The sequence below is a fragment of the Lytechinus pictus genome, chromosome 3 (genome assembly GCF_037042905.1).
Source record: "Lytechinus pictus isolate F3 Inbred chromosome 3, Lp3.0, whole genome shotgun sequence".
Lineage (NCBI taxonomy): Eukaryota > Metazoa > Echinodermata > Echinoidea > Temnopleuroida > Toxopneustidae > Lytechinus > Lytechinus pictus.
The window spans coordinates 47,715,317-47,787,405 of NC_087247.1; the positions used below are offsets into that span (position 1 = coordinate 47,715,317).

At 34.8% G+C, this 72,089-nt stretch overlaps 2 protein-coding genes across 2 annotated transcripts in view; both read right to left on the reverse strand.

Moving 5' to 3' along the window:
* Positions 1-1,027: 1,027 nt before the first annotated feature.
* LOC129255543 (actin nucleation-promoting factor WASL-like) lies at positions 1,028-44,296 on the reverse strand. Its single transcript, XM_064095996.1, has 13 exons — positions 44,207-44,296; positions 37,444-37,572; positions 36,176-36,262; positions 32,295-32,394; positions 28,750-28,821; positions 21,282-21,329; positions 16,338-16,431; positions 15,837-15,879; positions 13,908-14,064; positions 12,593-12,619; positions 9,863-10,428; positions 6,577-6,679; positions 1,028-6,126 (listed from the first exon to the last, which is right to left on the reverse strand). The coding sequence occupies exons 1-13, from the start codon at positions 44,294-44,296 to the stop codon at positions 6,068-6,070; spliced, it is 1,575 nt and encodes a 524-aa protein (XP_063952066.1). The 3' UTR covers positions 1,028-6,067.
* Positions 44,297-66,351: 22,055 nt separating this feature from the next.
* Positions 66,352-72,089, reverse strand: part of LOC129257116 (eukaryotic translation initiation factor 4E type 3-B-like) — an 11,019-nt gene continuing 5,281 nt past the window's right edge. Inside the window, exons 4-6 of the mRNA XM_064097230.1 lie at positions 70,979-71,045; positions 70,060-70,215; positions 66,352-68,703 (exon numbers count right to left, since the gene is read on the reverse strand). Coding sequence (XP_063953300.1) covers positions 68,663-68,703; positions 70,060-70,215; positions 70,979-71,045 — 264 coding nt within the window. The 3' untranslated portion in view covers positions 66,352-68,662. The remainder of the gene's footprint in view (positions 68,704-70,059; positions 70,216-70,978; positions 71,046-72,089) is intronic.

Genomic DNA, 72,089 nt, shown 5'->3' on the forward strand with positions numbered 1-72,089 from the left:
GATTTTTTTATTATTTCCCCAAGTCTTTCCCTCATCTTATTTTATTCACTCGTCTTCCTCCTCGTATGTTTTCCCTTCTTTTTTCTCCTCTCTTTTGTCCTGGGATATTGAGCAAGATATGAATCTCATCGAACATGGCAGGCAATGCGAGCACGAGCGATAATTTTGTATAGTGACATGAACAATTTTTTTGCAAGTCTTCTCCTCATAAGATCAAATTATTTTATTATTTCGTCTTCCCCCTCTTATTTTCCTCTTCACTTTCCCTTCTTTTTTATTTCTTTCTTTCCCTTTTTTTTCTTTGCCATTTTTTCAGGGGGGGAGGCACACCAAATCTCGGGGGGGGGGGGCACCCCCTGAGATCAAACAAGCATAAAAAATGAAAAATCACATAAGCATAATGCTGAAAATTTCATCAGATGTAAAATAATAACGTTTTAAAGTTTTGCTTATTTTTCACACAAAAGTTATGCACAACTCAGTGACATGCAAATGAGAGAGTTAATGATGTCCCTCACTCACTATTTCTTTTTGTTCTTTTATTGTTTGAATTATACAATATTTCAAGTTTTACTGATTTGACAATAGGGACCAACATGACTGAACCATAAAATGATATAAAAATGGTAATTCCATATGTTCAGGGATGATAAAACTATTTTTCACATGGCAACGGGTAGAAAATTAGAATATTTCATATAATAAAATGCGAAAGAAATAGTGAGTGGGTGACATCATCAGTCCCCTCATTTGCACACCGGCACGGATGTGCATTTAACTGTATTGTGAAATTAAGCAAAAAGTTCAAAATGTCATAACTTTCTTATTTTACATCAATTTTGATTAAATTGTCAGTGTTATGCTTGTTGGATTTTTCTCTTTTTATTCAAATCAATTTTTTTGTTGGGGTGGATTTGAACATACATGCAGTTTCTTCCTGTATATCTTTGATGTCGATCTTGTTATAGCTCTGTTTTCCAATACAGATAACAAAAAGTTCATAAATGCTACACCTTTTCACAATATGTAATTTCTAATAAACTTGTATTTAATATTTATGTTTCAACAGCATACATTCTAATAAAAGTGCCTTCATAGAATTTCATCAATAATTATTATTCAAAAGAATTATGACTTCTTGGTACATAATTTGTTACATGTATTCAACCTGCAGGCACCTTCTCTTTTATACATGTATTCACAAGAAAATTACATGATATAATCATGGCCCACATTATCACTTAAATACAACAATAAAACAATGTTCTGCACATTCCATAACAATGGGTACTGCTCATAAAATAAAATTAAGGTTTCCAAGATTGACTATGGAATGGTTGATAAAAAAAAAAAAAAAAAAACCAAAGATATTATTTCCATAAGGACAGGAAGAATTCAAGTCTATCTAGAATCAAGCATGTCAAATTTCACGTATCTTTCCCTATAACCCAAGAAATTTTTACCCTTTCCAGGCTCAAAATCAAGCTAGGAGGGGGGGGGGGGGGGTGGGTGCGGGTATCCATCTGATTCTTGGTTTTCTATTTCCTATTGTTCATATTACTGAATGTGGATATCAACTTCATCATTCATTATTTTTTTCCTCCACTGACTGTGCTGTTTAACAAAATATAAATACGAACATTTTAGAGTTAAGGACTCCAAGTGTCATTACAGTGTTTGTGTAACACTTGACTACTGGTATCCATAGTTACACCAAAGAGTTTGAATATTGGGTTCAAGTTAAAACACACTTGAAATAGACAGGATGTCATTCTTTGCTCTTCTTTAGCCTTTGTGTGCAATATTTCGAACATACAAACTAAATTAAATTTTCAATCATTGATACATAAGTCTCCCGACTTTGAAACAGAGGGTCGTGGGTTTGAATTCCAGCCATGGCGTAATTTCCTTCGGCAAGAAATTCATCCACATTGTGCTGCACTCGACCCAGGTGAGGTGAATGGGTACCCGGTAGGATTTATTCCTTGAACGCTTTAGCGCCTATTAATATGGCAGCTTAGCTACAGCCGGGGTAATAATATGATACCAAGTATCAAAGCGTTTTGTGAAAATAAGGGAATCTTTAAAATGTCATAAATTTCTTATTTTACAACCGATTTTGATGAAATTTTCAGCACTATGCTAGTTTGATTTTTCTCTATTTATTCAAGTCAGCATTTTCCTGGGGTGGACTTGACCTTTAATAATAAAATCCCAAACTAATATCCAAATACATCAAAGGCATATATTTTATTTTGACCATAACAAAGTAACTCCTCTTTCTTAATATATTTTTGAAATCCATTTCTAGAATAAAGAATTGAACTGATCCACGAAGTCATACATGAGTGAGCAAATAGTGCAAAACTATAAGGGTAATTTAAGAGATTTGTGATGGATGATAATATCAATTCTGTTTATGTGTATTTTAAGGGCTAATATCATATTGATCCTCTATTATTTAACCCATTTACAATTCTCTGGACACTGTAATATTTTAATGGTTCAGTAAGTAGTTAACATATGTTTGTCCTTCACATATTTTGAAATATTACAATCCGTCAAAATGACAGAAAATGTTATCACAATCATTCTTTACATATTTTCTGCAACTATGTCACAAGCAAGCCTGATAAATAAGGTTCAATATGCTAATAGTTATTTTCTTAGATCCTGCACTAGGGAAAAGTTATTATTTTGCTATAAATGCAAGTTTGCACAATGCTGTGCAGAATAAGTGATGGAACAATGTGTAGAACAAATTTTTGCAGGTCTGATGGGGACAAGTGTTTAGTTATGCACAACATATGCAAAACGTCAAAGGTGCCAGAAAATCAGTCAATTAAAGGACGGGATATAGGATAAAGCAAAGGATATGTTCCCTCAATAGGTATCTTACCATAGGTTTATACCACATAATTCAGTAGGATCCCATTATGAGGGCGCTAGTGTCTTTCCCACATTTCCCATTTTTCTAGTCTATGACAAAATGTGAGGGACTTAAATTTATACATTAATGATAACTGTTCTATAAGCTAGAGATGAATATTTTGCATGGGTTTAAGGTGTAGCTATATACCATGTATTTCCATCTTTTCTCTTCACATACTATCTATTCCTTACATAATATGGTTGATAATGCCTTCCAAAGTATTTTCTATAATCAAAACTGCTGGAATAATGGACAAAGATGAACAAATATGTATCAAGGAAAATTAAAACACAAAACATAATATGAAAGACCTGGTAACAAGTTCATGAACCATGCATCCATCTCATTTAAAATGTGAGGAAGCTAAGAAGCTGATGAAATTTAGAATATGATGCATTATATGTATAAGAATAATATAATGTGATTTATGCAACTGGTAAACTACAAACATTTAACATAAAACAAAACAAATTATACACAAAGTTGAGCACATCTGAGTGATAAGACTGTGTGAGAAAATCTCCTAGTGTAAAATGACATGTATATATATTTTTGATAATCTTATAGGTGTTGAAAAAAATAAATTTATAGCATTTCATAAACATCTCTCAGAATGTAATTTCTACTCTATAAATATCAATACTGTATGACAGACAAAAATATTGTTATTGAAATACAACACCTCCACTATCGAGGAAGTATATCAGAAAAAAGACCTTTCATTATACTGTTGGATTTTTTAGATATGAAAAATTCTACACTAGGTAATGAAGACTCACTCCTTCATTGGAACAGTGACAATATCATAGTTTTAGCTACCACATAAAAATTAAGATAAACTGTGATGAAATATGAGAAAGAAAAAGCAGAACAGTACACAAATATTACACACCGAAAAAATCATTAATAAAACTCACACCCACCAGGTACCTTTCAAACAGTAATGGGAAGAGTAATTATAATGATGACTATGAAATATCAAAAAATTGATGTGGATCCTTACTATTTGATAAACCATCTTTATATCAGAGCCATGACTGGTCACATTTGTGAGCGCATCTAATTATTGGGTTAGAATCTGTTTTTTTTTGTCAATTTCTAATCTATTATAAATCTTTTTGTACTTGGTATTAAGAATCATTCAACATTTCTTTACAATAGGCTGAAAGCTTGCAATATCATAGGCAAAATCAATATAATTTTTTTTTTAATTCAGATAAATATCAGTCTGTGGCAATTCTGAGTTTCATTAGGATTCTTTCTCAGAATCTGTGTTATACTCCTTTCATTCCAGTTTTAAGACAAGACAATGTAAAAACTGAATGAAGTAACTTGCATCAACCTACCTCAATTATGAATATATCAATGTTTGTCTTATTGATATTACTGTGTGTTTACAAAATATAAATATAAACAGCATCATAATTTCCAGAAATGGTTATTTGAACAAATTTTACATTTGGAAACTAAATAGATAAAAGAATGATTTGATATTCCCATGGAGGTATTCTCAAATTGCAACCTGCATAATAACAATCTGTCAAAATCAATAAAACCTTTATGAAAAAAAAAAAGGATGACTACTTACAGCTCATATATTCAGTGTAACTTATCTAAGTTTATGGCCTAATCTTTGGATTTTCGATTTACAATACAAATAATTAACCATGAAAACTACAGGCACATAGGATTCATCTATACAAAAAGGCCTTTAAATACTGGAAGATGATTCATAGAAAAGAAAAAAGGTATCTAATATCTTGATTAAAAAAAGATGAAGAGACATATTGATGATTTGCTTTTCAAATTGAAACACTCTTCATCTTGTGACCCCCCTCCACATTGAGTTGATAAAGAATGGCCAGCATCTCAAGCACATTGAATATTAACATAATTTAAACCAAATATTTGTAATGATAATTTGATTAATCAACTTGTATAAATGAATGTTATTGCTGTATACCTAACGACTGGTTTGATGTGAAGAATCTAAACAGGTGTGATTGATTTACCTAAGGTACCTTGTCAACACTATGTGACAAATTTTCTTTATGCAACCCCAGATCAGTATTTTGGTGAGGAAATCAGTATTTTCAAAGAAATACCATAGGACACCACATAAGACGGAAACTTTAAATATCAATATTTGGCATGAAACCATCAGTATTCTTCTCATTTTTCAGAACTAAGTACGGAAAATCCGGACTATTTGGCAGCTCTGAATGAAGGTGTTATGCATCTTTTTATACCGGTCTTTCTGCATTCCAAATCATTTTGTCCATGATGAAATGTGAGAATTGGAAATGAAAAGTCATTCATGTGATCCTTGCAGGAAAAAGACAAAGCACTGACTATTCAACATGGTTCCTTAAGAACTTCATTTAAATAGTATTTCTGACTGAAAGAGACAGAATTTTGTGAATACATGCAATCTTAGAATATAGATTTTAAATCAATTTGAGTCAACCATTTGGAATCAATTTGAATTAATCACAACAATTTACAAAACTGTTTCGAGATGCAGAGATACAAGACTCTATGTATTGGAATCCGACCTACAAAAAAAAAAAATTGTGTACATAGAGAAAACTAGAAAAAGAGAATGAAGAAACGTTGAAAGAAATCAGGCAAGGAAAAAAAAGTTAAGCTTAAAAATTGGCAAATTTGTTGGTATATTTTGAAAAACAGAAGGAATCAATTTGTGATTTTTTGTGTACTTAATTATCAGGAATTAATTGTTTTTCACAACCACATTTTTCCATGGGGCACAAATCAAAATATAACATACACTGCATATTGTTATATATCATCATAGCAAACATATCATTCTTAATATTGGAGTAAATGAAAGACTTGTCCCTACCCTCCATCACTCTGATTTGAAACAATAACCATGTGGCTAATTTGAAACATTTTATTGATTACAACTTTTAACAAGTTGTAAAGATTAACATTCTTTTTATTCTTTAACTAACTTTGTTCAATCTTGATTTTCCCTTTTTCTTACAAAACAGTTTTCCATTTAGGGTGAAATTCTCACTACACAGATTGCAATTCTTCATGAGACAAATGTCACTCTCTCATTGTTGAACCCTCCTCCTTCTCCTCATCATCCTTAGAGTAGTTGGTTGGTTTCTAATCCTCATCCCATTCATCTTCATCAAACTCTTCACTATCAGATCCATCAGGTTCATCTACAAAATGAAAGATGATTTGCAATATGGTGGTATATTATTTATTTCATTCTGATGAGACAAAAGATGGTTCAGAACATGTATCAATCAGTGATATGAGATTCTAGGGTTATTAAGTAGCAGAATACAGGTATATACAATTATTTTCAATTACTCTTCTTAACTGGGTGGTTGTTGCTAAGATTTCTGCATTTATGGGCCCACTATTTTGAATTACTGAATCCACTATTCATGTAAGTTAAAGGTCAAGTCCACCACAGAATTTTTTTTATTTGAATAAATAGAGAAAAATCGAACTAGCACAACACTGAAAATTTCATCAAAATCGGATGTAAAATAAGTAAGTTATGACATTTAAACTTTCGCTTATTTTTCACAAAAAAGTGAAGTCTTGTACAAATGGTTTTATTAAACACCCATTGCACACTTCAAATGCCATGAAAAACATACCTTGTATAGCATTAGCCCTAAATTGTAGTGCTTGAAAGAGAGCAGCTCCTAATCCAGTGTTTGGTGTAGACACAGGAGATTCCTCTTTCTCTGCTTGTGTGACCTAATAGAAGAATTGGAAACATTTGTTAAATCCACTTAAATGAGATATATACATGGAACTATGGACAAAGGTTGAATGACAAACTCTTTCCTTCTGAAACTACTTGCAGTAGAACACAGTGCAGAATCAGAATATTAATATGTGGACTTTGTAAACAGCTTTTCTTAAGGAACATTTTTTTTTTACCTTTCCAGCAACAAATAGGAGTATAGAATTTTAGAGAAAAAATGTATCTTGATGAAACCTGCCGTGAGGGAGATGTCTTCAAACTCCAGGAGACTAGGAACACCAAAGTTTGCTTCCCACTGCAATTCCTAATGCAAGAATTTCAAAGTAGCACTTATCCCGAGACATCTACCTTCTCTAATCAAAGTAGATACTGAAGTGTGTGACACCATAATTATTATGAATATGAAAAAACTTAAAGTGGAATCTGATGTATAAAAGTAAATATCATGATATCTTCGCCATCCAATAGAGTAACATTTGTTGGATCCCTGATAATGATTTGCCGTTGAGCAATGTTAAAATAGTTACAATTGGATGGTTAAGATACCACAATAGTAACTTTTATGAAATGGACCCCTTGGACAAGAATATTACCCATATCTGGCATAATTTAATACCCCTTTTACATTTGGTTTTTATCATCGTAGGCTGCCCGTATAAATCACACAATCTCGATAGGGTGGCCTTCAACAATCATACAATTTTTGTAAAGATTCAAAATAATTGCAGGGTCTATGGTCTAGTTCAGCATGGAGTTATACAAACTTTTCAAAATCGTAGCCCTTAAATTCACAATGGGGATTTATACTATTAGCACAGAGTCTGAGTCATCATACAATATAAAAAAAATTCATTGTATAGTCTGCCCAAGGGCAGAGTATATTGTACAGACATCTTACAACGAGCACATGCTTTTTGTATGGTTAAAACATCAACACTGTACCATCTTCATAGGGCCTTTGTATGGCTTTGCCTTTGGCCCTCCAAGATGCCCAACACTAGAAATATTATGATAACTGTCAATAATGTAAAAACCAAAATCATATCCCGTACCACCTACGATGCCATAAATTGTAGACTAATCCATTGCATAACAAACGCGTAACCAGGATTTCATTTTGGAGGGGGCGGTAAATGCACGCAAAGCGTGCCAACACTTACAGAGCGCGCGAAGCGCGCTCCCTAGGGGGTGGGTGCAGGGAGGGGGAGTTTCCCGCTCCCGCGCGAAGCTTTCGGTGTTTCATAAATTAAAATAAAAAGGAGCCGTCTCTTGTGTCTGTAGTACCTAATTCAGCTCCAATTCAGTTGACTATATTGTGATTTTGATTCTTGTTTTCCAAAGTGATCGTGAACGCACAAAACAGGGATAAAATGGAGGAAATTAAAATAATAATAACCCTGGGCGAAGTGCGGAAGCTAAAGCGTTTTATCATTTTTTGGCAAAGAAAAGGGTCCCGAAAAAAGGGTATTCTCTAAGTTATATTGAATGCTGCCCTTGGAAAGATCAGATTTGATTACAAACAATTTAGCACCAGCGCATATCTGTAAAGGCCACCGCACACCTTACGACCCGACTGGTCGGCGACTGGCTTGCGACTGAGAGAGGGCACATGAATCACAAGGCAGTCATAAGCCTCAACACCGCACACCTTGCGATCCGATCTGCGACTCACGCATGCGCTTTTTGCTTTTTGGCATAGCAACTGAGAAAGTGCGCTTACTATTGCGTATGCGCGTTGTCTATCATATACGCGTCGTGCAACTCTACTGTCTGATTGGCTGGAAGTTGGATTGAGCTTGCGATCCAGTCATAAGGATTTGACATGTCAAATCCTTCCGATTTTCCTTGCGACTTGTCTCTGACCGGTCTGCGACGCGCAAGCTGACAAGAGCCGTGACGTCACATCTCCCCTCACTCAGTCGCAAGCCAGTCGCCGATCAGTCGGGTCGTAAGGTGTGCGGTGGCCTTTACTCGCAAAACAGAGGAGAAGAAGGGTATATGCCGGGAGGAAGATATTCCTCCCCGCTTAGAGCAATGAAACTCTGAAATTTCAAAGGGCAGACGTTTCATCAAATGCATATATCTCTAATACCCCATCGGCTCTAATTCAATTGATTTTCTAAGATTATTGAACTTCATTACAAGGAAAATAGTGCGCAAAAAAGTTTAAATTTCTGTGATTTAAAAAAGGGTGATGTATAATTTCTTTGACTTATCCTGAAGCGCTTCATTTTGAATGATAAAGAAATATAAGTGTCATTCAAAATTTCAAACTGAGGGCGCAAAACAGGACAGGAAATAAATGTGCAGGGAAATAACACGAAGTTAAATAGAATTTGATAAAAAATATTGTACTTTTTTTAAAATCTAATATGGCATGAATTTTATACCTTCCTCTTTTTAAATTAGGAACCTGTTTGCCCCCAAATTATGGTTGTTTAGTAATGAGCTGAAAAGCGGGAGAAGTTGCCTATATGGAGGTGACGGCAGAAATTGATATAAAGATTTTACCCGCCCGGAGCCGAGCCGACCAGAAGTTGCGCGATCAATAAAAAAAAAAGGATAACTTTACTCTAATTCCATGAACTTTAACTGGCAAGAAACACATATAGCTAAGGTGGAAAAACAGGGTTAGAGAAAGGGTAAGGGAAACAAAGGAGAACTGCTATGTTGTCATTTAACCGCGTGCAGCGCAGAAGCAAAATTCATATATAAATTTAGAGTAAGAGTGAAGGAGTTTCTCTTTTGAAAAAAAAAAAGAATAAAAAGAAAAACCCACAAAGCTACCTTTCTTCCCTTTCCTCCCTTCGCTTTTCCTTTTCTCCTCTCTTTTTTTCTTTTTGGGGCTGTTTTTTTTTTGGGGGGCGACTGCCTCCCCCCTGGCTAAGCACCTGTTGCATAATGATTCCAGCAAATTCAAATGAGGCATTCTTGCTGATTTCTTTCTACCAAGTTATGATTGAATTAGACTGTGTCTGGTTTAATTAAATAGCACTTGCATTCGAAGGCTATAAAATTTCAAAGTCTTTTAACTCAAGGAAACATCTAAATCCTTTGTACTTTTGTCCAATCATACCACTATTGAAGATAAAATCTACAATCATAACATGAAATAAAGGGATACATAGTCCTAAAATGTAAAATATTGTGAAATTTGTGAGAATGAAAATTACCTTCTTGAGGTTGTAACCACCTCTGATTTGATCTAATAGTGCACCACGTCCAGTTGGTGCCGGTTTAGGGTTCTCTGATGGATCAACTTTCTTTAGAGTCGTACCCTGTTGTATCTGATCGAGGAGTCCACCACGCCCTGCACTACCACCACCACTACCACCCATGGGAGCACTTGGGGGAGGGGGTGGAGGAGGGGGTGCTGATCCATTCATTGGAGGTGGCATTGGTGCCGATGGGGGAGGTGGTGGGGGAGGGGGAGCAGAAGTCATGGGTCTTGTTGGGGGTGGAGCAGGAGGAGCATTGTATTGCGACTGTGGAGGAGGGGGAGGGGGAAGACCACGGGATGTGGGTGGGGCAGATGGATAACCTCTAGATGGGGGTGGGGCAGGAGGTGGTGGACCTCTTGTGTTCCCTGGAGGGGGTGGTGCAGGAGGCCGGTTTGGAAGAGGTGGACCAGGGGTTCTCGATGGGGGTGGTGGAGGGGGTATATGGCTTCCTCGTGATGGTGGAGGAGGAGGTGGTGCGCTGCTGGCTCTCCCACCTCCTAATGCTGCCATAGGATTACCTAAGATTAAAGAAGAGAACAAAATATGATTTAAAAATAGCAATTCATCTTTTCCAATATTACCAAGTCAAAGTTTTTCTGTTTGTGAGCTGCGTTCAATACAGTTGATGCACTAATCTATGAATGAATGAGACAGCAACAATTAAGGATAAAAGAGAAGTTCTTTTTCTCTCCCCCTGTCTTTCTATAATTTACTCCCACAGTGAATATCTCATTGATAAATTATGATTGAAGATGTGCTTGATGATATGATAATGATACACATTGGACAAATGATTAATTTTCATTTATACACACCACAATTAATAAAAATACACTGAATTCAAGCTGACGGAATATGCTGCTATGAATTTGCATACAGAAACTCTGAAGAAAGTGAATTAATAAAACTACAATTACATATCATTTCAACTAGTTAATTGTGAAAAACTGTAGAATTAATCAATTTGAAATCAGAATTATTTTTGTGGAAATAATCATCCTGGTAGGAACTTTTTGTTTATCTTTTCAAACCAGAGAATTTTGCCAATTCAGTGTTCTTGCCACTTTATTTTTTGTCTCATTGTGATATTACATGCACCTGTGAAAACATTACAAAACCATCTCCTTAGCATTTTTCCCTTGAAGAAAATTATGATTAAAACTTTTTTTTTTATTCTACAAAAAAGTGCCAACCTTCATATGTAAAATACATTTTGCATAATGTAAGTTAATTAGTTTTTGTAACAATAAGACAGTAGTTTATCTCAATTTCTTTTGTATTTCTTGAAGCAGGCACTTAAAATGTCAAAATCCATACATGTATCAAAAGGAGTCCGTGTTTGAACTTCAATGATAGATTAAATATAATCAATGAAACACTCACACGAAATGAAATGAATGTAGTAAAAATATCAAACGTATAATGCTTGTTGGAGAGTAACGGCTTTAACTGTCAACTCAAAAGCAGTCAGATGAAAAATTGGGCAATTCCATGAGATAGTCAACCCTCAATCTGACTCCTCCCTGTGTTTTTTCATTTTTACTTTATGAACTACATATCAAGCCATGATAACTTTGAGAGTACTACACATTTTTATATGATGCATAAAGCAGCTCTGACAAATTATATCAAGAAGGTCCTTGAAGTGGGATACACATACTTAATGGAATTTTCCAGGTGTGGACCTTACAACTTGCAACAGATCTGGGGCCTCTTTCATGAAAGTCACCATTATGGTAATTTTGCCATGCAATGATAACTTACATGGAATCCTTTCTTTTGATTGGCTGTTCATCAGCATTACCATAGTAATTACCATTGGATGGCAAAGTTACTATAACAATAACTTTTATGCAATGGGTCCAGATAACATGATGATGTTGTTATGTGAAGTAAGTATAATTAACAACAACTTGACATTATCTCAGAATGACTCATTAGATACAATTAAAAAGAAGTCAATCTGATTCACATGCTTCATGTACTGTATGCTGTCACTATTATTGAACATTTTGGAAGAACACAATCATTTTATTAATGGCTCTGAAAAGAGTGATCCATCCATATATTTTAAAGTATAAATATGTTAACAATTACATTCACATTTTGCAAATGTATTTTGATCTTAAAATGAAAAATAAAACCAAACCAGACCAAACCATCACCACAGCAAATTGACACACATTGACCCTTCATATGGAGGATATGGAAATAATAATTAAAATAAATCTTTTCATATTGCAAATTTAAGAGACCCCTCAAAATAATAATAAAATATACATAAGTAGGGGTTTCCCAAAAAAATTTGCATTCCATATAGGTTTTTCATAGCAGTTAATTTTTTCATCTAATTGGATCTTTATAAAAAAAAATATTCATAGTAAACTTTTAGAATTACCATTTTGTAATGGTATGTAATAATTTTTGCTACATCTAAAATTGGAAAATTTATACATGTATCTATTGAAGAGGGAAACGTTTTCTTGTCACATTCTGGTTGATAACATAAAAAGTCCATTAGACACACATTACAAACAAAAGAACATAAGTTACAAAATTACATCATCATGAGCTAAAGAAGAAACAGATAATGTATGATTTTGGAATGTCAAAGTTTATCGATATAATAAGTGAGAGATGGTGGGATGAAACTTGTAAAGAAAGAATAATAGGCCACCTTACCACCCAAGCTTTGTATAAAGTCTTCTTCTGCATATTAAGGCAAAATTGAGGAGGAGGAGGAGGAGGTAGGGAAACATTAAGATATCAGGCAAGAAACAAAAAATGCATGGATTTATCATCACACTGGTCCTAATTCACAAAGGAGGTATTGAATCAATGGTCATGAGTCAAATTGTTTGAAACATATATGCCTATTTCTCCATCAATTGTGCTTTGTCACTATGGTTTCAGCATAAATGAGCCCAATGCTTGAATCCACAGTTAAAAAGAAATAGCTTATTACTGCCGAAACCGAAGTAATCACAGAAATTTATTGTCTGGAGAATATGTATGTATACATTACTGGGCTTGTAAGCTCTGAATTATCGAAGTATAAACTTGGAAAAACCATGGTTTCGGACCACCGATTCAAAACCACCTATGTGAATACGGGTCACTGGGAATATTGGAAGGATCACAAACAAATCCTAGGATAAATCAATACTCTCTTTAAAATGAAAACTTGAATATATATAAAAAAGATTAATTCATAGCAAGGCAAAAGCTATAAATATTAGTAATCACAAACTAATTCTAAATAGAGCAATAAGAAAAAAATTCACAGATATGCAATGCTTAACCCCCTCTACGAAGTACAAACGTAAAAGAATGATAAAGGATTAATAAATTGAGATGATCCTGTAACATGGATCTAGGGAAATCAGGCTTCTGATGTATTCAAATAATGACCATCATGGGCTTCTAAGAAAAATGACTTGAAGTTACTACTTTCAAAAGTTCATATATTTCTCACTTCTAATCAATTTTCACAACTTCTGCTTTATCTGCATTCATTTTAGTATTGATTGCAATCAAAACTGAAGTCACTTCCAGCAGTGAAAGCCACTATGACTACCAATGGTAGCAGCACTTTTTCTTAACTGCTAACCCTATAAAATCCCTCAGAATAAAAACGGGAACTCTAATGATAGAGTGCAACATCTATGTATACCCAACATCATTAATATGAATAAGATGTCTTTTGTGTACTGTGCATTATAGTAACCCCACTATGATTATTTCTGAGAAAAAAAACCCATTGCGAGAGAGTAATATAGGAGCAACAGATTGAAATAAGACACTAGATTTTGGTTGTAGTTGAGTCTTTTGGGATTTGAATAGAGTCAAGTCACTCTCATTCCTGTACTACTGCCATTGGAATTTGAGGCAATGATATGGAAAACATGCAAATATTGCATGCAATGAATGATTCTCAAAATATAGAGGGGTTGCAAATCCCTTGGGAATTACGGAAGTAGTAAAGAGAGCTTCTTACCTCCTAATCTCTCAGCATCTTCCTTGAGAGCATCGAGACCTCCATGTTGATCAATGAAATTCCTGATAAATTTGGCAGTGTTCTGATCCTTGAGCTGATCATCAGACACACCAATGGTGTTAAACCAACCCTTGACTTGGGGGTCCATCTCATCAACCTGTTAAGAATTTCAGAAAGAGTCATATGTTAATGTGATTAGTTTTCTGAGCTCAGCTTTATAGGATAACTTTATCCAAAATAGCATGGGCTTTATAGTGAGATAAGTTTTGAGGATGGTTTTGACTTGATTATACAATGAGAGTGTCTTATCAGAAAGACTATGTCAAACAGTGAAAATTATCCCAAAAAGAACTTAATAGAAGCAACAAGAAGTTAGTGTGAGGACAAAGTTTGAAATCCAATTTTGTCCTGTTTGAAAGGGTGGGCAGATTCACCCAGTACTAACTGCAATCATCCTTACTCAACTTTCCACAATTTATTGTATCTTCCATCCTAAAATCAACCATCCAACTCTTCTCCTCCTACACTTAAAAAAAAAAATCTTCTTTGGCCATCACACTCAAGAAGGAAGGGGAGAAAATAACTTAGACTTTCACTTAGTAGTCAGTCAAAATGTGTATGTTAATACTGATTGAAACAAATCTCATGGCTACAGGGCTTTTGTTGTGTATATATCGGGTAGCACATATATTTTAAATATACAGTAATAAAAATATAAAATCAAATGTTGAACTACAGCAAATGCAAATGACATATGCCATGTTTGCACTATACAGTGCGTCCCACAAAAAACGAAACCTAAATTTAGCGATTATTTATCATAAATTAATCATACAATAGACAAATGACCTACCAAGTAAAGCTTAGAATCTCCTCTTTCATCTGAAATTACTTAGATTATTCCTCATTCACGCATGAGTGAGTAAAAACAATTTGAAGAAAGGATATAAAAAACTCATTTGGCGGGGGTATCTGAATTTCAAAAAGAAAATCACATGCCTAAAAAGCTCAATATCTGCTCTTTTATTTGATATCTTAATCACAGAAAATGGTCAAGAAGTAAAAAAGTTCTGTTCCCTCGAACAATGCTTGCATTTCCATAATTTCATTAAATAAACGTGTTGTCACCGGTTTCCAACAGAAGCTATCGCATGGTTAACAAAAGACTTAATGTACGGCTGGTCGTCAACAAAACGGAGTGTCGAGTTAGTCTGAACGCTAGCCTGTAAAACCTCGTGATTTTATAAAATTATTGAAATTCAAATAACCAGAACTTTGTTATTTTTCTACCATTTTCTGTAAAGGAGATATCAAATTAAAGAGCAGATATTGACCTTTTAAAAAATGTGTTTTTTTTTAAACCCAGATACAGCCTGCCATGCCAAGTGACTTTGTGGTATCCCCTCTTTTAATTGTTTTTGCTCACTCATGCATGAATGAGATACACTAAGTAATATCAGATGAAAGAGGAGATTCTAAGCTTCACAATGGTAGGTCATTTGTCTATTGTGTTTGTGATTAGTAATCATCGATAAATCTCGGTTTTTGTTGGGACGCACTGTATATATGTATATATATATGTCCATCTGAGAATCTTAGCCCAAAAAACAAACAAAATAATTAGATAAAGCTATGTCTTCATATTTTTACTCATCTTTTGGGATCATGAAAATCATTCCTATAAATGGATCATTCTCTGAAGAATCAGTGCATCTCATGCATTCATTATTTTACTCAGTATGATTTGGTTAAAACATACATGTAGACAAAACAAGTAGAGTATGTTTTGAGGACGTATTATTCTCCTTAAAGACTTGGCAGTTTTCCTATAAAAACCCCTTGAAAAGCACATTATATGCACATATTTTTCCCCTTGATCAACCAACTTTACCTCTGTACTTTAAATTATTTTGAATAAAAATCACTTACATTGAAACCCTTTTCAGGATCCCATCCCACATGGCTGACATGTCTGTAAGAAGAGATCAAAAGAAAAATATGAAATTAAAGCAAAAATCTTCCCCCAAAAAATTAAGACACTTTCATTATGAATAGCATCAAGATTGAATTTTTTATATTAATTTGTATTAAATATCTCTTTTATCATTCATGGCTATATTCATACTAATACCAAACATAAGTCAGTGCAAATTATCTTCCCACAATATATAATAAATGAGATTGAAAAAAAAAATAGACCAACATCTTGTCATTTTGTATTGCTGTCCATTGCTTAAATTCAAGCATAAACTTACAAACTATCTTTATATAAAATATCCCTTGAATCTCTTCATGCCGAGTTCTCATTCTCTTAATAGACCCATTTCCAAAGTAAAAATCAGGTTCACTGCATGATACATGTATTCTAGTTCTTCTATTTTCAACTATTAAACTGTTTTGTTTTGTTCTTTGAACTGAATATTCACTTACTTGAAACCAGAAGGCAGACCTATATCAGCTTTTGTGAGTTTCTTTCTTCCTCCAGACTTGTCTTTTTTCTTGTCATCTTTGCTTGAGCTAGAGGCTATGTAATATAATATAATGTATGAAAAGTTAAAATCAATATGGGAAAATAAATGCAGTAAAAGAGAAGAGAAAAAATCCTAGATAAAAATATTCTATCTGAATGTCATTTTCATCACAAGTTGTCCATTCATTATTAAACAATGGTATTATTCAGAATTTGGTAATGGGTCACTACAAAGTGTGATTATTTACAAAATATTTACTTCAGACAATTTAAGCTGGTGTCAGTTTTTAATTTTGAACTTTGTATAATAACATGGATAAAAAAAAGTTTATTTAATTCATAAGAATGTTCTCAACCAGAAAAGAAAGTTCCTTCTAGAAATGCTATCAAATATATATATTGTGACAGGAAATGAAACATTTATTTCCTAAAACTTCATTGGTTTTTATGGTGCATTCACAGACACAATTTGAAATGAAACACTAGCTGCTGTAAATGAAATATACATAATACAAAATGAATTTGTACAATATATAGATACTATTTACCAAATAATGTGTACCAAAGCACAAATAAAACCAAGATCCTATCTATTTCACCATTATAAATAGATAGTGGGATAAGTAATGTTCGTTGACTTGGTTCCGATATATAGATAAAATGATAAATGGTTGTATAATATGTGGAATTCCATATTACATTACATTCTGAATTTTATACATGTACTATTTTGTGAAACATTGACATGAAAAAAAAAAGAAATATACATCATAACTGTTTCTACAATGACAAGCAAAAGCTAGAAAGGACATGTACATGAGGACTATTTAATGAAATATTTATATCTGAAGATGGCTTTTTCATATTTTCTCTATTATTAGATCAGAATTTATATTTAGTAGTAAAAAGCCAAACCATAATTTATTATCCCAGTGAGGTGACAAAAGATTTTAGTAAAATATGTCCAAAGGCAAAGATTTAAATTGATTGCCACTGTTGAAGGATATATGGAAGACATACTTGCCATTGTCCAGCCACCCCTCAACATTTTTTTAAATTTCACAATGTAATTAATTTTTCCAGCTACACATATGACCTTTTCCTTTCACATATTGAGATTTAAAAAAAAATAAAAATCTGGTGTAAGTAAAGACCAATAAAACATTTTCATGATGCATGTTTTCCTCTTGTTAGTGTGTGCATCATGTGGTTTCTAAGGAAGACATGTTTCTCATCAGGTCAAAGAACTATTTGTGAATTGTGTTCATTAAAGTATACCACTCTTTTAGGGTTAAAGAAATTGTCCCAAACAAAAATACAAAACAGTGTATGAGTTTTTAACATAAAGTCTATTTAATATGAATACAACATGCAGAAAAGTAATACTGGACAGTTTACTGGGGAAAAAACTGCAAAAAACATGACCAAAATCAACAAATGCTTACAGTACTATTTTTATTTGCTACTGAGTAAGAACACAAGATTATAATGTTATCTTTTTTTAAATGTTGACCAAATCACAACAAAAGAATAATGCATATTTGATTTTGTAACAGCAACACATTTAATAAAGACCATCTACGGAATTACTAATTCACACACGAAAGCAAAATATTGAAAATATTTGTTAAGACTTGCTTATAAGAACTCTTATTATTCAGAAGCGAACAAAAAAGTCAATTTAAAATCATTTCACTCACAAAGGCAACATTTCAATATTTGACCTAATATGACATTTGACTTATCTGATCCCCTGCAAAAAAAAAAAAAACCACACACACACACATACACCAAAAAATATCTAACAAAACTGAGATATCTAATGGACATCTACTAGACAAATTAGCATTTTTGAAGTAATAAATTTATTTGCTCACAAACATGCAAGTGGTAGCTGAATTACCACCCTCCTAGAAACTTGCAGGTAAATATTTATATCATATTGGATAACTCAGACTGGAATACCAGAGATATTCCCAAAGTTCAATATTGAACTTTATGAGTGGAATATTTTTGGTATTCTATATAATAAAGCCATCCAATATGATTATCATTATCTACCCCCCCCCCCTGAAAAAAGAGAAATTTTAGATAGAATAAGTCATGGCACATACCACTATCAGTTATGGCCTCACATCATAAGATCAATCAATAAATAAATGTGACTTAAATAGCTCATTATGACATCACTTAGTATCACTGCAATCTACCCTGTGCATTCGCGCTTGCATGCACATTAGAATGATCAATACGGTACCATACTGAACAGCAAGTTTTGTACAGTATCCTAAGGGATATTTTCGAAGGAGTTTGTACTTTGTTCAATCTGTTCTCGTATTGAAGAGGCAACTGATACAGATCAAGATATGCATTTTTGATGCATCGCTAAAACACTCTATGAATAATAATCATACTTGTCCCATTTTTACATATGACCAACATCTGACCTTGGTAAATAAATCTGAGTGAAATGCCTTTTGAGCACTAACCATTAGACCATGTTAAATGGCCCAGCAACTGAGAAGTCACGGGGAGGAACAAGATTATACAATGGGTCAGATGCATAAAAAGTAGCAATTGCTTCAAGCACAAACAATTGCTCACCAAGCAAAAGATCATACCTTAGCAATTGCTTTACTTCGTATGCATAACCCTTTGCTTGTGCTCAAACCCTTTTCTTGCCTTCAGAAAGCAATTGCTAGTCGTTTGAACAATAGCGATGTCACGCTGGTGCGAACACGACTCACAGAACAAAAGCGGGACTCGAACGCAAAAGTGTGGTGTGCAAAATACCATTTCTCTCCTGTCTGCCTGTAATATCTTTCCTCAGACGGGGTGTCAAACTTTTCTTGTTTCTAATTAATAAATTGAAATAGTTGGCATTCAGTTTGCCCTTACACTCCAGGAAGAAAACATGTACATGTAGGCTACTGTACACCTCTGGGTTCTCTCTCAGTTACATAAACATGATTATACGATGCGAACAGGTTGATCAAGCAAACGCTCAAGCTGCTCTGAAGGAGCTTGAGAAAACCCAAGCAAATGCTTAAACGCACAAGCAAAATGTTCGTTTTATGCATACGCTTTTTAGCAATAGCTTAATCGTGTAGCAAACGCTAGTAGGCATTAGAAATGGCTTGAGCTTACTAGCAAAAGCTTTCGCTCGCTCATTTTTATGCATACGGAATCAAGCAAAAGCCAAGAATCATAAGCCTAGCAAAAGCAATTGCTACTTTTTATGCATCTGACCCATTATCTTGAATGAGAGAGACAGAGAAAATGCCGACTTCTTTAATCCATTTTTTATAGAAAAAAAACCTGTTCTACTGCACATTCAATTAGGGTTGCAAATAATATTGTGAAATGCAGAATATTCAAATGAAATTATTATTTTCATGTTATTATGAAGCATGCAATGGGTAAGGTAAAGGGGTGCTGATGTTTTTGCATAAGGGGAAACAGGGGGTGAACATTTTAAAGACTTTAATTATAGCAGTGCAAATGATACTGTGATTTAATGAGTATATTAATGCAGATTTTTTTTTTATATTATAGGTAATTATAATCAGAAGCAGAGTTTGTTTGATAATCATAAGCATGATTTTTCCCCTATAAGAAAGCATATTTCTCCCCAGGAAGGTCTGTAACTTTTCAATCATTTTTACTGTCAACAATCTTATCAAAATACTTTTTCATACTATCCACTTCCTACATGTCATCCTTCCCCTGAATGTTATAAGAATCACATAGACAATCATTATCTGCACAATAGCCATCTCATATAAAGGAAATGTGAATTGTTCACCAGTGCCAATTTTGTTAAGACTTTACTGCATAGAGCTCTAAGAAGTTTGTCTGATAATAAATAAAATTACATGCAAATATGACTCATCACATTTTTGGCTATGGCCAATTCATTGTCTATCTGGCATTTCATACTGGCAAACAATTCACAAATATACAAAAAAGGGGGAAAATAACAGCTGGGTCCTAATTGAAATTTTAATAGGATCAACACCTTAATATCTAAATTGATCTATACGAATAGCTTCAACTTGAGAATTCCATAATACCTTTATTTGGCATCTGAATAACATTAACATGTTTAATGAAAAGTCTAGTACTTCAAGCCACTTTGGATACATTAATTAGGTTAACTCATTATTTGCTGCAGGATAGCCTCACATAGCTTCATTATGTAGATCACAATTTGAAATTTATAGAAAGCCACTATGTCAATGAATTAATTTTTTGTTAATTGACAAGCATTGTATTACCAAACACGCGGGTTTGTGCATCAGAAAATAATTTCATGTCCTTAGAACTGTGCAACATCCCCACATAAGGAATTAATTAAAAAAATGAAAAAGGAATCACATTTGTTTAAATGTATCTCTTTCTCAAATTATTTTCAAAATAGCTCTTTGTTGATTTGGTAAATTCTCTGATTTTTCTAACAGAAAAGGCATGTTCAGTAATACACTATGACATTTTAACAGTCAAATAAACTAAGAAACCTTTTTGCATCTTTCTTTTTGTATATGGAGAAAGCACGATTACTTTTTAAGAAAATATTGTTTCCTATGATTAAATTAAGAAAATTAACATTTTGCAGAAAATACCTGCCTGCAACTATTTATGTTATAGGTAATAAAATATCTTTACTTCTTCAATGCAAAACAATAATAGCTTTAAAAAATCATTTTCAGAATACGATCCCATGATTGTTCAACATCTACATGGAAATATATGAATATGAACACCTTCTTTTAGCAAGGTAGAAATTGATCTAAATAGTGGAACTAAAGAAACTAGAACCAAGCCACCACAATACCACACCAAATGAAAAACAAGCAGTTCTCTCTAAAAGAGAAGAAATAAAAAACACAACAGCTAGATTTTACCTCTGCGTTTTGAGTTTGCGCTTGACTGGGGACCGCCTGGTTGGGTTGCTGATGATGATAATGATAATGATGGTGTTACGAAGATGATCAAAATGACAGCATGAAAATGAATAAGATGAGGGCAAATAAGATGAAAATCAAAAGGAGTGGTTTAAAAAGTTATAAAAAAAAAATATCAACAAAATGGTTTGTATTAAACAGCATTAAGGGGGAAAATGACAAGGTGATCTGTATTACACATTAGGGAATCATTAGTGCTGTTTTGAAGATGAGGAAAAGAAAATCAGAAATAAGTTTCTTTATTTACTTCAAGGTAGATGAAATTAGTAAACAAAAAAATCAAATAATTGAATGAAGTATCCATCAAGACAGAAATCAAACTGATTAATTAGTATGTTTGTGCATAAATATGACTAAGCATCAAAATGAACATAAGATAGTGTAGAACTGATAAAAAAATAATACATGTACTTGGTGTAGTATTCAATTTAACATAGAGCTACTACTTATCTGATCTTCTATACCCCCTCTGAGGGGGGGGGATCCATAATCCTCATTTTCTTTATTTAAATTTTTCATCACTTGTAAAAGGGGCAGTTTTCCACTACCCCCTTCCCTGGAGTGCTGTCCTGATGTCTCCCCTATACTTACAAACAGGGCCATAGACTTCTCTGTATATTTTATGAAACTAAACTTCTTGGGGCTTCAAAATACCCTGGAATTATATTATGCATTCACACCTTCCCAAACCAGGTAAAGTTCTTATAATTTCAATTTGTAGAAAGAAAATTACACATTTTCCTAGTTGCATCATCTTCCTGATGGGTTTAAAATCAAGTAGTTAAGATTTAAACTGTAAATATCCAAGCAATCCTTACAGAATCTCTTTTAGAGCTCTCAAATTTTAAAACAAGGACTTTGGTATTCTTTCAGGGCAATTATTTTGTTTTCACAACAGCAAAAGATCAGGGTAGAATATCCAATCTGAGAACACCATGTACATGTATTTTTCCTGATCAAATTGAACAAGCTTTGCATTCAAATGCTAAGCCAACAACCAGAATTACTGAAAATCTGGATTAAAGATAAAGAACAAAGAGAGTCGCCATTGGTATGTCGTAAAGTCATGACTAACTCACAATATGAAGCCCCACTCTCATATTTCCAGGATTTTTCATTTTTTCTTGTAGAGTATATGGGATTTTCATAACTACATGCAGACACATGTACACTGATCAATTATTTGACCATGCTTTTGTGAATAGATTACAGAATATCAAAAGCCATTCATCTGTAAAAAAAAATAATAATAAGGCTGGAAATTCAATAAGAACTTGAGGCAAACATAGATAAAGTAGCGAGCAGAGTTAAAAAGAAAATAGAATGTAGATCAGAAAGAGCTTCAAGCCCTGCTGCTCAAAATTGTATGTTTGAAAATCCAGCATTGTATACATGTAAATACCTTTCTTTAAATTAAAATCTCTTAAAATTGAGACCTATATTCATAGCTCACTTGAATGTATACTTTCTTGTGATAATTCATGTTTTTTCATGAAAAATATTTCACAACTCCAATGATTATTAAAACTAAATGAATTGTATAAATTACACACAGCATTATCTTATTTCACCTAACGTTGCTACCAAACTGATGAAATGGGTTAATTGATGTATAACTTCACTCTACAAATCTGCATGCAACTTGAAAGCTTCCAGTCTTATCAGAAGGGCAATGTCAGAACAACTTGCTCTGGTTCATAACACAAACATTTTGGGCTTTTTAAGTTTTTCAGTATACACCATATAGTTATTTTCCCTATTTAACCAGGGAATTGATTATTTCTATAACTATTTCATTTTAAGAACACTTTGCATCAAAGCTGCAATGTACTCTTTGGAATTCAATCAATACTTCTTACTATGCTCTAATATTTATGTAAAAATGTAAAAGTGCAAATAGGAATCCATAGCTATATATGCTGCATGTATTAGAGTACCCAAGTAAGTTGAACAATAGGCCTACATGCACTGTATATGCACTGTATACATGTATATCATTATTATTGTATTTCCTATCCTTTCCTGTTCAGACTCCTGAGGGATTCTTTAACACTTTGGTAAAAGCATAGAGCTATTAACAGAAGGAGATCTGACTCTCTCAAATGCTTTGCCCCATGCGCGGCACCGCTAATCCCCTCTCAGCAGGGTCCCTCACGGCGCATTACACAGGCCGCCCGTAAATCAGATAAGGAAAGTTGATTGACTCGGTCGACAGCTCGGGTTTGCGCTTGCGCAGTAGCGTTTTCACCCATAATGCATTTCACATTGGCTTCACGAATTTTATGCAAACATGGCGGCTCACGATTTCGAAGACGAAAATCTGGTTTTGGAACCAGCTGAATGCATGGTGACCAGATTTCACAAAAAGAAATACGGGACAATCGACAAAGTACGCTGCATGAGCGGATCGACCGAGCCAGGTCTTTAAAAAAAAGATCAACAAAGGAGGCTACACGGTGTTCGACTTGGGAAAAAATGTACAGAATTGAAAGGGGGGGTGAACGAAAGAATGAAGGACGGAAAAGGCGAAAGAAAAGAGTTGAATTGAGAACGGAAAGAAATACAAAATGAAGGGGAAAATGAAGGAAGAAAAAAAAAAGGAATGTTAGAATAAAATGATGAAAGATAGAATAAAATAAAAGAAACGTTTCCGTCATTCTTTGTAATGAATTACGAAGGAAAGAAAAAGAAAAGAAGGAAGGGAAGATGTGTGAAATAAAACATAAGGGAGAGAAAAGAAAAAAAGAAGCAAGAAAAAAGGAGGAAAGAAAGAACGAATAAAAGAAAAATGTTTCCTTCATTCTTTGAAAGAAAGAAATTATAAAGAAAGAAGAAAAACAGGAAGGGAGGGAGGGAAAGAAAGAAAAAAGGACACAAAGTAGAAGGAAAAAATGAAATAAAGAATAAAAGAAAGGATGAAAGAGAGGGAGGAAAAAATAGAGGAGAGAATAAATATAGAGAAAATAATGGAAGGAGAGAAAGAACGAAAAGAAAAGGGAGAAGGAAGCAAAGAAAAGTTTAAGGAAAGAAAAAATGAAGGGAAAAGAGGAAACTTAAAAAAGGAAGGAGAGTAAGACAAAGAAGGAAAGAAAGAAAAATGAACAGAGAGAGAAGATCAGGAAAGAAAGATAGGGAATAAAGATAGATGGAATAAAAAAAGGGGCAAAGAGGAAGGATAGAATGATGAAGAAAAAATGATATGAAAGAAAGAAAGAAAAAAAAAGTACAATCTTAAAACAAACAAAAAATCCCATAATCTAACAAAAATCATAATGATATTTCGTGTTTCTAAATATATTTAGAATATAAATACAATGTTTTAGAAATGAGGGGGGGTCGGGTGTCCGGACACTTTATATTTTGGAAGCCTTCTTTTTTTCTTTAGATTAAACTAAAATATGAATTCAATAGTTGTAATCATCTTTTATTTTGTTCTCTATAATATTTTTAAAATCATAATCATTTTTTGTTCCAAAAATTGTAAAACTTTGCTTGTAAATTTTTCCAAATGACTTTGTAACTTAAAATGAATCGTCCTGACACAGAACTGGGTATACTTCTTTGTGGTCCCAAACATGTTATTTTTAAGTTCTTTATTATGTAGAATAATAATTTTTTGTACTTTGTTCTCCTTTTTACTGGTTTGTAAATTAAATTTATTCGCTCCGCGGCCCCTGCTATTTTCCAAAAACGATCCAGAGACAAGAGCTGAGCGAGCACGGAGCTGAGCGAACACGGAGCTCCCGTCATTCTTTACACTCACTTTCAACTTACACAAATAGGAGTACGGTACGAGGGGCACCGGAGGGTACTCCACGATGCGACAATCGCCAGAGAAATGCCCTGCAGATTCGTTGTTATATTATCAAGACCATTGTAAACACGCAAATGATTTTTGCATAAAAATAAAGCTCAAAGTATGCTTTTTCACCTTATTATAATTTCTAAAACATGTACGAGCAGGGAAAGATTTAACTATGTAAGAAAGACAGACATACCTAAAATGACCAATCTCCAACTTCCTCCGTTTGTAATTTTGTTGAGTCAAATCAGATTGTGACGTATTTGGTATGTATGCAAAGGGGATCATCTCAGAAGTTCAACCATACATAAAAGACGTACATCAGGAATCCGTACGAAGAGATATGGATGTTAGAAGAACAGCAAGTCGTGTTTAAATTTTGAAGAAAAACTGAGCTCGGAGAGAAGTTATGTGGGAGAACGTCGTTTACGGCGGTGCCTCGCAGGGTCCTTCAAAAAATCTCTCACCTCAGATTTTACGAGGGGGCTTATCGCGTTATGTGAGCGGGCTCTAACTTTCGCCTGGCGGCTCGCCGATTGATGTTAGATATCGTTCCTTCGCCCGAAGGAAGCGATAACAAAGGATTAACAGAGGATTTGGAAGATGGTTCTCCTTCTCTTAATAGCTCCATGGTAAAAGCATTAAACATCAGATGTAACTGTAGGCTTGTTTGTTTCAGTACAATTCATTCTTTATTTTTTTCTGAAGGTTTGACCTCACTTTACCTTGTTAGGCAGAGGCTGACCTTTATCTTTGCTGTTAAGCAAAACTTATGCAATACATGTAATACCTCAGTCACATTTGTTCTACGGCGGCCGTTTGGCGAGTAAAAAACAGCCGTTTAAACATTTTGTTGTACCAGCTAAATATTGGTGGTTTGAATAAAAATGAATAAAACGGCTGTTTTCGACTCGCCGTACGGCCGCCGTAGAGCAAATGTGACCGAGTATCAGTCTTGTTTTCTTGATATTGATCAGTATTTGGTGCAGCTTTTTCATATACAAAAAACTGCCATCCAAAATTTGTCGACCAAAACAGAGTTTAAAAAAAAACAGAGTAAAAACAGTTTACAGTCTTCCCATGAGGTGTATTCCATAAGTTTGCATAACAGCATCAGACTTGTAAATTCCTGAGCCTATGCATTTAAAGGAACTACTGCTCTGTATTAGTTCAGGAGTATAGAGATGGGCAATGTTTTACATGTATTTATACACAGACAATATCTGTAGAGCTGGTTATAAAATGTTGAGTACTGAATGAAAAGACAAGTGTGTGCAAAATTGTCAACACATGTACATGTACAGATATATTATGATCTCTGAGAACAAGTGACTCAATTTGATGGATGTTAACATTGTGACTTTAACTGATTACTTATTGTCTTTATTAATGGGAGGATCATTTTTAAAATAAAACCAGGTGAAAATGTCAGATGCACCCTTTTTATGTTTTATTTTTCCTGTATGTATACAATGTGACATTACATTCCACACAACATGAAATGAGAGGGGGAATGGTTCAAAATAATTCATATCAATTTCAAATGAACCAATGCAACAATGTCAAACGGGTTTTTCCATGCGCACACAAAAAAGAGGGGTAAAATACACACAGAGAAAAGAGGCACAATTTGGAGGATGTTTGACACGGGCAGTGAGAAATGATCTTTATTTTAATATGGCTGAAAAGCACACACAAGCTGAGACAAAAACCTGCAGTTCATGCAAGATAGAAAACTGCAAAAAAAAAAAAAAAATTTGTGTGAATTCTGCACTTTTTTGTCTGTTACCTTTGGTGGTTTTTGTGTTTGGAGCACCACCGAGGGGCTGATAGATAGATGCCATGTCCATGGAAGACGTGGCAGGGAAAGGGATCTCAGTCCCAGGGAAAGAGGCAGGGCGGGGTGTGTTTGGGACTTGAGGGGGAGGGGGTGGGGCTGGATGGATGGACATTGGAGAAAAATATAAGAACAAAATAAACCAGCAATAAAGAAAAGAAGCATTAGTGAGTTAGATGTGATTTTCATTCAATAGTTGTTCAATAAAATAGTAATATCGTACCAGGGGCATTTGATATGTGAAGTCTCACTAACAAGGAAATAACAAGGATGAGGAATTATATTTTCAGTATAAAGCTAGCCATCTATGGATCCTATCCACAGTTTCTACATGGATCTGGCCCAAATTTCTTGCTCCAGATTCCTCTGATAAATGATTAACATAAACAATCTGAAAACGTATGCTAAAAATGCAAAATGAAATGTTAAATTCCCATTTATCATGATTCTCCCAGCTGATTGAAGTTATTAAATCAAGGAGCCAATGAAAAACAACCTCAGTGGTCCTGAGGTTATAATAAGCCTGTTTGTCTGTGGTTGGTGTATTATAATGAGCTTCTATGAGTCACATGCACTCTCTTCACTGTCTCCAAGTATAATTAGAATTAATTGAACATTGTAACAACTTCCTCATCATTGGCTGCTTCAATGTCACTACCAATTAAACAATAGAGATGGAAGTATTTCTGAGGATGAGAATGGGATATATGCATATAAGTGTAATTAGATCAATCATAATTGACCTGGAAAGGTGCCATGTACATGTATTAACATTGATTTTTTAGCAACGTAGTTGTATGAAGGTTACTTGCAGGTAGGTCGTACAACTACATACATTTACAATATGTATTAGAGGCCTACCGACCAACACCAATTGGCTATGTACATGCACATGTATGTAAACTTTGAACTAAAATTTTGTATTTCAAAAGACTCTGTTAATTGGTATCACCGCAAAGAGGCAGTAAATCTTTATTTGCAAATCGTTTCTCTCCTGAATAAATCCTGGTTACATTTATACACCGCTTTATCAGTCAATCTGAGACTACAATTTGCATAGAGTCCAAATATAACAGAACTGAGATGCACTATGTACATGTATGCCAAGATAACAATCATCTCACCTCATATATAGATTGAATAATTTTAAATTGTTCTCCTTATAACTTTGCAATGCCATTGTAACTCTTATTCAAAGTAAAAAGGTCACTTGTACAGTGGTGGTCAAAAGTTAGTGAACCCCAGCAAAAAATGAATTTCTGCCATGTTTTAGATATTTGATTGTGAAGTCAGGTGACAAAATATTTAATACTTCAATTAAAGTTTGTTTTTCTGGGCTCTCCAAAACGCTGTAGTGTTGCTGTCTAAATTCAAAACTCAGCACAAAGAAGGTCATTTTGTGAAGGGGTTCACTAACTTCTGAGCACAACTGTATGTGACTGTTATATGTGATAAGTATAACTGTAGAAATATAAACTAAATTTTAATCAATCATTTTTTATGTAATGAAGTTTTTGTTTGAACAAATGTGCAATTGTCATACATATTTCAAAATTAATTTGTATGGATCACTAAATATGGAGTGGAACTTGCAAGGAAAGTGTTGCACTTAAATCCATAATGAAAATACAAATATGCTGCACAGGTGATCCTTAAAAAAAAAGTATTTGATTAATTTTAATACATTCATCAGGTCCTTGTTAGTCTGTTAGAAAGTTCTAAAATCTCTAGCTACAGGTAAAGTCTTACCATCAATGAGATAATCTTACCATGTGAGGGCGCCTGTACATTCTGAGGTGTAGGAGCTGGATTTGGTGTGGATGGGGCAGGACGTCTTTTTTCTGCGAAGGGGAAAAGGGGTAGAATTTCAAGAGGCATCGAGCAGTTTTTGCATAAATTAGTCGTGAAAAGCAGATGGTACATGTTTACGTTCATACAACATTTTCTATCCATATATTTCTATTTCAACTAGGAATGATTTTCAATTGCACCCTCCCCCAAATACATTTTACTACATGTATGGGTGAAAACGCTGTAGTTCAATATTTCAAAACATCAATTTCTGTGCCTTCATAATTACAGTTTTACAATTACCCAAACCATCCATTCTCCAAACAAAACAATTAAAAAAATAAAAAACATGCATATGGAACGTAAAATCAGTGTTTTATAAAATGGAATGATCAAACTGCAGATATAGAAGCTAAAACATTATAATCTAAACCTACATGTATATACAAAAGTGGAAAGAATGTGAGAAGAAATGGAATGCAACAATCCATGTTTAATGTGTTTTCACTACTTTCAGGCCAAGGTTATTTATCTATAACTATACAACTTTGTGCAATTATGCATTGAAATTATTAAATTCCTTTCCGGGTTATAAATTCACATTTCAAAAATAATTTCAATAAAAAAGTAAATATAGTACAATTAAAGCATTTTCTGCCCCAAATTGATGAAACCATACACTGTAGCTCCAAACCATACTACAATATACTTTCAATTTTTAGTTCCATTAATTAGAGATAGCTGTTCATTGTGTGCCTGTATTAAAATTATTTGCCTGTCACAGCAGTCATATTTTTGTAAAACAGTGCTCAGTAGAAAAGAAATCACAAAAATATATAGCCCAAATGTACTTGTAAGAGCTGTATGCGTAAATGAAAGTTTCCATCCATTTAAAGCAATAATTATATTTCATCATTTTTCAGTGTGTACAAAAAAAAAATCATTATCCAGAACACGATTTAGAGTATTAAAGAAAAATAAACAAATGCGTGGACTGCAACTACAATATTTTCATGGCAGGAAAATTTAATTAACATCTATGTGCAGATGGCTGTTGTAAAGTATTATTTCATAGGTGCATCATGTAGATGCGCCTTCATCTACAGAAATAATGAAAAACTCACATTTTCTTCTCAAAACAAAACTACAACATTATGTATTTGGTTTTAAATGTAGTCTTAATGAATGTAGAAGCAGGACTAATTTTGTCCCTTGGCATGCAACGTATAGATTCTCAATACTACATTGACTGGAGAGAAAGAAACCATAATTGCATCAAAATAAACAATTCATGCATATTATGATCCATCTAACCATGCATGTGATTAGCATTGTGTGAGAACAATAGGATATATCTGCATCAATATGTATACTTCATATCAATGCTTGTCTAGTATCAATCACTTCAGGGTTTTATCATTATTATCACCGCATTTTATTTGCAATGATCCTCAAAATGTGAGAGGGAAATGCTTGCTCAATTTTTTTTTATAAAGATGCACTACACATATCTTTACCAAAAGTGATGTGAGATTATGAGGGAAATCAAATTAGTTGTGTTTCCTTGTCAATTTTCAAGCTTATATTTTACATTCTTTCTGAACACAGACATGAATGTAAGGTTCCTGCACCATTTTTATTGGAATTAAAAAAGGTATATTTTAACATTGTAACATTTTACCAATTTATGGCACATGAAAATAATTTTCAGAAAAATCAGTTTCTTATTGTGATTTAGATTATGATTGGAATATTTCTGAATGTTTTTATGTGACCAAAAGTGAAATATAATTAAAATTGAAGTTTTTTTTATGTCACCCTTTATCCTCTATGGTATAACCCTGCCTATGAACCCCTACATGTATAAATGATCAAAATGTAGATCAAAGCCTTGATTGATGACAAAAAATAATTCATTTCAATACTAATTCATATTTTTTACGATCATTTCCCTCCTGTAAAGAAACAGGAGGATGATAGAAATGGTTTAGCATTCCATAAAGTGCTGAGAGACATTTGCGGAATAATGGATCAACAATAAACTACTCCTTTTCCTTATACATCATCATCTCATGTGCTTGTCACTGATTAGCACATCTCCTTACACACCAGGAAATCCAGTCACATGTATAATTAACTGCCATGCAATATCTTTTCCTTAGCTCTGTTTTTCAAGTCTGCCATTTGAGAAAAAATGTTTGTGTAGAAGGAATCGGAATAGAATTACAATGTTTGGCATCACTTCACAAACTGATCTTACTGAAAGACAGGAATGCAGGGGTGTGTATTCAAGATTCTGTAAATATATTATTTTAGAGATATTTTGTATATTTAGAAAAATTGGAACTTACTATAACTTTTTGCTTAACTCCACAATTAAAAACAAAAATATTCCACTGGAACTTGGAACTCTATACAGTGCACACATAAAAAACTATTATTGAAATTTAACCACAAATATGATTAACTAATGACATATCCCTGAAATGCTTAGAATTTTTTTTTCATCAGTTGCTACTCATATATACATTTGAGTGAACAAAACAATTTTATGGAAGGATGTAAAAAAAAGTAACTAGGCACATGGCGGATGGTATCAGAAGTTCAGAGCGTTGGATACATGTATCTGCGCAACATAAATACCTCATATTACAGTTATTGATATTATTCAAAACGATAGTCACATGTCTTGAAAGTCTAAGAAATGATACATCAACCAAATTACAATAATACATAATGTTTTAATTTTCATAATTTTATGACAAAGGTATTCTGACAAGCTGGCTTCCAGACAAATACCATGCCATTTTACAAAGTATTTTATTGTTAACCTTGCTATTGCTATGGTAGACAATCAATGACAATGCAGAAGAGAAGTTGAAAGTGGACACACAACAGAACTTGTTATTATTCCCTGTTATTTTCTTTGATTACACATATTCAACAAGCATATCATGTGTGGAACTCTCCAGATATATTTCAAATTGACATACTGTCTTCCAATTACATGCATGTAATTATTTTTTACTATCTAATACATGAATGAGGCATAATGTGAGATGCATCAAAAAAAGAAGGCAGCCTGTTTGTGTGTTCATATTATAAATTTTTGTCTTGATCAGTGTTAATATGAAAATGCCCAAGGATGCAAAAATATATCCAACTATAAAATGTTGTTCAAAATAGCCTTCTTAAACTCATCTCTAACTCAAATAAAGATTCCACAAACTTTTTGAATCCCTATCCTTGTCACCATGCTACATACAGAAATACGATTTTAAATAAAATGCTGTCATAGAATCATGATTGAGATCTGTTATGTTCAAATGATGCACAGAATCACATTAAAAAACACAATTTTTTATGCATTATTCATTGTGTCTTCTAAGACATATTCCCTGAACCGATTAAAAATAATTTGAACAAAACCATTAAAAAAAGAGGCCACTTTAATGCAACTAAAAAGTCCTGCGGGTAATTTTTCAAACAGCCTGATCAAAACCAAATTTTGGATTAAACTTACCTTGTCTCCTTTGCTGTCTACGTTGGATCTTGTCATTAATCACCCGCTTAAAACCACTGGCCTCAACCTCATCTGCAAAGTTCAACCCGGCCCAACAATGCTATGGAAACACAAATACAGTGTGAGGATTGACAAATAAAGATACAAGAATTAAAACATTGAAATATTGATGGTGTTTACTCAATTCTAGAATATATATATGGGTTCCATACAGATTTATACAGAAGCAGGAATTAGCTCCAGTGCTGTTCACATAAGGTTATTCCATTAAAAACAAGCACAAAATCTAAAACTATCAGCATTTTTCAAATTACCAGTAATGAGTCGAAATCATTTTGTCTGTAAGGTGGCACAGAGAAACAATCATTCCAAGTACTTTGTGTTGCATCTATCATCTGGTATGCATATTTGTACATTCTGGCATTCATGGAATATGTCACCATAAGCACGGAATAAGCTGCGATATACCAAAAAGTCTTGCAGTACACCAGTTCCTCCAATCCAAGTATTTCCAAGTTTATCCAGGAATAATTTTTAGAATGCACCACCGTGTCATCTGTAAAACATGTCACCACCATGCATCCATGGACAGGGTTTTAAAGGGTGACTCAGGACTTACTGACTTCATACCATACACATGATGCCCCCTCTCTCTCCCTCTCTCTCTCACTCTATCTCTCTCTGACTGTGTTTGTGTCTTTCCCTCCCCATCCCTATGTCACTTACACAAAACAAAGTTCTCTCTCTACCTTGGTCTAATTATCCCTATGCTTCTCCCTCTTGTCCCCTCTATATTTTTTTTAGACACAAACACATTAATTACTTACTCTCCCCCCAACAGCTCTTCCCGATTTGCATGAAAATGACCTCTGCCATTCATTAAAAGTAACAATATCCTGTAGTTTCCCCTTTCCCTCTGTATTGATGAAATATTCACAACTTTCTACACTTTGAATTGGGGAAGAGGGTCAGGGCATATACAAGGAAGTCATTATCAAGGAGAGCCAAGATTATTTTGGCCTGTCCGAACCATCTTACTTCACTAGTCATACATGTACATGTAATTAGATCATCAGTTGAGAGAATTGCCATGCCAATAAAGACAGCAGAATGGGGAAAGGGAAATTAAATGTTTTTAACACTCACATAAAGCTATTAATTAATGCTACTTATTGATTTAAAGTAAAATATGGTACAAGTCTTCCCTGTTAAACCACATGTACCATTGCATTATACCTTATGGATTAAATCATGCTGCAAATTTGTAATAAATTGTCATTTGCTATTGTTAGAATATGTCAAGTATTAATTTGCAACAGACAATATAAAAAAATATTCATATATTCATACAAACTTCACAGACTGATATCAAATGAATCTCATTCAATATGATCAAAATTTAGATTTGTTTTCAATTATTGACTCACTTGATTTTTCTTTCTCCTATATGTTACATTTCTTACTCACATTCCTATACCTTAAATTGAAATTAAAGTGAAATTGGAAATTGAAGAACAATCCCTCCCTACATGTACATTATGATTTATAGCATAGAGTTTCTTGATATTATAACAAATTAGTCTGCTGTTTTATTTTTTTGTACAATCTGCAGTTTTGCCAGTATTCAAATCAATAGCAGAATATATTATAGTTTTCTGAGATGCGAATTAACATCAAACCAAATTTTGCATCAATTTGAATATTTTGGTAATGTACTTCATACAGATTGCTGCAAGCATCAAGTCAATTTGTTGAATTTCATTGAATCTCTTGGGCTGAATTTGATCAACTCTGAGCAAATTTGAATCAACGATTTTCATTAGTTAATATTCTGTTAATAATTAACTAATTGAAGTCACAAAGTGTATCAACTGACCATATATAACATATAGCCTTTAATAGACCAGTTTGGAGTAATAACTCATGGGCAATTTTGGTCAAATTACCTTTCATTTCATTCATTATGATAGGCAGATTTCAAAGCAATATGTAAGCATGCCTTACATAGCAATATACATAAATCGAATAGACCAGGTGACTAGAATAGTGCACCAATAAACGCTCTATGAAGGTATTTGTTGCATTTCTACTTTGAATGCATTAGCATGCTGTTGTAACAATGTACTTGGCCAACTGTACCATTGCTAGTGGATGCATTTTTTTTTGTGGATCTCATGAAAAACACAATTCAAAAGAATATATGAATAATCAAGACATCACAGTCGGTGCTTATCTCATTGAATATTAAACCACAATGTCATTTTAGTACAAATGACCTTCTTCTGATCATGCGCAGATTGGAACTCCAAACTGGCTTATTCAACTAATAGCTCAGAGTCTTTAAAACCACAATAAAAGAATGTACCACACCTAGGTTCATGACAGAAGGGAGGAAATACTGATATATTTACATGTAGGTACAACAGGCGCGTAGCCAGGGGGGGCGGTTGCCCCCCCCAAAAAAAAACGTCCCCAAAAAGAAAAAAAGGGGAAAAAGAGAGCAGAAAAGGAAAAGCGAAGGGAAGAAAGGTAGCTTTGAGGGTTTTTCTTTTTATTCTTTATTTTTTTTCTCAAAAAAGAAACTCCTTCACTCTTGCTTAAAATTTATATATATGAATTTCGCTTCCGCGCTGAGCGCAGTTAAATGACACTATTGCAGTTCTCCTTTGTTTCCCTCACCCTTTCTCTAACCCTGTTTTTCCACCTCAGCTATATGTGTTTCTTGCCAGTTAAAGTTCAAATGTATACGTTAGGGCATGGAATTAAGAGTATAAGGTTAGGCCGAAGTATATGAAGTTATCTTCTTATTTTTCAAATTGATCGCGCAACTTCTGGTCGGGTCGACTCCGGGCGGGTAAAATCTTTTTATCAATTTCTCCTGTCACCTCAATATAGGCAACTTCTCCCGCTTTTCAGCTCATTACTAAACAATCATAATTTGGGGGCAAACAGATTCCTCATAAAAAAAAAAGGGAGGTATAAAATTTGTGTCGTATTAGATAAAAAAGTACAATATTTTTTATCAAATTCTTTTAAACTTCATGTAATTTCTGCACATTCATCTCCTTTCCTGTTTTGCGCCCTCGGTTTGAAATTGACACTTAAGTTTCTTTATTATTCAAAATGAAGCACTTCAGGATATGAGTCAAAGAAATTATACATCATCCTTTTTTTATATAATTCCAATAAATCACAGAAGCTTCAACTTTTTACGCGCTATTTTCCTTGGAATGGAGTTCAATAATCTTAGAAAATCAATTGAATTAGAGCCGATCGGGTATTAGAGATATCTGCATTTGATGAAACGTCCGTCCTTTGAAATTTCAGAGTTTCATTGCTCTGCGCGGGGAGGAATATCTTCCTCCCGGCATATCCCCTTCTTCTCCTCTGTTTTGCGAGTTAAAGATATGCACTGTGATCGCTAAATTGTTTGTAATTAAATCTGATCTTTGCAAGGGAAGCAAACTTATCTTGGGACCCTTTTCTTTGGAAAAAAAAAACGGTAAAACGCTTTAGCTCCCGCGCTTCTCGCCAAGTTATTATTATTTTAATTTCCTCCATTTTATCCCTTTTTTGTGCGTTCACAATCACTTTTTAAAACAAGGTTGAAAATCACGATATAGTCAACTGAATTGGAGCTGATATAGGTAATAGAGACAAGAGAGACGGCTCCTTTTCATTTTAATTTATGAAACACCGAAAGCTTCGCGCGGGAGGGGGAAACCCTGCACTAGGGAGCGCGCGAAGCGCGCTCTGTAAGCGTTGGCACGCTTTGCGTGCATTTACCGCCCCCTCCAAAATGAAATCCTGGCTACGCGGTTGAGGTACAACTAAACCCATTAAGTAGATGGTATAAATAAACTGGTTCAACAAGTACTCACGTCTGTGGCAAACATATGAAAGAAAGACTCCGGAGTATCATATTTAAACTGATTATAGAGTTCCTGTTCCCATAACATCCGTCCACTCTGGAAAAAAAAGGGGGGGGGGGAAACAACAAAAACAAAAAACACGAGTATATAAAAAGGTCCATGAAATAGTATCACAATAAGTCAAAGAAAGTACATTTCATTTTCAAACTAGGGATATTCAAACATTTCTGAAAAATACATTGTATGCTAGCACAAAACAAGAACATTTAATACTTAAAACCTACAATGTACATGTAGCAATTAAATGCATTATTTGACACTGGCATTTTCTATTTTGAAATTTTAATTACTTGCTATGCTTTGAAATGGCTAGAGATTGACTACAAATAATGCAGTATCATACATGTTTAAATACTCCATGCACATCCATTGAGAATGACTGGGATGATTAAACAATCAAACTTACAAAATTCCACATCATTTTGACAAAAATCTGACGAATCAACAGAATTCACAATAGGAATTCTAAGTTACAGAAAACACTACGAAAACTTCCCCACATTACTCAACAATTTTATATGGCTGCATGTTCCCACCAAATCAAATACAAAGTCACTACAAAATAATCATATTATGTACATGTATTGACAGGCACATTCCCATCATGAACATGGAAAGAGCCTCCAAAATTGACCAATATCAGCTTATTATTCCCGGATTTTGATGTTCTAAATATCATTATCCAGTAAATTACCATGTTATTAAATTAATCTATGACCACAAGCACAATGTGGGGCCCCGTCTTACAAATGATTGTGATTGATCCAATCAATTACATATTACGAAAAGCCATCAATGTCATAATTCTCAATCTAGGTGTATATATCGTCTCTTTATGATTTCTCTGAACATACATGTACTATAAAGAGTAATTTAGTATGAAATCCAACCACACAAATTCACAACTATTCAACAATTCAATGAACAGAATGGGTTGGGAAAAATGACTTGTCACACAAGTTTGTCAAGAACATAGTTGTGCAAGATGAATTAAATAAAAACAACAACAGACCAATGGAAAAATTACAATATAATTATACTTTTGAAAATTTTCAAATGAAAAGTAGGATGCTTTACATGTACATGGTAGAAAAATCATTCCTGAACACTTTTGAAAAAATATGCTATCAAAATTGAATTGATCAGCAATAAGTTTAAATTAATTTTGAATAGAAATAGGAAGAAAAATTACACTTTTATTCCTAGAGTTTACTCACTTGCAGGTCAAAAATTCTAATGAAATATGATCGCTTCTCGTTGTCTTTCACAAAGCTGGTCACGCCGCAGTATTTCTTGTTCCAGCCGTTCTCATAGAAGTACACCTGAGCAACTGCAGTAGCAACACTCTGGATAAGGGGACAAAAAGACCAGATGGGTTGAAAATCATGTAAATAATGATATAAAACTGTTTTCCAATGCACCAACTCCAATGAGAGTGACTCATATAAAGCTCAACACACAATGATAAATCACAAGAACATAATAACATTACCTTTTGAAACTAAACTTTAAAACTATTAAAACAATGATACAGAGAAATTTATTTAAAAGGTTTCAGTTATTAGTATGAAAAAAAACCAAAAACACACCAATGTTCACTGTCCTCATCGTAGAAAAAAACTTTGTAGAATTAGAGCTGATTTACATGTACAGTGTACAAGCAAATATCCAATAAAGGCTATGTTTCTATTTAGAATAGGTGATGACTGCACCACTGAAAGTGACTTATGCACTCACAAATCAATTCTAACACTGAATATTGCTCTGTAACAGATAGGACATCTTGTTATTTAGAGTGAAAATATACCCAAACCTAATGATCTGTGTACATTTGACCATGATCTCTATATCCATCTCATATATCCCTCTGGTAATAGTAGGGATCTGCTTTCACTGAAAACAAATATTTTCAACAAGTTCATCAAAGGTCATATTAATGAAAGAAGTTTTAATGTTGCAGAGTTTGCCTCAATGAATGCGTACATAGATAAATGCATGAATCAGGATTTCATGTAAAAAAACAGAACAGAAAAAAAAGAATTCGAGCATCTCTTACAGATCTACATAAAAGTATCAGACCAAAAAGGTTCTAGAGACATATCTCGCTTTATTTGTGACCTTTTTCAATCATGTAGTACAAATCCTACACTGCTTACATACATGAACTCTGCTTACGAAATGTATTCTGTATAACAAAAGGAAGCAACTGTTTTTTTTTTTTCAAACATGACCTTTTTTTAATTTGTGATGTTTTCTCAGTCTCAAATATGGTGGTGGCAAGCATCATCTCAAGGTTGTATTATGAGACAATATTCAAGGTATCATGAGGCTATTCATGACATAATGTCAGGACTAGACAGGTTAATAATTGATCTGTCTAGTCCTGACTTTATAAATGTACATTCTACAGGCTCATGAATCCATATCTGGATTTGGTATAAGAGTATCAAAATACACGTACTTCAACAAATATTTTGAAAAAGTTAATTTGTAAAATAACAGCTATAGAGTGTAATAACATTGTACCATCTCACCATGAAAGGTCCCCAAAGTTCTTATGTACAGTGCATCCCAGAAAAAATGAAACCGAGATTCAATGATTTATCATAACTTAATCACAAATACAATAGACAAGTGACCTACCATTGCGAAGCTTAGAATCTCCTCTTTCATCCGAAATTACTTAGATAATTTTTCATTTACGCATGAGTGAGCAAAAATAATTTGAAGAGGGGATACCAAAATGTCACTTGGCGGGCTGTATCTGGGTTTCAAAACGAAAACCACATTAAAAAAAAATCAATATCTGCTCTTTAATTTGATACCTCAATTACAGAAAATGGTCAAGAAATAACAAAGTTCTGCTTATTTGAAATAAAGCTTGAATTTCAATAATTTCATAAATTGAAGAGGTTTTACAGGCTAGCGTTCAGAGTCACTTGACACTCCGTTTTGTTGACGATCAGCCATGCATTAAGTCTTTTGTTAACCGTGCGATAGTTTCAGTGGGAAACCGGTGAAAACACGTTTATTTAATGAAATTATGGAAATACAAACATTGTTTCGAGGGAACAGAACTTTTTTACTTCTTGACCATTTTCTGTGATTAGATTAAGGTATCAAGTAAAAGAGCAGATATTGAACTTTTTAGGAATGTGATTTTCTTTTTGAAATTCAGATACCCCCCGCCAAATGAGTTTTTGATATCCTTTCTTCAAATTGTTTTTGCACACTCAAGCGTGAATGAGAAATAATCTATTTAATTTCAGATGAAAGAGGAGATTCTAAGCTTTACAATGGTAAGTCAGTTATCTATTGTATTTGTGATTATGATAAATCATCGATAAATGTCGGTTTCGTATTTTGTGGAACGCACTGTACATACAGACCTGGGCTCCTTAACACAAAACAAAGGCTTGCGATGAATTGCAAATATGAAAGAACCACACTGATTTGTTCCTGGTCAGTATTTTAAACCAAATGCATGTGTAACATTGATATTGATTGGTCAGTTCATTTAGCGATTGACCGCTAATCTTTGTGTTACGGAGCCCTGGTGAGTGTTTCAAAAAGCTGATAAGTTATGAATGACTAACACACGACTGGCTGTCCTTTCTTGTGCCAAATCCTTGTGTTTTAGATAGCGCACTTAAAAGCATGCTCTAGTCGTGCATAAAGTTATGCTTAACTTGACCAACATCTTTATGAAAGCTACTTATCATGTTAACACGGCATCAGTCTGTATTAAACTTTTTTATTTAAAACTGATTTATTAAAAAAAGATTTATGAAATGGGACCAAGGTGAATTAATATAATCTCTGTAACTGTACATTTGTAATTTTCTGAAGATGAGTTGTAAATAGGCTTACATGAAGCTCCATATATATTGATTTTTTAAAAATTACTTTAGAGTATGGTATATGGAAACCAGAAGGAGGGAAAAGGAAAAGAGGGAGACCGCATCTAATGGTAAGGAACAATTAAAAGAGACCTTACTGATTGGGACACAACTTGGAACGAAGCAGTCCTCATCGCCCAGGATCGACGCCAGTGGCGGACCCTTGCGGATCAATGGATGGAACGACGTCTAAGGATGGTATATCATTGAAAAGAAAACTGTACTTATTAAAACCAAAATTTGCATAGACAAAACAGCCCATGAAGAAAATTTGAATACCTGGATATTCATTGCAGAACAGGCAAATCTCTAATTGTCTATTCATCTCTTGATTCTAAGACAATGCATCATTTGACTCTGCAATTTGTTTAGTTTTCCCTTTGATCAGATATCCGTAGGAATATGAAAGGACAAAACAAGACATTGTAAAGTACACTCATCACGGTATTACAGACATGAAACATCACAGACTCAAATTCAAAGTAAATTCACAATCCCATGCTAATCCAAAGCAGGAAATAGCCATGAAAAGGAAATCACTGAAGGGCTCTGACATTTAGAAAGTAAGCACTTCAACTATGTCGTCCTTTGGATGACAACTAGTCCATGACATAACATGGAGTAGAATGTTGCTACAATTTCAGATTATCGAAATGTGTGAAATTTTGAAAGAATTTTCAATCACTCAGCATGACTGATCTAAATAGATGATGAATATGAAAAAAAATAAGCGAGAAAAATGGATAAACAGGACCGAGGAGATCAATGTGAAGAGTGAAGACATATTTCTTAAACTGCATTATATCTGTGGGCTATTAAACACACATTCAGACTGTGGTTTAAAAGCATAGGACATTCTTAATAAGTAGGCTTTAATTGTGCAATAACAGGAAATAAATGCTAAAAATAAAAAGTTATGATCACTCCATCTGCTTATAAATCTAACCTACGATTATGCTTATGCAAACTGTCTCGTTGAAAAGATCAGTCAAATCTTATGATACTTAAATTTGAACTTTCCATTCACTATTTCACCTAACTTTAACACACATATCATGTAAACTAAAGATTTAGCAAACCCGATTCAAATTTGCATTATCTGCACCTGTTGTTTCATGATAATGTTATCATTATACATTTAGAAAAAAAAGATAAGGTTTGGTCAAGAGATGGAATTGTGGCATTACAGTGATTGAGAAAATTTTATTATAATTGGTGCATGCTGTAATGTAAAATCATGGAATAATGAGCAGAAATCTTTGGCCCAAATTCACAAAAGTTCTTTTTAAAACCATTGGTTGAACCCATGGTTTATGCAGATTTCATGTATAAATTACGCTTATTTAACATGTTATATTAAAGATTCCAGTGCTGATGCACGCTTTTGTCACAGTGCGCCAAATTGACGCCTGTTGCCATGGTTAAGTATGCTATTTTATCAATGAGTCCACTGTTTGAAGAGTGGACTCATTAATTCAAAACAGTGGACTCATTAATAAAATAGCGTGGATAACCAAGGCAAGAGGCGTCTATTTGGCGTACTGTGACAAAAGCACGTATCAGCATTGGACATTTTTTAGTATGCGGTAAATAAGCGTAATTTATACATGAAATCTGCATAAACCATGGGTTCAACCGATGGTTTCGAAAATCAACTTTGTGAATTCGTGCCTTTATGTTTTGCTGAAAGTCGCACAGGAATGTTGGCGCATAAAAAGAGGAATACTGGACCCTTTCTTACAATATTCTTATTACTCTGTAAACAACATAAGAGGTAGGCATACTTAAAAGATGCCCATAATAATTGTTCTCATGCTTTCCCAAAACTTTGTTTTCTTTTGTTTTTATGTCAATTAGATCATTGTTTTTAATCAGACTGATATTGTGTACATTGCTTTACGTACAAAATGCAGCTCCAGCATCAACAATAATGTTGGACTAATATAGCGTCAAAGCCATTCTGCAGAGTGCTCAAGACAATATTTATAAATCATGAATTATGAAATTAAGGAGAATTGAAAAGAAATGTTTTTAGGTTTTTTGTTTAAGTTTCAGAAGTTAAATCTTTTTTAATAATCTCAGAAAGATCGTTCCATAACTTAGAGGATAAGAGGATAAATGACCCCCCCCCCCCAGATTTGGAAAATTTGGGGGTAACAAGTGAACTTGAAGTGGTGGAACACAAGGATCTAGAAGGGGTGTAGCTTTTAATTAATGAAATGAGGTACTGCAGAGAAGAACCATGTACACAATGGAATGTTAACAACAAAATTAAGACAAAATATGAAGTGGATTCATGAATAATCATGATAATATCATGCCCATGCCATAAGTGCTAACTTTCGTTTTATAAAATGTAGAATTAATTTTTAAAGAAAGAGTTCCTTTTGCAACAGCCACCCACATTTCATCAATATCAACTGACCTAGTATTATCAATTGTATTGTGTATTGTATTTATATCTATAGGCATATCCCGCCACAGGCCTTTGCATTTACATGTAGGGTATATGCCATCTTCTATATACCAAACATGTACATATTCATATTCTACATGACAAACTGATTTTTGTATCAATTTATGTTTACGAAAAATGTAGAAATTTGTGAAACGGAAGAAAATAAATGTTTATTTGAATTTGAATTGAAAACCAACATTCTGAAAGAGGGCAGTTTTTGAAGGGTATAGAGTAAAAAATGGGGCATGGTTATATCTATTTATTATCATATATATAAATAAATATATATATTTTTTTTTTGGGGGGGGGGTTATTATAAAAGAAAATGGAAAAAAAATCATTTTATGATTTTTGTTTTGGTTTGGTGTTTGTTGCATTCTCACTCTTTCTCTATCTCTCTTCCCATATAACTCTGTCTATTACTCTCTTGCTCCTCTGTTGTATACCTGTCAGGAGAGAAGTTTGTGAATTGTTTTAATGCACATAAATACAACAAGTTTTAATTAGAAACAAAACTGAAGGTTGTGATGTTGACTTAATCAAGGAACCTTGAGCATACATGTCCTCCGCCTTCACGATGTACCAGCAAGAAGGTGTTAATGGCTTGGGCATTATATAGGGAGCTACGACAATGTTTTTGTCACTAGATGGCATTGTGAATTTTCTAGTAGTTCTCGTCTTACAGCGAGTATATCTTCTGTTGTAATATTTGTGCAGAATACCACGCTAACAGAATAAAGCCACATGACACAGATTTGTACACACCTAATGACTGTTGCATGAGACTTGTGAGTATGCTACATGTATATGTAGTATAGTGCCAGTTGTTCTCACCCAAGCTGTTTGACTGTGTGGTGTACCAAGCTAATGGAATATAGCCATGTGACAGCTAGATTGTATCTAGGCTAAGCCTTGTGAATACTTGTGACTTTTAGTACTTTGCCAAATTCATATTGGGCTTTTGATTTTCCAATGATATGGCCATGGGTGACATGCATTTCAACAATTTACCAATGATATTGTAACAGTCAAAATCTTATTACTAGATTATTGGCTATCTAATCAGTTGAAAGACCAGGGGGATTTTGGGGGCCATTTATGCCCAGTGGCAGTGGATTTCTACCATAGCTGTGCAGTTTTAGAAATACAACTTGGCGCGGGGACCCTTCCCACGTTAGCCCCAGGATGTCACCACAGTAACCTTGCTGACTAAATAAAGCCAAGGTATGTATTCTTCATCTTCATACCCTAACCCTAATTCTACAAGTGTCGCTATAAGGCGAGCACATAATACGCCTGCCTGTAAAGCGGAAAATGGAGTTATTTGCCAAGCAAAAAAAAAAGTGGAAGGTGGCGACTTCACCTTTGACAGTCTGACCTAAAAGTCAATAGAATTCCTGGGATCCATGCTAGTATCATACACACCAAATTAGATGAGCCTGGGTTAAGTTAAACTAAAGTTATCACGTTTACAAAGACTTCAGAAGGGTAAGATGAAAACATGTCACTGTGACCTTGAACTTTTGACCTCAAAATCAATAGGCTTCTTGTGATCCATAATAGTATCATACACACCACATTATATGAGCCTAGGTTAAGTTAAACTGAAATTATCGCATTTACAAGGACTGCAGCAGGGTAAGGTGAAAACCTGTCAGTGACCTTGACCTTTGACCTTTTGACCTCAAAATTGATAGGCTTCCTGGGATCCATGCTAATATCATACACACCAAACTACATGAGCCTAGGTTAAGTTAAACCATGGACCTATTACGAATGGACATTCAACGATAGCATTTTATGACCACCACCTGTTTCCAGCTGTCAAAATCGCTGTCTAACCTTTAACTTTCTCTTTACGCGGTTTTTACGACGACCGCCCGGGGCGATTGTTTACACAAGCTCCTTTCGGCCATTGATCGTCATCGATCGATCACTGGCCCTCTTTCGACCAAAGACGGTCATGTTTTAGCCCGATTGCCAATAGGGAAAGTCCCTACATTACCTAAAATGCAATGCGCAACTCATCTCCGTTTTTTTAGTACATTATTTTAGGCTGTCTATAATGTGCGATTGTCGTCTGACCATGAAAAAAAATCCCGTTAAATTTCATCAATCCTGTGGAATTTTATGCCCAAATGAAAATCAACTTCTGACCGAAGGTAAGCGCTACTATCGACATCAATACTGTCCGAAAAAGATGCATTTTTAACGTTTTTCCGCACATTTCTCCATCAAATTTCAACTGCTTTTTTGCAGTAGATATACTGATCTGCACGACGATGTCAATGCATTTCATGTGCGGTTGTTTGCGATGTACGTAAAAAATACCTTTATGCACGCCTGTTTTCTTGTTTCTGCAATCATTTTCATAGTGCTAACGTTCGCTGCCGTGCGTTGCTTTTGATAAAGTGAACGAACAACATCGCAATGTGTAGGAGCAGCGTACAATTGATTTCCGCTGTCCATCAGTGATAGCTTGTTTTACGACCGGCTTGATGGGCGTCAGCTGCCAGCGCTCTGTTTATAAAAGGATTAGCGGTGACGGTCTTTGGCCCAAAGGAGGGGATTCGTTGAATGTCCATCGTAATAGGTCCATGGTTAAACTGAAGTTATCGCATTTACAAGGACTGCAGAAGGGTAAGATGAAAACATGTCACTGTGACCTTGGGCTTTGCACTTCAAAATCAATAGGTTTCCTGGGATCCATAATAGTACCATACACACCACAAACCACATTATATGAGCCTAGGTAAAGTTAAACTGAAGTTATCGCATTTACAAGGACTGCAGCAGTGTAAGGTGAAAACCTGTCACTGTGACCTTGACCTCTGACCTTTTGACCAAAAAATTGATAGGCTTCCTGGGATCTATGCTAATATCATACACACCAAACTACATGAGCCTAGGTTAAGTTAAACTGAAGTTATTGCATTTACAAGGACTGCAGAAGGGTAAGATGAAAACATGTCACTGTGACCTTGACCTTTTGACCTCAAAATTGAAAGGCTTCCTGGGATTCATGCTAGTATTATACACATCAAATTATATGAGCCTAGGTTAAGTTAAACTGAAGTTATCGCATTTACAAGGACTGCACAAGGGTAAGATGAAAACATGTCACTATGACCTTGACCTTTGACCTTTTGACCTCAAAATCCATAGGCTTCCTGGGATTCATGCTAGTATTATACACACCAAATCATATGAGCCAAGGTTAAGTTAAACTGAAGTTATCGCATTTACAAGGACTGCACAAGGGTAAGATGAAAACATGTCACTATGACCTTGACCTTTGACCTTTTGACCTCAAAATCCATAGGCTTCCTGGGATTCATGCTAGTATTATACACACCACACTACATGAGCCTAGGTTAAGTTAAACTGGAGTTATCGCGTTTACAAGGAAAAGTTGACGGACGGACACCGAGCATGACCATAATATGTCCCGTCGAGACGGGCGCATAATGAGATCTAAGTATAACTTGGACATAATTAGGCAGTGAGACTTTGCTGTCATAGGTCTAGATTCATGCACTACATGTATGTCTAAATACTTATTCAAATTTCCTTTAAAATACACTTATAACATTGATTAAACCAACTTGATATATTCGTACTATAGGTAACATGCCAAGTATTAAGTCAGTTTTATGTTTCAATGGCTATTGCAAACTCAGGAATAATTTACAAGCCACAAAACTTTAATAATTCAGAGATCTAAACACATCACTACCTTGATAAAAGTTAAGCCCATTGACCACTTTTAAATCAGTCAAACTAACCTCTCATGGTCAGTGTCATCATAGTTTATTCACTTTTTGGTTTTAAGCTAAGACGGATGCCTACATTATGATCTCACCATCCGAAAATACGTATCCCAGTGGATTCGAGAGCATTCTGTTCTCCCTCCGCAAATGGGAGAAAATACGGGAAAGACTCAAGAACATTTGTGGAAGAATTCGTCTCGTTTTGAAATGGTCAAAACCAACCGAATACCCTCTAAAATATTCCTGAATGAATGTGGCCACAACAAATTTCATTTGGGCCACCTTCGGGATGTACCGTATTCGGATGACATTCCGTTGGATTAGGTGAAACATTCAGAGTATTCTGGGCAGATTTGGCCAAATTCGTTCTGATTCAGATCATCATTTAGCTGTAATAGGAGTAACCCGGCCACATTCGGCTCCATTCTTGCCACTATTCGGGTAGCATTTGGCTTTATTCAGGATGGCTAATTGATTCGGGTCAATTCTTGGCAATTCCTGTAATGGGGGGGGGGGGGACTTCCCGAATCAGCTATCAGCATGATCAGAGACTAATAAGTTCTGAATACAGAGAATTCATCTGAATCAGGCAATATTCGGGCAGAATCAGTCCAGATTCATTCGGCTTTGGTGTAACCCTAGGTTAATACAATCATGACGATACCATTTTCAAGTGACCAAAATATTTCAAATGAGAAGATGGGTGCGATTGGAAGCTGATATGGTAAAGATGAAAAAACGATTATGGCAAGATATTTACAAAGGCCTATTTATTAGTAGAGGCGCTGGTCCAGAAATTGGGATTGTCCCAGAAAACAAGGATATCCTCACAAACCAAGACAAATCATGTCTTGATAAATTGAGATTGTCCTTGTTTATTATGGGGACAGTTTTTGCACTTACCCCTGCAGGACATAGATGGCAATTACGGGGATTGAGAGTGCTAAAAAAAAAATTCAGTGACCTCAATTCCCAGTCTATTTTGAATTACTTGCTGTCGTCCAATAATCTTGTTATGAAACCTGATATGTTCACATTGACTAGCGCACTTGATTGGTGTCTGCAATTGACAGGTCAATGAACTTTGTTAGATTTCTTGGGTGGCAAAATCTTTGAAAACTGAGACAGTCCCTGGAACTGGGACGATCCAAATTTTCTGACCAGCGCCTCTACTGATTTATATTGAAGGTAGCAACGTTCTCGCTACCATGCATCACGGTTGGCGGGCGGCGACTACCCTGAAAATTTTCAGGGCAAATCCGCCAACCGTGAACTTCACCAACAACCGTGGCTGACAATGGTAAAACAGGCCTAGATCTAAAAAAACAAGGCAAAAGCGATTTTGTGTCTCGCCCACTTATGAAAAAAACCAGAAATATCATGATTTGCGAGGGCACGCAACAGAATCGTATCAAACTTCATTGTGAAATGACTGGGATGGAATAACACTTGTCTTAAGAGCCTTGCACGTAAACTGTATTGTTGACCTAAAAATGACCTTCGACCTTACCATGTGACCTCCGACTGCAGCATAACATGCAGGTCGTCTAAGTACATCTATCATAAAAGTTTTGTTGAAAAGTGACTTACGGTTGCGGAGTTAGGTGTCATAAAAAAGTCTTGCATGTAAACTTTAACGTTGACCTGAAAATGACATTTGACCTTATCATGTGAATTCCGACTGCAGCATAACATGCAGGTTCCCCAAGTCCATCTACCATCCAAGTTTGGTTGAAAAGCAACTTACAGTTGCGGAGTTAGGTGTCATAAGAGAGTCTTGCATGTAAACTTTAACGTTGACCTGAAAATGACCTTACCATGTGACCTCCGACTGCAGCATAACATGCAGGTCCCCCAAGTCTATCTACCATCCAAGTTTGGTTGAAAAGTGACTGACGGTTACGGAGTTAGGTGTCATATGAGAGTCTTGCATGTAAACTTTAACATTGACCTGAAAATGACCTTTGACCTTACCATGTGACCTCCGACTGCAGCATAACATGCAGGTCGTCTAAGTACATCTATCATAAAAGTTTTGTTGAAAAGTGACTTACGGTTGCGGAGTTAGGTGTCATAAAAAAGTCTTGCATGTAAACTTTAACGTTGACCTGAAAATGACATTTGACCTTATCATGTGAATTCCGACTGCAGCATAACATGCAGGTTCCCCAAGTCCATCTACCATCCAAGTTTGGTTGAAAAGCAACTTACAGTTGCGGAGTTAGGTGTCATAAGAGAGTCTTGCATGTAAACTTTAACGTTGACCTGAAAATGACCTTACCATGTGACCTCCGACTGCAGCATAACATGCAGGTCCCCCAAGTCTATCTACCATCCAAGTTTGGTTGAAAAGTGACTGACGGTTACGGAGTTAGGTGTCATATGAGAGTCTTGCATGTAAACTTTAACATTGACCTGAAAATGACCTTTGACCTTACCATGTGACCTCCGACTGCAGCATAACATGCAGGTCGTCTAAGTACATCTATCATAAAAGTTTTGTTGAAAAGTGACTTACGGTTGCAGAGTTAGGTGTCATAAGAGAGTCTTGCATGTAAACTTTATCGTTGACCTAAAAATGACCTTTGACCTTACCATGTGACCTCTGACTGCAGCATAACATGCAGGTCCCTCAAGTCCATCTACCATCTAAGTTTGGTTGAAAAGTGATTAATGGTTGCGGAGTTAGGTGTCGAAGAGGGTCTTGCATGTAAACTTTAACGTTGACCTGAAAATGACCTTTGACTTTACCATGTGACCTCCGACTGCAGTCTAACATGCAAGTCCCCCAAGTCCATCTACCATCCAAGTTTGGTTGAAAAGTGACTTACGGTTGTGGAGTTAGGTGTCATAAGAGTCTTGCATGTAAACTTTAACATTGACCTGAAAATGACCTTTGACCTTACCATGTGACCTCCGACTGCAGCATAACATGCAGGTCCCTCAAGTCCACCTACCATCCAAGGTTGGTTGAAAAGTGACTTACGGTTGCGGAGTTAGGTGTCATATGAGTCTTGCATGTAAACTTTAACGTTGACCTGCATGTAAACTTTAATGTTGACCTGAAAATGACCTTTGACCTTACCATGTGACCTCCGACTGCAGCATAACATGCAGGTCCCCCAAGTCAATCTACCATCCAAGTTTGGTTGAAAAGCGACTTACGGTTGTGGAGTTATGTGTCATTAGTTTGTGACGGACGGACAACAGACAACATTTGGATTTTCAGATCCTAAAATAAACTCGATTATTTCATCCACGATTTCTTCCCGGAATTTCTTTGACTCACTCAGAGCATGGACCTACTACGCTATATAGGATATGACCTCGACTCAAGGCCTAATTCAAATCTCTCTCTTTAGTACGAAGATGTTTACCTCGCATTTGCGTATCGCATTGCTCACATTATTTACATCTTTAAAATGGTAGTAAATACGCTCAAAAATAAAGTGAGAGAGGGGTACCATGGGTTACTGGGTTGGGCAATGTAATTTAGAATTTTAGATGTTACGAATTTCAGTTGATATTGTCACTTATTTTGTCAAAAGTAAAGTGTGTCAAAAATAATATAAAAATTCGATTGAAATTTAATTTCATCCAGTCCCAGCCTTAGCTACATCTACTGGTACATGAATTCATTGAATGTTTTTCTGATGACACTGCCGTAGAGCGAATTGAGAAAATTATTCAAAGATCACGTTAATAATGACAAAGCCAAAGGAACGGATTGATATAATGTCCAACTCATTTACTTACAGCAAAATGATTTATTCACATATTCCGATTTTACTCCATAATTTCCAAAGTCTTGATCTCTACATCGATCTTTTGAAAGTGTTGATTAGTTTCGCGACGGTGTGTCTACCAAGTTCTGTGTCACTGCACTCGCGCTCGCCACATACAGAATACAAATTGCACATGGCATCGAAATCCTTGATCCGGAGATCCGAGTCTTCCAAAATTAGATGGGGTCCAAAACTATTTTAATTTCATTGTTTTTTTTTTTTTTCAGATATTCATTGAATCTGTTATACTTTTCATATGTAATAATTTTTATCAATATTATTCACACTTTTCATCATATTACGACTCATTTTTAATGTGAGTTATACGTACAGTGTATTTTCATTTGTATTGTTCTTTATTACTCTTTGCCTGCCAATTCTCGCTACCCCAAATACATGTAGGAACAAAAATCTCATATTGCGCGAGACGAGATAATTTTCACTCCGTCGGGTCGTCATCACCACTTCCGGTTCAGAGTCATGCTCGCGCGAGGTTTGCGCACTGAACTAGTGGGTTTGCGATACTGAGTTTTCCACCACGCTGAAATCGATGCCAATCAGCGTAATATGTACAGATTATATTACTTTTTATTTAAATTGGTCAGTTTTGATTACATTTCAATTATGAATAAAAAATATATTTCACGTGAAAATAATTTTTATTCATGTTTTTATTTAGTTATAAAAAATAAAACAAAAAATAAATATCTTAAAATTTGCATTTAGCGACCGGCCTGACATCACGATCGTATTCGACTAGACGCTAAATATATACACTACAGCATTCATTCCGTTCAATTTTTCGTCGACCACAAAATGGATAAAAAAATCAGTTTCGGAACTTAAAAAAATCTTAACTGACAGAGGAATACCGTGCAATGGAAAGCGTCGGGCAGAATTAGTGACTTTAGCAGAAAAGGCCGTTAAACTGTATCGTGAAAGAGAGGGCTGTGATCACGAACTTTCCGAGCGAAAGCGACGTTGTGTTGTTGTGGATGACGGCACTGTTGATCTGAATGGCAAAACAGTGCATTGGACTTCCGAACAGGAAGTTGTAATACCGAAAAGCTATCCCATAATGCAATGCGCGTTACAGGGATTTTTCCCGGATCTCGGCGAAATTGCTATTTGGGGTAGCGAGAATTAAATAATGAACACATCCGTCACGGTCCTGAGAAATGTTTTTAGTCATCACAGTGAATATCTATGAATTTGTTGTACAATTGCTTAACAACTACGATTTAAAATAAAATATTAGTTGAAATTAATTTGTGTAAAGGAGAAAGAGAGAATAATGAGGGGGGGGGGGTGGTTGTGGGCAATGTAAATGAAAATGATGGGATGTTTGTGACTTTGTGGGGGAGGGGATTGGCGAAAAGAAGTCAATGTTCGGAGCGAATGAAATTAATATTCATTTATGGATGTGTCTACTGATTGTGGCTGCATAATCTTTATGGCGATTGGAAAATCCACTTTGGGTGATTCAATAGATTTCGATAGAAGTACACATTCAACAAAGTGGAATTGACAATTCATTCACAGATATTCATTTCAAGTACGAATTATTGAAGTTGATATGTGTGAACGTTTTAGAGGATATGTATTTTGTTTGTTCACGCCCACATGAGTTGCTAGTATAATTTGAATATCGCTGGATGAATTTTTTCAATTTCACTTAAATGTCTTTCTATGTTTTATATCGGAATTGTGCTTTATAAAGAGTTATCTTTACAACGTCGTTAGCCTCATTACTGCGAGTGGATATTTATGAGTTGGAATATGAACGAGACGCCCCAAAGCCGATGGCACGTGATCGAATTAGTATTCACTTTCTGGGTTGAGACAATCATTGTGCTTGAAAACGGGTTTCCCCAAATCCCCGCCATTGGAATGTGTGCCACGTGCGTGACCTGTTAACCTGTTGTTTGATTGCGAATCAGCTGATTTCGTGACCTCAAATATTCTTCAGGCTGTATGGGGGCTATAAAATTAAGAAAATCTTTCTGACTCATTTTTTTTGTCATTTTTAATAATCTGTTCGTGAATTTCTGTAACTTTAAAACTGCACCTATAGTTATATTGTGATGCAATTTATTGAATCACGTACCTCAATCTTCCCACGCACGCATGGTGCAAGAAAACATTTTTAAAATTTAAAATCGCCAAAATATACATGTAAAGAAAGATTATTCAACCGTCATCATCAGTAGTAGTAAAGACACGTCTATTGTATTCGCTTCTAATATCGACTTCTTCACCAATCCCACACACATGATCTCAACATCCCCTTTCATTGTCTACGCCACGACCCCTCCCCTTTCGATCTCTTCCTTTGACCATCCTACAACCCCCCCTCTTCCTCTCTCTTTCACACGCGCTGTTAATTGTAGGCCTACATCGTGTATTATGTAAAAATAGAAATCTGCTTTCTGTCAATTAAGCTCAAAACATTTAAAATCGCAATTAATTATAATAAGAACAACAAAATCGTAATATTAAAGTATTCATTATGAATGACTAAAAATATTTCTCACGCTTGTGATGAGCATTCATTATTTTATAGGTGAGTAGGGAATTGACGACATTATTATGGGAGTTCACCCGCCGTGCTGATCACTCAATTTTGATCAATGAATATATTCCTTTGATATATGAGTATTCATTCATTTCTTTACTTGTTTATTTACCTATTTTTATCTATACAGTTTCCAATAATAAAAAAATTGTACAAGACCATGTGCATAATCTCTCAAAAACAAAGAAGAAACAAAGAAAATGAGAGGATAAAGATGAGAAGAAAATCAGAGACAAAAAAGAACAGAAAAATGACGAGTAAGAAAAAAAAAAAAAAAGAGCAAAGGGCAAAAGAAAAGAATGAAAAAGGGAAGAAAGGAAAAGAAAACAGACAAAAAATCAAAAGGTAGAGGAACAAAATAAGAACAGAAAAAGAGGAGAAAGAAAGAAAAGCTAAGCCATGGCTAAAATACATGTAGTCATCTTGACTGGTTGCCAGCCAAACCAAATTTACGGAACTAGATTCATGAATGTTCTTAACATCTTTCTCTGAAGCATAAAATGATAGCCTTTTTGTCAGGGCCTTCTGTTGTATTTTCTATGGGGTTTTTAGTGGTATTGGCAGGATCTGATGATAATACGAACTAAAATCGCATAATCAATGATTATTTTATTTTTGATTTCTTATAAGTTTCTACATGTATGTTTTTATTTTCTTTTTATCTTTTTTTGTTTTCTACCCGTTTGGTGATAAAAATAGATTTATCTTGGTGCATCGTCAAAAGGCTATATCGATCATCCATTGCTTCCTGTACAAACGACTTTTGTAATGCACACCGGCTTATTTTTCCAACGTTTTTTTCCTAGTTTTGGGGCATTATTTCGAAGTTTTAAGGAACGGCAATATTGCATCTACATTTGTGAATAGATAATAATAGATTTTCTTTGTTACATTTTTTCAAATTTTATTCATTTACCGTTGATTCCAGATGCTCACTTGGTTTCATCTGGCAAGTTCGGATAAAACCCAATGGTAACACAGCCCAAACACAATGTAGATCTACCGACTGTATTCGGGTAGGGAGTTCTGTGACTTTTTGAAATCTTGAATCCCAACAAATTTGATATCATTGGAAAGCTGGTGAAATAAGAAAAATAATGGTACTTCATTCAACTCATTGTCTGATACATTGACCAAGATTTTCCAATTTACAGGGGAAAATATGCAGATTTTGTTCTGTCAAAAAAAATATTGAAGGCTTGTTTGAGTGGGGGAGACAGTGGCTTTTGAAATCTTGAAGGAATCTCAACAAATTTGGTACCATTTGAAAGCTTGTGAAATAATAAAGAGAATGGTGCTTAAATCAACTCATAATGTCAAATAGTAGATTTTCATTAAAAAAAACTTGTATACAAAGTGCAATGAATGGGCCTGTGTAATCCTTTTTTTTTTAAGGACAAGTCCACCCCAACAAAAACTTAATTTGAATAAAAAAAGAAAAATCCAACAAGCATAATACTGAAAATTTCATCAAAATCGGATGTAAAATAAGAAAGTTATGACATTTCTAAATTTTGCTTAATTTCACAAAACAGTTATATGCACATCCTGGTGGGCATGCAAATGAGGAGACTGATGACGTCATCCACTCACTATTTCTTTTGTATTTTATTATATGAAATAGGGAATATTCTATTTTTCTCCTCATTGTCGAGTGAAACAACGATTAATTCCTCCCTGAACATGTGGAATGAGAATTGATTAATACTATTACTATATGATTCAGTCAAGTTGGTCCTTAAAGGAGAATGAAACCCTTGAAACCAGCTGAATCCATATCAAAGAGAAAAATCAAAGAAACATATTGTTGAAAGTTTGAGGAAGATTGAATGAATAATAAGAAAGTTATGAGCATTTGAATATTGAGATCACTAATGCCATGTAGTTCCTCCCATTGGCAATGCGACCAAGATCTGTGATGTCACACACGTACAACTCCCTCATTACTTTAGTACTTATTTCACTTATATTCTCACTTTTATAGAGTCTATCACAAGGTGAGGTGTTCTCTTTATGAGAGGACAAGTACAGAGGTTTCACAACATTATATCATTGATGAATCGTTTGTCATATGATTAGAATGAGCAAAAAGAGATGTTTTGGGGTATATTTTCAGTGTCCAAAAGGGGAGAGTTGTTTATCTGTGACATCATAGATCTTGGTCGCATTGCCAATGGGAGGATCTCCATAGCATTAGTGATCTCGACATTCAAATGCCCATAACTCTTCTATTGCTAGTCCTATTTTACTCAAACTTTTGTTGATCTTATTCTTTGATTTTTCTGCTTTCACAAAAGCTAACTTGCTCCAAGAGTTTCATTCTCCTTTAATGCCAAATCTATAAAAAAAATGAAATATTGTAAAATTCAAACAATAAAAAACAAAAGAAATAGTGAGAGGGACATCATCGACTGTCTCATTTGGGTTGTACATATATCACTATTTTGTGAAAAAGAAGCAAAACTTTAAAATGTCATAAACTTTCTTATTTTACATCCGATTTTGATGAAATTTTCAGCGTTTTGCAAGTTTGATTTTTCTCTATTTGTTCAAATCAACATTTTTCTGGGGTGGACTTGACCTTTAAAGTGCAATGCGCTGCTGTGTGAGGCAAGGCACATCCTTGAATTATACATCATTTTATTCATAAAGCTTCAAAGTTTCTCATAGTATAGGTATCTATAGGGTTTTTCCTCCTCGACCAAAAATGTGGTAGGTATGTGCCGCGGGCAAGACAAAAAACGGGGGCTCTGGAGCGGGCTTATTGTAAAAAGGAGGGTCCTCGGAACGGGCATAGGAACTACAAATGTTTGTGAAAACGGGGGTCCTTGGAACAGGTCACCTGCGTGTGAGTGCGTATGCATCCCTATAGAACGGGCATACGTGCATGTAGCTAGCCCGGCAGCACGGGTGCCCTCGCGCAGAGGCGATGGTCAAACGGCGCTCTGCGGCCGCTTTTCACCAAAATTGCAACACCAACACCGAACACCCTATTGAAAATCACCCACCTATGTCCACAGCACTGGGTGATTTCAAGTTCGGTGTTGGTGTTGAGAGCATAAAAAGGCCGCTGAACGGGCATACGTGCATGTAGCTAGCCCGGCAGCACGGGTGCCCTCGCGCAGAGGCGATGGTCAAACGGCGCTCTGCGGCCGCTTTTCACCAAAATTGCAACACCAACACCGAACACCCTATTGAAAATCACCCACCTATGTCCACAGCACTGGGTGATTTCAAGTTCGGTGTTGGTGTTGAGAGCATAAAAAGGCCGCTGAACCGAGCTCCAACACCGAGCTGGTTTCAGAGGAACGATACCGATTACGTTATTGATAGCACATGACGTCACGCCTCTGAGCTGCGCTGCTAAATCATCTCAACTTCACGCGTGAAGTCTCGACGACGAAAATGAAATCGGAGAAATGCATTAAATTCTCATCGTACAGAATACCAATGCTTTGAATAATTCAAGAATTCGAAAGAGCGAATATTATTCTTCTTCAAAATATATAGACTTAAATGCTAAAGCTCAAATGATTTGCACTCATCGTAACTGTAAAAGCTCATTTTACGGGGATATATGTTTCATCGTGTTCGTGGCCTGTTAACAAGCTTGAGATTGCCAACACCGAACTTGAAATCATGATTTTCCCAATCCCTGGGGGTTGGTGTTGGTGAAATTGCACGTACGTAGATCGTAAACACCAGCCGTGAGTGCTGGGCCTGGGTTCAGCCACTCACACGTATTGCGAGGTTTAGTAGTAGGATGGGGGGTCGGGTGTCCGGACACTTTATATTTTTGAAGCCTTCTTTTTTTACTTTGGATTACACTAAAGATGTGAATTCAATAGTTGTAATCATTTACTATTTTGTTCTCTATAATATTTCCTAACATTTTGTACTAAAAATTGATGAAACTTCGCGTGTAATTTTTTCTGAATGACTTTCTAAAATTGATCGTCCGGACACACAACCTGTCCGGACACACAACAACTGGGTATACTATTCATTGTATACCCAGTTGTTGTGTGTCCGGACAGGTTGTGTGTCCGGACGATCAATTTTAGAAAGTCATTTGGAAAAATTTGAAAGCGAAGTTTCATAAATTTTTAGTACAAAATGTTAGGAAATATTATAAAGAACAAAATAGAAGATGATTACAATTATTGAATTCATATTTTTAGTGTAATCCAAAGACAAAAAAGAAGGCTTCAAAAATATAAAGTGTCCGGACACCCGATCCCCGATCCTATACTAACCTCGCACCATGAACCGGGTTTGGCAGTGGATTTCTAACTAGGCTAGTGGGTCGCGCGTGCTGCGACCCCACTTCTGGTGTCCACAACACATGACTTCTAATTTTTTATTTTTCTGTGCGCGGCGGCATATATTATTGTAATGAACCCTTGTCTAATTGAGTGGGGACTGGGGTTCAGCAGACGACATTCAAGTTCAACACCAGTCACCAGCCTTCATTTTTCAACACGAACTGCTGGAAATACTTCATATTTTCCGAGGTCAATCCCAACGGCAACACCAGCCTGATTTCAAGTACGGTGTTGTCATGCCACTAGATTTCAACACCGTACTTGAAATAACCCACTGCCACTGGCTCGACGTCAAGGCTCAAGTTCGAGCTCCGGCCATAACTTCAAGCGACAGCGCCAGGGAGCTCCTCCCTGCACTGTGACACTGCACCGACAGCCAACAGTTCATTGCATTGACATAATGAACAGCATTTATGCGAGCTAGCTCGCGGGTAAGGCCTACCCGGAAGCAGCGGACAATCATTTAAAAATACAATTGTTTTCACTTTTAAGAACGTTAAAATAAACATTCATGAATTCTCAATAATCTTTCCTTACCGCACTTCTGTTTCCTATCAAACTGAAAACTGTATCATTTTCTTGAGGCGTCAGGAGCTTCGAAGTGACATTTCTCGTACTTGCCATTTTTGCGGTGGATGAACTTTTTCATAACAATTGAGCTGAGCTAGCCGCTATATATATATGCGGCGCTGAGATTGCGCTGCATGCGCTGGCATGGTTGGACGTTGCCAATTTTACACACCAAAAGGAATAATCCACCATAGAGACTACTAGTTTGTAATCCACTGGTCTCGGATGGATAAACACCGACCCACCTCAATTCCAGGTTGCAGATATATTCATCTGAAGGTTTTTCTATTCTTTTGAAAAAAAAATGGTCATGAAAATTACTTCGGCCTTCAAAACTAACTAAAAAAGAGTAACATACTCCGTATGTATGATTATGGTTATATTATAGACTTACCGATCCGAAACCTAATAATTGGTCAAGCTAGTTCCTCGATCAGAGTCCCGGATCAGAGTTGACAAACAAGTTATGTAATGATAAATAAATAAATTATTTATAAGAATGTGAGGATATGGGGCAGTTTAAAGTTTTAGCAACATATCTACAGTGAAAATATATAAGCAGCATTTGGATGGTGGTCAACAGGAGGGGGGGGGGGGGTCACCGGGGGTCATGGCTTAATTTTTTTTTCTTCAATCCTTTCTTTCCTATTGAAAAGAAGTTTTGATACATTTTCATCTGTAATTAAAGCTGAATTCTGGACCCATCATAGATCATAAATGAGCATGCTATGAATTTAGCACCAGAATTCTGTAATGAAATTCCACCAAATGCTTACAATTATTGTACTTAGAAATGCAGATTCAAAATCATTCATTTATTAGGATCAATTTAGTTTGGGATTCCTGGATCACTAATAAGTGTGTTGCTATGATAATATGTTATCTATCATAAATACATTAGCATAAAGAGACGGCCTAACTACTAAGTAGATTACTCTATCCATTATCATATGACACTTGCATATACTTCAAGGAAAAAAAGTCAGAATAAATGCACAAAATCTGTGTACTTTAATTCCTCAAGTTTATTTTTTCAATTACTTTCTTATGTACATGTATAAAATAAATCTTTGTTTTTTATACAATATTAGCAGAGGCAAAATATTCATGAGAATCACATATCATATATACTACTGTCATTTTTTCAGACAGTACATTTCATAAATACATACAAGTGATCAAATGAAGTCTTATAAAGTGTATCAACAAACTTGGTCAAACAGATAAATTACTGCAAACTTGAAAAATAAATGTAATTTTCAATAGTCTACTCAATTTCAAACAGGAAAAAACATTGGTTTCAGAATCTAACACTAACATCCGATTAGTATCTGATTAAGCTCATTTCATTTCGTGCAGTATAAGATATTTTTTATGTTACTCTTGCATATCAAAATATCTTCCAAATAGTTTTATTGTACATTCACATTGTGAGAGTAGCATTACATCATTGAATTATTTTAACAAGTGGAGCACCTGCAGTCTCGCCTGCATTACGCGATTCGATATGATGCCAATTCAACAAATACCCCCAACATGAACAAGTTCATTGACCCTAAAATGACCTTTGACCTTGGTCATGTGACCTGAAATGCGCACAGGACGTTCAGTGATACTTGATTCTCTTATGTCCAAGTTTTGTGAACTAGACCAATAAAATTTCAGTTATGATGGTAATTCAACAAATACCCCCAATTTGGCCAAAGTTCAATGACCTTAAATGGCATTTGACCTTGGTCATGTGACCTGAGACTTGCACAGGATGTTCAGTGATACTTGATTACTATTATGTCTAAGTTTCATGAATCAGATCCATAAACTATCAAAGTTATGATGGTAATTATACAGATACCCTCAACTTGGCCAAAGTTCATTAACCCTAAATGACCTTTGACCTTGGTCATGTGACGTGAAACTCAAGCAGGATGTTTAGTAATACTTGATTAACCGTATGTCCAAGTTTCATGATCTAGGTCCATATTTTTTCTAAGTTATGATGACATTTCAAAAACTTAACCTTAGGTTAAGATTTTGATGTTGATTCCCCCAACATGGTCTAAGTTCATTGACCCTAAATGACCTTTAACCTTGGTCATGTGACCTGAACCTCAGGCAGAATGTTCAGTAATACTTAATTAACCTTATGGCCAAGTTTCATAAACTAAGTATATATACTTTCTAAGTAATGCTGTCATTTCAAAAACTTAACCTTCGGTTAAGATTTCGTGTTGACGCCGCCGCCAGAAAAGCGGCGCCTATAGTCTCACTCTGCTATGCAGGTGAGACAAAAACTTAAGTTTAGGTTAAGATTTGATGTTGGCACTGCTTTTCCAAAGGCGGCGGCGTCAACATCAAATTTTAACTGCCGCCACTGTCGGAAAAACGGAGCCTATAGACTCGCTCTGCTATGCAGGCGAGACAAAAATGAAACAAATTATTTGTTGTGCATATTAGTACACCTTTAGTTTCCTGCTTTAAATTATCAGTTCAGTGTCAAATGATGTTACCTCAATCATCAAAGGCAAAACCTTTACCCTATATAGCCCAGGCTACTTTGAAATTGCATAGCCCCCCTCAGATCTCAGCCGTCGATTGCGCGATGTATTTTTTGTTTTTTCGATGGAATTGTCAGCAAGACTATTTCAGTCATAAATAACATGAAATCTATTGCTTTTAATCAGTGACAAGAGTGTCGCTTGTGCGAGCACAAAATATGCCCGCCTGTAACGCGGAAAATTGAGTTATTGGTCAAGCAAGAAAAGTGGAAGGTGGCGACTTGACCTTTTGACCTCAAAATCAATAGATTTCCTGGGATCCATGCTAGAATCATGCACACCAAATTACAAGAACCTAGATTAATTTAAACTGAAGTTATCGCATTAGATAAAAACATGTCACTGTGACCTTGACCTTTGGACCTCAAATAACTGTTTTGTGAAATTAAGCAAAAAATTGAAATGCCATAACTTTCTTATTTTACATCCGATTTTGATGAAATTTTCAGTGTTATGCTTGCTGGATTTTTCTCTTTTATTCAATCAAGATAAATTGTGTAATTACCAAAAACATATCTAGCAATTGCCATCAGAGTTCAGTATCAACCTCTGTTTATAATGTCCAACATAAACCATCATTATATCAAATGGAACAAGATAAACAATAACATGGGAATGCATGAAATCAATTCTTTAAAAGACAATGAAATACATACTGTAAATATGTAGAATGTCAATTAATATTCTCAAAAGGACAATAATATAATGTAACAAAATAAAGATATGATAGAGATTTACTACAATAAATATTTGTCAATGTTCATTTTTAACTTATACTTAGGTATTATATAAAATGGTATACTATTAAGCTACAGGTGTAAAATGTCAGTTTAGATCACATTCAGGTTGAAGAATATTTCAGCACTTGAGTTTCAAACAAATTACACATGAAGCAATGACATTAAAGATTAAAATCACCAATGAATTGCTAATAAAAATAATGTTGGTAACTTCACATTAGCATTAACCTGATTAAATGTTGTCATCTATTGAATGTTGGGAAATGGTGACATTAAGTTAAACAAAGATTGTTCTCTTTGCATTGTCACATGAATATGTTCCATCTTTCATATGATTTTACTATGTTCAATAAGGCCCAGAGTTCACAACAGATCTTTATACATAGAGGTTAATAGTATACAGCACTGGTATTTTGCAAAAGTTTGATTTTAATATCATCCATCTCAGAATCTAAAGCACACATGGGAAACTATACAGAAATTGGCCCAGGACCGACAGAAGTGGAGGACATTCGTACCTCCCTGCATGCTAATGGAGGCAAAACGAGAAGTAATCTCAGAATCTATAAAGACTACCTCCATGTAGGCTACTTGACAATTTACCTCTATGTTTTATTATCATTTGAATATTATGGCTAAAAATAAAAAAAACAAAAAACATGCATTTCTGTTCCAATCATAAGTAGAACACCTCTGGCAGTCTCGCCAGCATTACGCAATTCGATATAACAGCAGTGCTGACTTTGAAAACAGCTAATGAATAATTATTCACAGAAGAAAACATTAATATGATAATAGAATATTATGTCCATTGACACAAAATGACCTTTGACCATGATCATATGACCTAAGACATGTGCAAAGCAATCATTCATAGTTGATTACCCTTATGTCGATGTTTCATGAGCTAGATCTATAACTTGCTAAATTATGATGCCAATTCAACACATACTCCCAACACCGCCAGAGTTCATTGACCTTTAAATGACCTTTGATCTTGGCCATGTTGCTGAAACATGCACAGGGTATTCAGGGATACATTGCTGCTCTTATGTCCAAGTTTCATGAACTAGATCCATAAACTTTTAGTTACATGTATGATGACAATTCCATAAATTCTCCCAACATTACCCAAGTTATTTGACTCTGAATGACCTTTGACCTGGATCATGTGACCTGAACCTCGCACAGGATGTTCAAGGATACTTGATTGCTCATATGTTTACGTTTCATGAACTAGATCCATGAAATTTCAAAGTTATGATGACAATTCCTCAAATATCCCCAAAATGGCCAAAGTTTGTTGACCCTAAGTGACCTTTGACCTTAATCATGTGAATTGAAACTCAGGCAGGATCTTCAGTGATACACTATTACCCTCATGTCTAAGTTTTATGAACTAGGTCCATATACTTTCTGCAGAAAAGCGGCATCTATAGTCTTGCTTTGCTATGCAGACGAGACAAAAATGGAACCAGTGTAAAATCATACCTGGGTAGTCATCTTTTCTTTTGCAAGTAATGAATTAATTCCTTAAAGAGAAGAAAAAACACCATAGCTAGTGTTAAATGGCAAGTCCAACACAAAAAGTTGATTTGAACACCAAAAGAATAATCAAACAAGTCTCATGCTGAAAGTTTCATCAAAAAGTATAAGCACATCCTGGTCGGTATGCAAATTAGGGAACTGATGATCCACTCACTTTCTCTTATCACTATGAAATATATTTACTTTTTCCTCATTACAATGTGAAACAAAGTTTGATTTCTCCCTGAATATGAGTAATTGCATTATTGTAACCTGTTGTGATTTAATGAAGAGTCTTGTTATTGTCAAATTTGCAAAATATGAAATATTGCATAATTCAAGAATAAATATTAAAAAATAGCGAGTTAGTGACATCATCAACTCTCTCAGTTGCATATGACTGTGTTGTGTAGAACTGTTTTGTGAAATATAAGCAAAATTTTAAAAACTGTCTTATTTTACATCATATTCTGAGGAAGTTTTAGTGTTATTTTAGTTTGATTTTCCTCTTAATTTATCATACCAACCTTTTTGATAGGGTGGACTTGAATTTTAAAGGCATATGACATTAAAATCACATAAATAAAAGTTTGAAGTTCAAACATCTAAACATCAATTCATATCATGACTAAAATCTGCACTGTGCAATACTTGACCATTCAATATCCCATTAGGTATAAGTCACATTAAAGCATGTCAAATACTTTGGCAAATTTTTAGTAATATGAATCATACTGAAATATCATTCTAACATTCCAATCTTACAGAATTTTATTGACAATCATATATTTTTCTATTGATTAAATCTTTGTGAAAATCTGATGGTTGATCTTTTTGGTAGAGTGATTATTTGTGGTTTCTTTTTATAATAAATGCTTAATTACTTACTGGTATCAAAGAGCTTAAAAGCACAAATTGTATGTATTTCTTGCCAAACCTAATTTTGTGTATTAGTACCTTGATATCATACTAATAAAGCTCGAATTGAAATTTAACTAGTGTACATCTTACTTGATAAAATACACTCTTGGACATGTATTAGCCATTATTCGTTCATGGAACATAGGGAAATATACCCCAATTTCAAAATTCCAATTCATTCAATACCTGGAAGCTTTTACAATCCATCATGCAAATAAATTCAATGCATAAAACACCCAAACCTCTTACAAAAATATATTTCTGTTATGAACACACAAATTAATAATTCAGTCTGTTCTTCCGACCAGCATGTACATACAAAAATAAAGTCTAAAAATATGAGATAAAACATGTACAACAACATTCATTGGCAAATTATTCAAGATCTATACATATTGATGGCCATTAAAAATGTTGGTATTTTAAAATTTTTGTGTGTCATTTCTTAAAAATTTAATTTATGAACTTCAAATAGATGCACAATGAACACATTTATTTTTTTACTGTCCTAGATTCTTTATCGCATAATCAACATTCCATGTTTCATATTATCAATTTGGTAAAATGAAAGAGAACAATATCTTTTGAAAAAAAAAGAGGGTGAGAGTTGGAAGAAAGAGAAGATTTTCTATTCAAATAATAGAAATTTACAGAGAGAGAGAGAAAAAGAAAGAGAGGGAGAGAGAGAAAGAAAGAGGACAAAGCAATTAGGATTGAAGAACATTTATGATATCATTGACTAACATTATAACAGTCATAATCAAACAAAATTAAAAAATCATGTGCTCCAAATGGTATATAACATAAGTGAGTGACTACAACCAAATACAAAGGGATTTCAAAATACACTATGAACATTCTACATACTAAATCTAAACTCCAAACAAATTTACAATTAAAATAACAGCTATAACCAAACTAGCCAAATACTGATGTGAGATATAAACATAAATCCTAAATATAATACTTGAGGAACGTATGGCATCCTAAGGCATATTAAATATCACTGAGTTATGTTATTTTTTCCTAAAATGCTTGTCGTCAATAACTGCTGAAACAAAGAACAATCCATTCTCTACCTTTTAAGATTCCAATAACAATATTTCTTTCACCCTACAAGTGCACTATCCATTGATACTTTTTTTGTACCAAAAAGAATACAAACATTCAAATGATATGAGTTGTCAAGTCAAATTTGGGTTTTAAAAGTGCAAGTTCTAATTATCTTTCACTCGTATACATCCCCACCCCCCTCAAAAAAAAAAAAAAACATGTAGAGGGGAGTATGTCGGAAATACATGACCACTTGAGTAATGAAAACCAAATTGACAATTATGTCTAAAGAAAACTGTTAAATACTCAAGGACAAATCCATGTGAAAAGATTAATAGTAATTAGTTCATTCAAATTACATGTATGGAGGGTAAATTGAAAGACAGTAATTCTGCAAATTCTGCAGTCACAAACCACTGTATATAAAGAAGAAAAAAAAAGACTTATATTTTGATAAAATTTCCCCTTTTTCTCTAGCAATGTGATAAATACCTCCTCATCTCGAGCAAAGAATAGCATTTATCTACAGACAGATAGTCACTTGTTAAGTTAATACCATACCATCTAAGAAGGAAAGTAATGTGTGGTGTTTCAATGATAGCTCTCTCTCTCTCTCTCTCTCTCCCTCTCGTCCATTTTAGTTCCTGTGAAAAAAAATTATGACATTGACTACACACATTCGAGCAATGCAAGGGAAAATCATTTCACACACTGATTTAACTGTTAACAGCAAGGACGGATTGCAGTTCTTGATAGGTTACAGCTAAAATTGTTGGCTTTCAAAACAGTTTGAAAAACAAAATGCTAAAAATGTAAACAACAATCATGCAAACAGATGGTAAATCTATTCCCAACAAACAGTTAAGTCTGAAGCTATAAAATAGCCCTAAAATTTTAAGTTAAAAATTCCAGTTGTTCTCTCAACATTATTTTACCTGGTAAAAGTAGGCAAATAGAAATTTCAAATGAACTTCAAAATACATATTATAATATTATTAGACCTTTTAGGTGTGCCCAGAATGATTTCAATATATTTTACAAAATTACAAAATATTTGTAATATTTAGAATGAAAACAATTAACTTTTGAATTTGGCATGAAACACACACATATTGTAATGAAGCATTATGAACAAAAGGACACAATTCATGTCAGACTGAACAAAGCCTTTGCCACTCTCTGAGGGTTATCACAAAAAGACCCCAATAAATAAGGTATGCTGTAATCTTTCTTTAGGAACTATGAAAAAAATCACTCTAGACTCAAAGAAAATAATATAGTTCTTTTGTAGAAGCTCAACAAAGATCAAACCCCAAACTCCCATTTCATGCTTTTCCATTTACTATCATGTATAAGTAAACTTCTGTCAGCTGGTGGGGAGCTTAGGTCTGTGATGCAAAAGTATTTCTATGTGATTGTGCACAGCAAACCCACTCAACCTTATTTCGCATTCCCTCATTTCTCACAACAGTTAAGGGCAAAATTATTGTTCTTTCAAATTTACAACATTCCCCTACCCTGAGCAGCACATAATGTATGGTTGTGTTACATAATCATAACACTGAGAGAATACTGGTGCATGCATGCATGTGAAATATGATGGTTATGAACTGGTTGTCTCCTAAAAACCTGAATTGAGTCATATTATATCTAAAATTGTGTCTTCACATCATCTAAAATGAGTTTGCAAACACAACTTACACTAAGAGGGGACTGCTAGTCAGCCTAGGAGGATTCTGCATGATAGAAGTTTCTAACTGTTACTTCCATTCAGCAGGGAACAGCATACAAGATGTATTTTGTTTATCATACTATTGATTTTATCTCATTTATTTCTATATTTTACATTTCTGAGCAAAATATCCTGTCTGTTCATTTAACAGAATACCTAATCTAATGTTAGACAGACACAGCATTGCCAGCAACATATGAATAATAAATACAATTCATCTCTTTAATCTAGTTTCATAATACAAGTACCAGGAATAATGTAGTATACATATCATATGTCCAATTACACTAGGCTACCTATTAAAAAGAGATGTCCACAGACTGTATTTTAAAACCTACAATTTAAAATAAAATACACCAAAAATGTCTCACATGTTTATACTGCATGTAGAATATACCACTGGCACAAGGATATATTTTTTGTTGAATGTCTCTTAAATGTGAACATTATGTGAATATGTAATATCAATACATATTCTCTAAAAATCAAATCCATCCAAATTTTTAGACTATGGATTATGTACTCACTTCAGCAGATACTTCACAAAATATTAAAATGAATAAATAAAATATAATTTCATAAACTAATATACATTTTGTATTCATAGAGTCTTACTAAATTTTGAAATCATTAGTTCTGTTATCGATAAACTCTTTATCCTTGTCCTGTAGATTATCGCATGTTTTTGCCACTTAGCGATTATCGAGAACTTTTCTCTCGTTGTCGATAATGCGGGCCAGTTATAAAGGTCTAATTGCTCCAGCTGTTAGCGATGTTATTGCTATGAGGCTGTCTCGCACACCACAAAAGTTTCATTTGTGACAAACTTGACGGCTATGATTGGTAATTTATTGGGCTGGATAGGGCCAATCAATGACAGCGCTGGATGTTCAAGGGCGCGTGCACGAGGGCTGGCCTCTGCAAACCAGGTGAATTTGGGAATCATGAACATTAAATAATTTGTTGCTGGTTTGGACATTTAGAGTTTAAAATATCAGCTAGACAATAAAAGATTCGAAACCGTTACAGGTAAAGTAATTTCTTTCTTTTTATGGGTTTTCTGTCATAATAGTTTTCCTTTGTATGGGTGTTATTCGTTTCGTCATGTTCGTAACTTAAGAAATGTAAGCAAGTTATACGGACACCGACAGTGCACAATCTGCGTAGCCTAAAAGCTACGGCACAGACATGGACGGGGTGCGGCCTTGTCTAAACTGCCGTGGCGCATTCAATTTAAATTCAAAACCGGCCTATAAATAAAATGTTCGTTCGTCAAAATCGGTTAGATATTTTTACCAATATATCGACAGAGAATTTTCTTACCGATAACAGCACTAGAAATCATGGAGGTCAACTATAAAGTAAATTTTCCCAAAGCTTAATCTGAAGTTATATATATCAAAACTCATCAAGCATAATTTTACTGCTTCATTGAATTAAATACATTTAGTGTTAAAAAATAGGCTGGTGTGAATATCCCTGCAAAGAAGATAATATACAAAAAATGCATGCAGCCGAGTGCGTTAGTGGAAATGCAGAGCACGCGAGGTTTCTTCAGATAGGTGCTGCACTGTGCACGAGCCGCTGGCGGCGAGTGCCCAGTGTGCACCATCTGAAGAAACCAAGCTTTCTCTGCATTTACTTTTACACATGACAGAGCAAGTGCATTATTTGTTTTATAAAATAGCAACACAGAAACAAATTCTTAAAAAGTTACAGTACAGTTTTGTTGAACTTCTCCCGGGACTTCTACCGCACTAGTCTGCTTGAGCGTGCAATGTCAATTTTCGTTGCACACCTTTTGCACTGCCGTGCAGTGCACAAAAAAAGTTGGATGTCATGTGACGCGTATTGGCCAATCGCGATGCTTGAAATAATACACCTATTTTATAATAAAAAATAAGTGTATCATGAACGTTGTGGCAGTGAGCACATTCATTTTCAAAATACCTTATTCACATTTAAAACATTATAATTTATCTACTGCAACAGTACACACTGCTGGCATAGCAGGGAGTGGTTTTATTACACCAAATGGCCACATCTCTATGCCATCACTGGGCTTTTAAATCAACAAGTTTGGACTTCATGTTTCCATGCAAATGTAAGGCTAGCTATTAGTATCTTACTTCTTCAGCATGAAACCACCTGCCATAATCCTTCATCATCCTGACCTCATATATTTCAAACTCATATGGTACCTGTTGTAAAATTCATGAAACTCAATGTGAAGAATTCCACCTGTCCTGGCTAACGTAGGCTTGCTTTCAGACTTCACATGCTTGGCCCATTGGGCAGGTTTGACTAAATCATATCTATATGTCTTCTAACAGGCCAACAAACTGAATGTAGCTCTTTATCACTCAGCTCAGTGATATGGCCGACCTAAGCAGTTAAAAATATTGCACAAGATCAACAAGGATGGATGGTAGCCGACTGAAGCCATCTGGGGTGCTTCCAATTCAATCTTCTTTATCATTGGAAGTACACAAAGCCTAACAGTAAGAGTGAAAAACAACAGAATGTCTAAGGTCTATTCTTCTCAAATGATTCACGTTGATGGTGTGCTGTAGAGAAAAAAATAATCAAAATTAATTGTTAGAATAATAGCAAAAGAGTCACATATATTTGTTAATACATCCAAACAAACACATTGTCAAACTGTATGTCACACAGGTGTTCCATGAAATACCCTAATTTTACAGTTACTTTTCAAAACTGGGACATTTTTACATTTTGGCAAACACTGAAAACAATCTATACAGGATCACTGTGTTTCACAAAGATTTATGTATAACTTAGAGTCGCACTTAAATGCCAACGCGTATGTGATATGCAACATGCAATCTGCAGTATTCCCCGTCCTCTTGGCATGATCTGACCAATGCAAGGACGCTTTTATACCACACCCAACTAGGCATTTAAGTGCGACCCTAAGTCATACTTTAGTTTTTGTGAAACACCCCCTAAAGTTGATCATTGAAAAGACCTATATGCTTTTCACATTGCATTTCCATAACCCCATACTATCCTTAACCCCGGACTATCCTTAACCCCATACTATCTTTTTTTTGGATTCACACTGTCTTTCTTAACCCCATACTATCTGCTTAGCCGGGGTTAACGACTTAACCCCGGACTATCCCACAGCTCATGAATATTGATGATTTTACCATACAGAGCGTGATTAACGTGCAATTTTGACTTCTGTGATTGGCTATTGCTTAGCCCCACTTTTCCTTAGCCCAGTTTTGTTTCACACTGCATCTCTTAGCACCGGAATTATGGTGCTAGCACCACAATGAGCCGGCTAACCCTGCTTTTTTGCAGGGCCAGATAGTACCGTACTATTTACCGCGCTAGCCCACTTTGCTAAAACATAGTGTGAAAACGAAGTGGGCTAAGCTTAACCCCGGAATATTGGTGGGGCTAAGGCTAAGGCCCCCCCTTAGCCCCACCAATTTCCCGGGGTTAAGAAAAAAAAGTACAGTGTGAAAAGCATACTAGAGAGCCAGGAAGGGATATTAGTTTTCACCTTTTATCAGGACTATTTTTCCCACATCAAATTTGTATATCCTCGTCTTTCTCCTCCACATAATCCCTTTTCTTCAAAACTGATGCTGATACCAACAGCTATTTATGACCCATTTTCACCCAGCATGTAGAACTGTCCATGTTGAAATTTTTTGTGTGTGAATGTTCATATATTTGGAAGATTTGATCTAATAAATGATGATTGTAATAATAAAGCAAGCCCAAGGATGATCTATAAAACTGACAAATATGGGTGAGTCTGCCTAGGTCAAAGTTCTTGGGTCCATAGATATCTATTGACTCAGGGCATTATCTGGAAAAAATGAATGCTTGGAGGCAACTATTAGATGTCAGAGAAGGTTGAAGGGTGCACGTCTCAATGAACTTACGTTTGTAGAAAGTTGCCCTGAAATCTATGTCTGGAGTTAGGGTCTGGACCTTGTCAACTATTAAAGCTTGCTCAGAAAACCGAGAGTACCTGTTCCATACTTGTATGACATCATTGGTGTTCCTTATACTCACACTCACTCCACAGATTTCATCATCTACATGAAAAATGGGAATGTCATTAGTTAATGAAAGTTAAGCTTATGGAAGCACAGAAAAGTGTATGAAACAATTTATCATAATTTATTCATTAATTTACTTCATTTATCAATTAAAAAACTCCATATCCATATTCTATTTTATTGGTCATAATGAAAACTGAATTAGAAATACTCCAGAAATTCTTTTTGCCCAATTGATCGTGGGCCCAGCAGTGTAGTGCCAGATCAATGAGCCTTGAATTTTTAAACGCCAAACAGGTTCAGCAGTAACTCCATCTTTTCATGTCTTTTGGTCTGACGTGGCCGAGGCTTAAAATCCCGACCTCCCGGTTGTGAGACAGACGCTTTACCAACTAAGCCAACACACCGGTCAATAATGTATTTCATTGTACATGTATTTCATCAACATAAACAGACTGGTACATAAAGACTAGTTTATATCTAGGTTCTGAAAATTACAATTTAGCATTACTATATCAAATGTTGATGAGAAATTATCATACAAGAAGTATAGTTTGACTTATCAAAATAGACAAAAAAGCCATTACTAATTTAAACATAAAGCTAATTGAATTGCAACAATGCAAAGAAGGCAAGGCTAATGCCTCCATGTGGACATGATTTTGCATAATGCCTTGTTTGCTTGTGATCATTAGACCAAGAAAAGCTTGTGAAATTGTTTTAATTACCCATCAGAAATTTCATGGCCTTATATTTTTGCACAGGTAAAGAAGTTCAACATTAAACAATAATTTCCCACCTGGTGATATACTGGTTGAAAACTGTTCCCCTATCGTTGCTAGTAGTACCTCTTTCCATAATTTGGTCTGTATGAAGGGGAACAGGAATAAAATGAAGAAAAAGCTATTACAGAATGTAACATGATTATAACCACACAATAACAGGAAATAAAAACAGTTCCAGACATTTATGTTCAAAATCAGGTTAGCTGTCATTAACATTGCACCCCCCCAAAAAAGGAAGAAAGAATGAAAAAAAAAACAATAATCCTCTGTGCTAATGCCCAAGAAATTATGCAAAACTCAGTCTTGTCCTCTGTCTGATTCATTAATGCTGGTGTAAAGTATGAGCAACATGACTGCAATATATAACAATACATCATAGATAGTAGACTTGTTTACTGCAAAAAAAGGGGTGAACGCTGCATTTTTTAGTACAAATGTGCCTCTTGGCATGTATATTCCTTGAACCCATTGGAACATTTTTATCCAAAGAGACACTCTGTATCTATGCAAATTAACCCTAATTAGCATAAAATTATGTAAATTAGCCTCTAAAATGAGTAATTTACTGAAAACACTTGTAAAAATGAAAAGATACTTCATAAAAATGTCAAATTTGATGCAAAGCGTTTGTGGAAGTAGCATAAGAAAACTAATGAATAAAAGAATGCGGTAACCATACATTTCATTGCCTAATTTGCATAAATTGTACACATTTTCAATAAAAAGTGCCCCTTTTTCAAATGATTCTGGATAATCTAAATTGAATAAAACTATCAATAAATGTGGTATGTAAATAATAAATGGTAGGAATGTGTCTTAGGGTTTGGGAAAGACATTGGACAAACAAACTTTTGAAATATGCAAATAATCTCTAATTACCGTAATTTATGCATAAAACTGCAAAATGCTTTGAACATTAGAAAAACCGCCTTAATAGTAAAACATGTCTTGCTCGGGAAAATCTAATTATGATGAAAGGAAAGGAAACTGTACATGAGAAAACTATTTCTTTTTAATATTCAATATTTGCATTAAATTCATTTGTTTGTGATATTTTTAGTGCATAATTTCCATAAATTATGCAAATTAGTACTATTTTAAGCTTTTGTGTGATTTTGAATGATC

Bases quoted from the DNA above. Each gene is read 5' to 3' on its own strand.
- LOC129255543 (XM_064095996.1), bottom strand. From the start codon at position 44,296: ATGGATCCCAGGAAGCCTATCAATTTTGAGGTCAAAAGGTCAAAGGTC. The intron at 36,263-37,443 runs GTGAGTAAACTC...TTTTTTTTCCAG, and splicing joins TTAGAATTTTTGACCTGCAA to AGTGGACGGATGTTATGGGA. The intron at 10,429-12,592 runs GTAAGGTGGCCT...CTTTAATCTTAG, and splicing joins CTTTATACAAAGCTTGGGTG to GTAATCCTATGGCAGCATTA.